Genomic DNA, 66,424 nt, shown 5'->3' on the forward strand with positions numbered 1-66,424 from the left:
AAAAGCCCAGTTAGAATACGGGGTTGAAAAATAATACCAAGTCTGGCCCGTGTTAAAAATTACTTTTTTTTCTTTTAAAAAAAAGTACTATAAAATTTCTTATAAATAATAATTTTAATATGTTTAAATAATGTCTAGCATAAAAAAAATTGTAAACATTTTCGTACAAACATCGTAGACTAAAGCGGCGGGGAAAACAATTTTAAATAAATTACGTACGTTTTGGTTATAGATATTTATATATTTGATCTTTAAAATCATAAGTAACGAAACGAGTAAATATAATTTTATATTACTTTTATATTTGTGTGTAAATTCATTGAATTTTCACTTTTATTTTTTACTTTGATAATCAACTAGGTAAAGAATTATTTAAAAAATATATATAGAACATATAGGTTTTTTTTGCTATGCGGGCTAACGAGATACTCGCGGCCCGTTCGGGCTAGCTCTAACGGGTACCGAACTTTTTAGGGTCGGGCTAAAAGCCCTGTAAAAATTCGGGGATTAATACTTAAGGCCCAAGACCTATAATTAATCGGGCTAAACGGACCGGCCCATTTTGACAACTCTATTGCTGAGTAAGTAGAGCTGTCAAAATGGGTCGGGCCTTACGGGCCGGCCCGAAAGCCCGAATATAATATAGGGCCTGAGCCGATAAATAGCAGCCCGAATTTTTTCAGGGCTTTTTAGCCCGACCCGAAAAAGCCCAAAACCCGTTCGGGCTAAGGGCAGCCCGCAAAAAAAAAAAAAAAAAACGTTATTTTTTACACTTGACTGGACGGACAGCCCAAATAATTATGTTCATTTGGTATTTAAGTCATTCTCTCTTCTAAAAATTGTATATGATTATGTTATTTGTTTTGTTACTTCTATTTTTTTTTTTTACCGAAATTTTGTTACTTCTAATTAAAATGAAGGAAAAACAAAAATCAAAGTGGTCGTGTTTCATCATTGTTTCTCAACTCTTGTTCTCCTATGATGTTAAAAATGTTATGCTTTTATTCCCCACTTTTGAAACTCTACCTTTTGCTTATGGTTGCATTGTGATTTCCTTTCCTCACTGTCAACTCAGTTTAGTACCCTTTATCTTTCTTTCTTTTTTTAATTTATCTATACGTGTGTTGGCTAATTAATTAATTATATCATATATGTGGATCTTGCAAGACAATATAGTGACTATGTTGTTCCCTAAAAAAATTATATATAGTAACTATACTGATTAGCAAATGAATTTAATAAATATACTTTTTTAGTGTACAATTATGTTATGTTACTATGTTAGTATGAATAATTGTTATTCTCTTGGACCAAACTTAATTTATCTTTTGTTCACTATAAATTTTGTGTACATTTATGTTATTATGTTTTCAGTCCTTAAATAATGAAAAAAAATGAAGAAAAAAAAACGGGCCTGGGCTGGCCCGTTAGCCCGGGAGCCCGTAAAGGGCCGGGCTCGGGCTCTATTTTTCCAGCCCATATTCAAACCGGATTTTTTAGCCCGGCCCTTAAAAATCCTTGACCCGACCGCTCGTTTTGACAGCTCTATGAGTAAGGGTGGCAAAATTGATTGATTAGATGAATATGAATTTGAATCTTAATGGATAGATCAAAAAAGGTTTATTAGTCCATTACAATCCACTTTTTTTTTTTTGTTAAAAAACTATCTAATCCATCCATTAAGTATTATGTCAATCCAACCCATCCATTATTAGTTTTTACTAGATGGATAATCCATCTGATCCATAAATTGAAGTATAATATTTTGTTTGAAGAGGTGTGTTATTTATTAAAATGTTTTTTTTTAGTAAATTCAATCCAAATAACTTTTTTATAACCAAGCCCAATACTTATTCTTTTTAGCCCAATAATGTTTTTGACATAAACCCAAAGAATCTAATAACTCTGAAATATTAAATATTCTTAATTTAAAATAGGCAAAATTACACAATTAGTCCTTTAACTTTATTTTAGGTAACACTTTCGTCCTTTATCTTTTTTTTGTTACGATTTAGTCCTTTATGTTATAAAATGACAATATCTTATCATTTTTTATGAGATTTTTTTCAAAGAAATTTGATTTTCCAGGCTTGTATGATGAAGATTTACGTTGCCTATGAGTTTGATGATTTTTTTTTTGGAGTTTTTGATTATTTTTTTCATAAAAAAGGATAACTATGTTGTTATTTTATAACACAGAGGACTAAATCGTGACAAAAAAAAAGATAAAGGACGAAAGTGTTACCTAAAATAAAGTTAAGGGACTAATTGTGTAATTTTGCCTTTAAAATAATATGGTGGACAGTGGTGGTGGTCAATTGACCGTGCCGGCGTTGACCACAGTGGTGGTGGTCAAAATTACACTTTTAATCATTTAACTTAATTTCAGGTAACAGTTTTGTCCTTTATCTTTTTTTTATTTCAATTTGGTCTTTTTTGTCCATTTTTATATGAATTTTTAAGCTTAAAATTCATGATTTTATTTTGTCTTTCAATCTTCAAATCTATGATCCTCGTCTATGTTTGCATAAGAATGTTAGATTTGAAGCTTGAAAATGCATATAAAAATGGATAAAAATGACCAAATTAAAATTAAAAAAAAAAAGATAAAGGACCAAACTGTTACCTGAAATTAAATTAAGGGAGTAAAAGTGTAATTTTGCATTATTATTATTATTAACGATGAAAGAGCTCGGCATGGCAATGGTAATGGCACGTACCGGTTAGTGAAAAGGAAGATGTGACGTTGGAAGAAAACATGACCACGAGGCGAAAGAGTCCGTACAGAAGTAACCGGTTATTAAGAAATGCCACGTAAGCAAAGAAGCGTTGGGTCCACAATTGACAGCTGGCAGACACTTTTTTACGGACGAAATCCCATGGCCTCTGAGTTTGTGGGTGAGATTTGATTTGATTTCCAAAGAGAAAAGTACAGGTGGGCGTTTCTAGCATCGGCCACTAAATTGATGACACTTGTCACCATCCAACGTAGTTAAACTCTTGAAGCCATAGGGACCTCAAATTAAAATAAAATAAAAAAGAAATGAAAAATAGGTTCGAAATTGTAGTGGCTGAGATTGGTTGTGGATGCTTCTGGTGTTGTGATGTAGTTGTTGGTTGCTCCCTTCCTTCCTTCTCAACTTACTTACTATTGCTTGCTGCTACAAACTGTATCTTATCTTCTTCTTCTTCTTCTGATCTAAATAAATAAATAAAATACTCAGATTCATCCGAATTCACACTTGCTATCTTCAACATGACTTTATTATCCAAAGGTACTTACTTTCCTTCTTTTTTTTATAATAAATTAATCACTCATCTTAATCTTAGTTCAACTTCTCTCTCATTCAGGTTTTGGTGCTGTGGACTTCGTTTTGGTGAGATTTCAGCTGAGTTGATCTCTATCTATATGTTGCGGTGGATTGGATGCTTATTATAATTTCATTTATATTTTCTTGCTACTGCTGCTGCAATTCCAATCTTTATTATTATTATTATTATTATTATTATTATTATTATTTATTTTCAATACAGAGACGGATCTCTACCTATTCTTTCTGTTTCTTTTGCTTTGCAGTAGTAATCAACAGCAAAGCAACATCATCCTTCTTACTATTTCCTCTGCTCTGCTTCATGTCACAACAAACAAACCAAACCACCTCACTCCTCCCTCTCCTCAGGGAATAAGATCTGCTGAACCTCATGGATGCAGCAGCATACTCCTCTGGAGAAGACGTCGTTCTCAAGGTCACTCACTACCTTATTTTGCTTTCCATTTCTTAATCTCACATAACATAAACCATTCAATCAATCTAACTACATACATACATACATACACAATATTTGCAGACAAGAAAGCCATATACAATCACAAAACAAAGAGAACGATGGACTGAAGACGAACATAATCGATTTCTAGAAGCCCTCAAGCTATATGGCCGAGCATGGCAGCGTATAGAAGGTAATATTCTTTTTTCAGATATCTTATCTTATTAGGAATTGCCACTAATTCCATCCCACCCCCTTTGCTAATGCAGAACATATAGGAACAAAGACTGCTGTGCAAATCAGGAGCCATGCGCAAAAATTCTTTTCAAAGGTCGATTGGTACCCTCTCTCACCTCCCAATTTATGCTCAAACTTTTTCTTATTTCTATTGGGAAAAAACTCAAGTCCCACATCGGATATAAGACTCTTGATGGGAGTATAGAGGAGGCAATCCTCACCTTACAAGCCAGCAGAGCAGTATTTTCAATTTAATTCATGCTTTATTTTCGCCGACTGTTGGTTTATTGGTCACGAATCAGTTAGGTGTACTATTTGATTCACTTTACTCTATATAATTCCTGTTCAAAGGCATCAAGTAGTTCTGGGGTCTCAAATTAAAAATCTAAATAAGCTCTAACAATCTGACCAACTTTCTTGGTGAAACTCAAATACAACGACACTCGAAATCACAGTTTCTTCAATATTAAAATATTATGTTGAAAAATGGTCAGTAGTTGCTATGTTGGTTTGTCAGCCTGGTTTTAAACGATCATTGATGAATCAAGAAGCATCAAACAATTGATTGAAAAAATTAAATGAATTTGTTGGGGGTTGAAATCCCGTTCATTGAGTAATAAGAAATGGAGAGATTGATAATAGAGATGATGATAGATAGCCTTTAAATGAAAATTAAAATAAAAATGGCATCTTTGTGATTATCAGTGAAAACATATCGACTAAAAATGAAAAAACAAACCAATCATACCCTTATACCGATATTGTTTTCGTACTTGTACTCCAAAAGCATCAAATAGTTATAACATGGAAAAGCCTTTTTTTAATCACATAGTAGGTGATGGAGAATGAGTGATGCTCCTGTACACGTGGTAAGCCGCCATGTTTTGAGTCTTATTATCCTAAGAAGATTATATTATTTATTACTAACAAACACGATATCTTGTAGTGTCTAGTGGAGAGCCCACCCAAGTTGCATTACTACTTGTTATGCTTTGCCTAAAAGGCGCGTTTAGGCATCCCAATGAGTGTCATTTGGGGGAGACACGAAACTATACCAAGAAATGCAACTTAGAGATACACAGTTTACTAGCAAGCTTCTTTCGTGGCTCTCAAAGGACTTCACCATCATCTGATGGAAGTTTCACACCAGTAATGGTTAAAGTGCCACATGCTCTTGCAATATCAATTATTTCAGAGCCTATCCAAGATCCGTTGGGCCATCTGCTATCGGGCCATCCACCATTTTTATCCACAGACCAAGCCCAATAGTGATGGGATTGAGCGGGTGTGGTGAAGAGTCCCACATTGGATAAGTGATGGCCTGGATAGATGTTTATAAGTGAGGGCAGTCCTCACCTCACAAGCCGCTTTTCTGGGGCTATGTTAGGCTCAACCACAAACTCTAAGACATGCGGATATTTTTCTTCCTAGTTTCAATCCTTTTTTTGTAGGGTAATATCCATCTTACAACTTGTGCTCTCGTACCATAAAAGAATGGTGTTACAAAAAAAAAAAGGAATCAACACCTGGTTGAAACAGCTTGCACGCTTCTTCGTAATAAAATTCGTGATTTGCAGTCCTCCTCAATAGGTTATCTTTTAAACCGTGTGCCTTCCTCTATTCTTCATAGTCAGGCTCCCAACTCTCCATTATATCCCCAACAAGATCTATGCTGTTGTTTTTATCCTCAACATCAACTATATATTGTCTTTGCTGACGCCATTATTTTAGACTTCCCCCTTCTGTTCTTCTCTTGGTGTACTTGATGCCAATTTGATTGTGGACCTTCTGGATATTCCACGTGTTGTCCCGACTCCAGGATAGTTGCTTCTGCTCCACCTTCTTTGCTAACCTACCAGCAATGGATTAAATTTCAAACGAAACTTCATTCAACTGATCCTCTGACCTTATCTTCTACTCTAACCACCCTCCTACCTACGTCATATACACCTGAACTTCCTATAGAATTACATACATGATACATGATACATGTATTCATTGCTCTTGCAATCCTTATCCTCTCCATGTTTGTACCTTTTCATTTTATTGTTTATCTCCTTCCTAGTCTCCTTTGTCTCTGGTTCAGACTTTGTTTATTCCTAAGCCTATAAGTGAAGCCGTAGCTGATACCTAAGTGATGCTAGATGATGTTAGATGAAATGGAAGCATTACACTCCAATGACACTTGGGAACTTGTTCCCTTACCTTCTAAGACTGCAATTGGTTTTATAGGGTGACAGTTGGACTGCATGGTCATATTGATAGTCAGATCTTGTGAGGACACCTTTTTTTTTTGTGTAAACCGGGTAACCACTGCGCAAAACTGCAGAGACTAATCCCTCGAGCTGGGTAGGTCCGCCATGGGTGCCAAGAGATTTAACACTGGTGCATTCCTGGGACACCTTTTCCCATATGGATGAAATCATTTATACGACTTTCCCTTGTCATGGATGCCATGTATCACTGACCTATTCACTAACTGGATATTAGAAAGGCCTTCTTGCAGGAATTGCACAAAGCAGTTTATATGTTCCAGCCTCCCGACTTTACAATTTTTGGTGATTCTCGCCTTGCTTGTCGGCTTAGTCTCTCTTTCTATAGTTTGAAGCACTCTCCTTGTGCTTGATTTGGACATTTAAGCTCCGCATTAATAAGATTCGGCATTTACAGGGGTGAAGCTGATCAATCTGTCTTCTCCATTCATTCTCCTTTCGGCCTGTGAATTTATCTTATTGTCTATGTTGATGACATCGTCATTACTAGTGACAGCGTGAATAATATCTGGCAGCTCTAATGCTATCTCTTCAAATAGTTTCGGATTAAAGACATGGGACCTCTCAAATACTTCTTAGGGATTGAATTTTTCCAATTCTCCTTTGGTAACCGACAAAGTATGCTCTGAATGTTCTTACTGAGACCATTGTGCTCAGTTTTTGCCCCATTGATATTCCTATTGTATGGAGCCTAATGTCAAACTTCTTTCGGGACAGGGGGAGTTGTTGAAACGCTCGGGGAAGATATTTGCATCTTGTGGGTAGACTCAACTATCTCACTTTCATCATACTTAATATCACCTTTTATCTAGTTCCTAAATGCTTCTGGATAAGGACTATCATATGTATGAAGATAAAGGCAATGCCAAAGTAACTTGTCACTCTGTTAGTGACTAGGTAGAATCAACATCAAATATGAGGTCCACTTTTGAATATTTTGTTATTATTGGAGGAAACCTTATTTCATGGAGCAGCGAGAAGCAGAACATAGTTGTCAGATCAAGTGCGGAAGATGAATAATGTGAAAAGGTCGTAGCTGTGTGTAAACATACATGACTAGGGAAATAAACCTACAGTTGAAATTGGGAGATATCTGCGATACGAAACTTATCTATAACAAACATGATACACTTGCATGACATCAAATTCAGCTTTCTATTAACAAACCAAACAAATAGCAAGTCTGCTTCATATGACATGTATGAATCAGCTTGAGGAGAGAGTTAGGTAGCATCTTGGACACATGTTTGCTATGTAAATATCACATTAAATCTTTTTATTTTTGTTTTCTAGCTACCTCGGGTACTCTTGCTATAATTAGAAGGGTCATGTTAACAAGTGCCCTTGCCCTAAGGGCACTTGTTAAAGAATAAAAAAAGGAAACAATTGCTAAATTTTTTGTAGAATAAGTTGCTTTTTAATTTTTCAATATGTTGAAAACACAATATCCAAGACAAAGTTTCTACTTTGAGCTTCTTAACAAGTGCCTTAAGGTCACTTGCACTTGTTAGCATTTCCCTTAGAATATATATTATATAAACAAAAGTTTGTAGGTGCCTGTAACGAGGCAGTAATCAACTAGACTGAATCACTGATAATGTAAAGCCCTTGTTCATTTTTACAGCCTTTACAAAACCCTTAGCAGTGCTGAGAATGCATTACATAAACTGCAATTACTGAGAACTCAAAATGTGTTCGAACTTTGTAACTTAGGTGAAGAAAAATGTGAAAGATATACAAGTCTTGGGCCTTCGTATGATTTACATTTTTTGATGCACTTATCATTTCTGTATTAGTTCAAGTCCATTGTTTTTTTGAATTGAGTGATCATGCTCAACCCTTTTATTGGTGCCTATATTGACAAGATGAGGAGATGCAATGCTTTAATGGAGCCCGCAAATGAATGAAGACAGGCATAAACAAATAATTTATTTTAGAGAAGAAAAAAGTGATACAAGAGAAGGGGGGCTGGTTTGGCCAAGTAGTCAATTTGATTGCTTGGTCAAGCCAGCCCCCCTTTTTTTGTTCAACTTCTCTAGAATCTGTGCCATCTGTCAGATGTGGGGTGGATCCACAAGCTGAAGCGATGACAATTGGGTGAAGTACACTTGATTAGGAGAACTTGATACTTTTGTGTAAATTTGGGAAAATAATTGATGATTAATAACTCATCTCAAAGAGAAACATTTTGAAATGTTCTAAACTGAATTTTCTGCTTGCAACCATGATTGAAAAACTTGATCAGATAATAAACCATAATTTGTTCAAGACATTGCTTTTGGGGTAAACTGTTAACTGCTTTTAGGGTATATTGTTGACTGGATGTAAGTTTTATTTTTATTTTTATTTTTTTACTGCTGACTGGATATAAGGTTAACTAGTAATCATAAAGGGAAGGTCCAATTCACCCTCCCCAACTTTGATGTCATGTGTGTGGATAGAAGAATTGTTATGCTTGGTTTAATAATTTGATTTTAAAAGGAGAAGATATTAAATATACAACTTATATGGATAGTCATCTCATGGAGCTCTGTTTCTCGCTCTAATACCTTTTCTGGATTTCATAACCTCCTTTTATTATAAGGCTTTTTAGATCTAAATGGAATTTACAAGCTATATGTTCCCCTAAATTCATGTTTAATTCTTCTATTAGCTAGCTGCAAAGTAATGTCCAATATGTTTGTTCTGAACCCATGATTGTTTTATCTAGTTATCGGCAAAGAAAAAGAAAAAGAAAAAAATAAATTATTGAAAAAACAGTTCCTCAGAAAAAGTAAAAAGTGAATGTCTTTTTATTTTATTTTTTATAAAAAAAAAATTAGGTTTAGTTTATCAAACTTGCTTTTGTGTTCGATTCCTATCAAAGTTCCGGTCATGTTTGTGTACAACTCAACGTTGGTAGCTTCTGCAAATCATGATATTTGGCCATATGATTGACCTTACTTGTTCCATATAACTGTATTTTGATTTTCTGGCTTGGATGACCTGAGGCCAATGACTCCCTACATCATTAGTGTCTATAATGAGCCAATAAAAATGTATCTCTTTTCCATTAAACTATAGTCAATTTCAAGCTCACAAAATCCTTATGAGTAATGCTTGACTACACCTATATGTGATTTCTTTTCGTAATTTGATGGTAGAAAATCCTCTTGAAAACAATTGATGGTAGAAAATTTGTACATTTTCTTAAATGTCTTGGAAAATATTACTTTGACTTAAAACCATGTATGGAGTATACTTCACAGTTTATTCTGCTATATAGTTGGAATCATTGGAATGTTAGTGTTAGAGCTATTACATATCTATATAGCATTTTGACCAGCAATGCTTAACTGCCCCAATTAGTGATTTTCAAATAAATTTGTAAAACCTCACCCACTGAGTATACTCTTAAAACTTTTACTTTCAGTTGGAGAAGGAAGCACTTGTAAAAGGTGCTGCATTAGGACAAGCTCTTGACATAGACATCCCCCCTCCACGGCCCAAAAGAAAACCAAGCAATCCTTATCCTCGCAAGACCAATGTTGGTACCCCAACATTACATAGTGGAGCTAAGTATGGAAAGCCACTTATTGCAATTGCATCTTCACATGGTAAACAAGCAATGGATTTTGAGAAAGAATCACTTCTAGAGGTCAATATTACTTTTTTATATTTCACTTGTCAAATAAATTGTGTTTTTCCTTTCAATGAAGTCACTCTATACATTCCTTATTTTTTAGGAGCATAAAGATGAGGAAAGGCCAACAACGGTAAAAGAAAATAACGATGAAAATTGTTTAAAAGTATTAACAATCCTCAAGGAGGCACCTTGTTCATCTGTATCTTCGGCAATCAAGAGTTCAATCTCAATGTCAGTGCCACAGACAAATTCCTGCACCATAAGGGGGTTTACACCTTCAGTGAAAGAGGTAATAACACGAGATGAAACAAATGAATCTTTTCCTACTACTGAGATTGAAAACCAGATGTTGAAGATAGATGATGGCAAACACACACAAAAGAACGATGGTATTTGTCGAACCTCTAAGTTGGAGAATTGTTCTCCTAAATCGGTTCAATCCGAGAAAACAGATGGTCTTACTTCTGCATTAACAATTGATGAGATGCAAAGTAATCAGAATTACCCAAGACATATCACTGTGCACGTTGTTGATGGGAACTTTGGAACTAGTACTCAAAGTCCATCACAAAATATGTTGATTCAAGACTCCACATTTCAGCCAATAGGAGGGATTAATGTGCAGCCTAATCTCTTCGCAAATCCAGCTGCATCAAACACAAGTGAAAATCAAAATAACATGGCACGATCCTCTAGTCATCAATCATTTCCTCCTTGTCCTCCATTTGCACATAACCATGCTGATTACCAATCCTTTCTCAACATGTCTTCTACATTTTCAAGTCTTATTGTCTCTACCTTGCTGCAACACCCTGCAGCTCATGCTGCAGCAAGTTTTGCTGCTACATTTTGGCCGTATGCAAATGTAGAATCTTCAGCTGATTCTCCTGCTTGCTCTCAAGGAGGTTTCCCATCTAGACAAATTGGTTCACCTCCTAGTGTAACAGCTATTGCAGCTGCTACAGTAGCTGCTGCAACTGCATGGTGGGCAGCTCATGGACTGCTTCCTGTGTGCGCTCCACTCCAGACAGCTTTTGCCTGTCCTCCTGCATCAACAACTGTAGCTCCATCAACAAATATTAGTAAAGAACCACCTAAGACAGATCAAGGAGATATTACACTACATAATCCTCCTCTGCAAGATCAGTTACTAGATCCAGAAAACTCAGAAGCTTTGCAAGCTCAACATTCAGGTTCTAAGTCACCAGCTGTTTCTTCATCTGAATCAGAGGAGAGTGGAGATGCCAAGTTAAATACTTCATCAAAGGCCACTATTAATCTTGATATAAACCAACCAATTTCTGAGAACCCTGATTCCAACAAAATGGAGGGCAGAAAACTGATAGACCGGTCTTCTTGTGGTTCCAACACAACCTCTAGCTGTGAAGAGACTGATGCGCTAGAGAAGGATGAGAAAGAAAAGGAAGAATGTAAAATACCTGATGCGGACCATTTAGCTACCGATCCTAGTAGTCGTCGATATAGAAGCATTAGCAACCTTCTTGATTCTTGGAAGGAGGTGTCTGAAGAGGTATCAATATATCTCACAATGAAATGTAATTTAATGTGTTGTATACATGTATTGCTTCTGTCCTTATGTCAGCGTCTTTTACAGGGACGACTTGCCTTTCGGGCTCTATTCTCCAGAGAGGTGTTGCCCCAAAGCTTTTCACCTCCTCATGATTTGATAAATAAGGATAATCAGATGGACAACATGAAGGATAACGAGCAAAAAACAGACCACAAAGATCACCTTGAGAGCAAGAAATGCATTTGTAATTGTGACCAGGCACAGCAAAACCTACCATTTGTACAAAATAACAATGAGGAGGGATTTCTAACCATGGGTCTTGGACAAGGTAAACTTAAGACTCGTCGAACAGGGTTCAAACCTTACAAAAGATGTTTAGTAGAGGCCAAGGAAAACAGGGGCGGAACGGCTTGCAACCAAGTTGAAGAGACGGGTCCCAAGAGGATACGCCTGGAAGGGGGGACTTCTATTTGATGCTTGATATATGCATGCAATCACGCAAAGAAAATCTTTGAGTTTTGTGCATCATTTCTAACTACCTCTTGGTGTCTGTATTGTTAATTTTCTAATTCGGCAGCTCATGAAACTTGTCGTGTAGGTGTGTGTACCATATTAAATTACTACCTACGTTCTTTTACTTTCTTGGACCGATGCTACTGCAGTTAAAAATTCCGATAAAATAGCCTTAGAGAAGAAACATGAAGTACTGTTTGAGCATTGAAAATTTAAGTAATTTATGATCATCCATCATTCTATCACTTTCTTCGTTTTACTTATAGTTGTGTAACATCTATGAACTATTTTTTCCATTACAAAGTTACTTAGATTGAACAATTTGTTTTATAAACATGTCGGTATTTTGGTTGAGGGGTAACCAATATACATATGTATTGTATTGGGCTGATGATAGAGGGTGCTTGCTTGTGTTCTTTCACTCATTTTGGAACAGCTTCCCTGACACATACTTTCTAGAATTTAAGTTTTTAAATCATTACTTATACTGGCTCCTTCTATTTTTATAAGATTACTTTACAAAAAAGTTTTGTCCCTCCTAAATATAAGAGTATCCCTCCTCACACACACACACTTATCATTAAGCTCAAAATTAAAGTCCAACATAAATTACTCCTTAGTTCATTCACTTTCTCCCATCATCATCTCATCACTCACACTATTTTATTTCTACTAAAATAGAACACCGGCTGCTAGTCACACCTAACCCGTCGTTGCTCGTCGCTGCTAAAATCGTTCATTTCTTGTTAGTTTTTTCATGTTAGTTATACAAAGTAGTTTGAAAAAATAGAGAGCATGAAAAACGAAGTTCCATGAAATATTTGAATATGTTGTATGCATGAAATGCAAATTTGTGAAAATATGGATTTTTGTAATTGTATTTTCAAACAAACTAATCAATCGAACCAAACCGACTAGTTTGGTTTGGTTTCCTTTTTAAAAAACAGTAAAAACTGAACCGATGAAGATTTCATCGGTTCAAACATTTTTTATTTTTATTTTTATTTTTATCAAAAACCGGTTCAAACGGAACCGTTACACCCCTAATCATATTAGTGCTGTTTATTCTAACTATATCCTACCACTGACTACTTAGACAAAAAGCCAGTTGAATTTGGGTTGATTTACTCCAATTTTTGAATATGGTTCTCACTTTGTGTTATAACAATGACATTGAGTATTCCTTGATACAAAGTTTGCAAATGTATGCGTTGTGTATAATTCGTAATCACAATCGGTAAAGTTAGTGATATTCTCTAGTAGAATATGATTAATAAAAATGAACGAGAGAACATATCATATAATATAATTCAAAGCTAATAAGTACTAAAATGGCGTCAAGCTTTATTATTAATTAATTTACTTTAAGAAAAAGTAAAAGAGGTAACAAACAGTGAAATTTGGACAAAACAAGTGGAATGATAAGCGAAGATGTCTCCTATTAAGAGGCGTTTTGACCAAGTTTGCCTTGTTTCCTTCAAATCCCTCTCTATATAAATAAATATATCAATCATAACACTTTACTTCAATCTCTCTTATTCTCTCTTTCTTTAATTTATATATATTCATTCTTGTCAAGGTGTGTGTGTCTTTCTTTTCTTTTAGTTGTAGCATATTTGGTATTTGTTGCATGCTTGACATTATTTTTATTTATGATTTTACAATGACATAGATGAGTGAGCATGATCAAGAAGTTCAAGAAGTTCAAGAAAATGTTCAAGAAATTCACCGTCCAGTACCCCGTTTGAATGAAAGGATTCTTTCATCTTTGTCAAGGAGATCAGTTGCTGCACACCCTTGGCATGATCTTGAAATTGGTACCATCTTGCATTCTATTTACTACATTTTAATATTTAAATAAGGTTGGACATGTTCTTTATTTCAATTTCAATTCAATATGCAGGACCTGGAGCTCCCCATATTTTCAATTGTGTAAGTTCACATCATCTGCTTCCTTTGAAATTTGTACTTGTTGCCACATTTATTACATTTTCTGTTACCCGTAGAAAACAAGGCAATGATTTGGTTTAAATATAATTTACATGGATGTTATTTATTATGACTGATTTAATCATGAAAGACTCCAGCTAATAAATTAACCAACTAACAAGTGTCTTTGTCGGAAAACTTGGAGGGTATAGTGAATAATATAGTTACATGTTTCCTTGAATGCCTTCATGGCCGAGTTGTGAAACAATTTTCGTGACATCCAACATTATTCCATGATTTAAGTCCCTCGCAATATCATAAATTTTGTTATTGCTGCTCAGTTTTTCATCTCGCTTTTGAAAAGGTGTCAACTCCGATCCATGTAGCCAACTTCGTCAGTCAGAGAGTCTGTGTAAAAGCTACAAAATCTTAGTTGTCTGTTACATGCGTTTAGATGTTCCAAGCAAGGATTTCTTATATCAAAATTCAGTAGCTGTTACATAGGCTTTTTGACAGACGGAGTTAGCTATAAGGTCCAAAACTGAAACATTTTCATAAATGAGAAACCCAAATGTGAAAGAAAAAAAAATGAAAATTATCATATTTTGAGGGACAACGGACATATTCAAGTACCTGCTAAATATTGTTACAGGTTGTGGAGATCACTAAAGGAAGCAAGGTCAAATATGAACTTGACAAGAAAACTGGATTAATTAAGGTACAAACCAATTTCCTGCTTGCTTATTGAAATGTTGTAATTTGAAACAGATTTCCCACCCAACTCCAATTACAGATGACTTTTTTCCTTATCAATTTGTCTGTCTGTCTTTAGATTGCTCTTCTTAACATTTGAACATTTCTCAGGTTGATCGAATTTTGTATTCTTCAGTTGTTTATCCTCATAACTATGGTTTTATCCCTCGTACACTCTGTGAAGACAATGATCCAATTGATGTCCTGGTTCTCATGCAGGTAAACAATTATCATCTCAAATTCATATTCATTTTTTTAGGCCATACATTCAAACTCTTAGATTACAAAGCTGGAAATTCACCATTACAACAGCATCTAAGGGATAAATTTATATAACTTTATACAAGGGGCAATTAGTCCTGTTAGTGTTAATTATGTTTTAAAGGGTAGCATTAGCATTGAAAAATAGCACGTCGCTCTATTCAATTCAATACTAAACACATGTGAGGTTGTGTGGAACCCATTAAAAATGTACTTAGTTATCTTTAAAGAATGTATTAAGTTAAATTCGTTACCTGATATTGATAGGAGCCCGTCCTTCCTGGTTGTTTCCTGCGAGCCAGAGCCATTGGACTCATGCCAATGATTGATCAGGTATCATATCGTATCTATTCGGTTTTTCACCCTAAAAAACTTTTCTCCCCATTTCCAATAACAAATTTGTGCTATTGACACAGGGAGAGAAAGATGATAAAATCATTGCAGTATGTGCTGATGATCCAGAATATAAGCACTTTACTGACTACAAGGAACTTGCACCTCATCGCATCATGGAAATTCGACGCTTTTTTGAAGACTGTATCCATAACAATTTTAATTTCATTTTTTGTTTGTATAGGAACATGTTTGATTTCTTCATTTATTTTTAATCATAAAAATACCACATTGTTTTCACTTTACTTGTTCTCGAATTTTCGTATAGGAAATGATGAAAATGACATTTATTTTCACTATTTCCTACACAATAATTTGAAAACAAGAAATACTACATTTTCTTCACAACTTGAGTGTTTTTTCTTAACATAGTGCTAAGACAAAAAGAACGAGAACAAGGAGGTGGCAGTGAATGATTTTCTACCTCCAAGCACTGCTGTTGAAGCCATCCAGTACTCAATGTCAGTATATCTCAACAAATTTAATTTTAATGTGTCCAATTTAAACAGAATTTATGGTATAAACATTTCAGTAACGAAATGCTGTCTGTCAGTCACATGGATAATTGCAATCTGCATCATATCTGTTACTTTAATATCTATCTTATCAATGATTTGGCGCAGGGATCTTTACGCAGAATATATTCTGCACACCTTGAGGCGATAGACAAGAATGTTGTTCTCCAATCTCCATTAATAAATCAGAATAAGCTGCAATCTACACAGTTCTAAAGTACCTTTTGATCAACCGTGTCTACACACTATTATTTTTTATTTTTTATTTAGTTAGATAATATACCACTTGATTGGTTCATCAAGTGGAAAATGACTATCAACTGCGCTTGATATGTAATGCTTCTCATGTAGAATCCTATTATGTTTATATCAATTTTGACTCAACATACTTGTAATCTTCATTCCATAAAAAATTGCAAGATGTTTGAAGTTTCTTCCCTTACATACTGGCAAATACATTATCAAATTAACATATAAAAAGGAAAAAGGTTAGCTTGAAAAATAATTAAAAGAATTAATATAAAAGGCCATTATACACAAAAATGTGTGTAATGTAGTGCATCCCTTTCTAACTTGGTGAAACATCCATATTCATAAGCAAGAGCCTATGTTGCACTTTTGGAACAAGAAAAAGAGACAAACAATTAAGGATTTGAAAAGTACAATCCGAAGTTTTTGTGAAAAATATTTTACAAAAGGAATAAAACCAAGAAAGATTTTCAGCTCCAAGAAAAAGCTCTTGTTCCACATTTAACATTGGACAAAACGCAGACACAACAACATACTCCGAATTAGTTCCAAACCGCTTGGACTGACTACTACCAGTCTAATATACATACATACATACATACATACATACTTGCTACAATTTCAATTTCAATTAGATTTGACCTTTTGGCAGTGTGCTATATGGAGTAATCAACAAAAGAGGGATCAAGCTAAGCATATGTTGAGATAAAGATGCACCAATTTAGTTCAATTCAATGTATATGCATCGAGAGAAATGATATTTATACAACCATTTTGTAACAACTTTTTGATAACTCTCTCATACTCACGTTATGTACTTATTCTCTCTTCTTTTTTCTCTATTGTGTTTAACTAATTGAAAGAGAGAAAATATAAGTTGTCATAAAAACTGTCTCGAATAGTTGTTCAAATATATAATGAAAAAACAATTTTTTGGGACAACCAAAATATACAAAGAAATATAGGCATTAACACAAAAATCAAAGCAGTAAAGAGAGAAAGTAAAAACACAATGTGAGTATGAGAGAAAATTGTCAAAAAGTTGTCACAAAATGTTTGTTTAAATATATTATTTCTCATGAAAAAATGGGGCAACATACACATAATGACAAAGACAACTATTTTGATACTTGTATAACAACATTCTGAAACAAGATACGTAAAAAAAGAACTTTTACTGGAAAGGATCTTACCCCTGTAATCATGGTTAATTTGGACTGAGTTGATGAATGAAAATAATTTGTGTTTGTGCAACAAAGCAAGCATACATGTAAAAGAGAGTTTAAATGAGTGAGATGAACTTTTTAGCAAGTGAACTTAAGAAACATTGCTAGGATTCTGATTTAAAGCAGACAAAAGGTTTGTGGATCATCCTTTGAGAGAGAAATGAGGATTGCAATCTCAAGAAGAAGCATGAGGTTAAGTGAAACCAAAAATGGATGTTTTATAAGAGGTATCAAATTATTTTAATGGTATTTTGTAACTGACTTGCTAATGAAATGTGGTTATAGAAAGCTGAGAATGTGAAAGAACTCAAAGGTGAAGCCAAGGAAGAACTTAAGAGAATGATACATTGGATTACCGGAGAATGTGGCATAATTTTGATTATATGACCATATATTTGATGACTTGTCAACAAACAAATTTGAGGGTCTATTTTAATAAATTTAATTAATATAAGATATTGTGATGGACTCAGGTTTATATGCTAGCAGAAAAAAAGGGCAATGTAGATTATAACTTCCATATCTTTTTGATTGGAAGCACAAATAATCAGATACAATTTGTAAAATTAATTTATTAAACAACCACTGCTTGCTTCTGATTGGGGCATCCATATATCTTCTATGACGAGTATAATTTGTTTATTAGTTCCAAGAGAAGAACAGCAGCTGAGTCTTTGGCCTTCTTGACGCTTGGCATTGCCTCTCCAACACATTCATCCGTCCAACCTTTATCAGTAGTATTCACTCGCACTGCAAATGTAAACCTCTTTGCATGTGCAGGACCACCCTCACTCACACACCTACAAGTAATATAATTGTGTAAAAATTAATAATCATGTCATCCAATCAAAGACAAGTGCTATGTAAGTTAATTTATAATTTCATACCGGTAGAATGGCATAGGCCAGTTTCTTCGCAAACATATATCATTTAATGTTTGTCTAGTAAATGTCTGGTTCCCATTCTTTGTCTCCTTTTCATCATTTTTCTCCTGAATTTTACTCTCTTCCTTCTCTTTCAAAGCAGCAAGGGCATTTCGGGCAGCTAATTTCTGTGCCATTTTCTTCTGTGGATTTTGAGCAGCCCCTACTTGTACCCCATCAATGAATACTTCAACAGTGGCTAAATTTCCAGCACGACTTGCTCTATACTCCAAGCCTTCAGCCTGCTGCTGGCATCGCTCTTGAAGCTCACGCACAGGATGCATTGGCAAAGTCTCTGGTGTAACCATAGGATGCAAAAGAGGCTGAAAAACCTGGGAAAATTTAAAAAACAATCAATAACATTCTCCATCAAATTTTCCCCATTTTGGCGTAAAACTTAATATAGGAAGAAAGGGTCTATGCTTAAAAGCTATGGATGCTAACCTTCCAAACAACAGCAGTATTCCTCCCACTGTCAAGAAAAATGGCACCAGCAATAGATTCAAGGATGTCACCAAGGACCTTGGGAGCTTTGCAGTCTCCAAGACCAAAAGAGTTAAACCCTGGTTTTGACAATTCATCTTGAACTTCCTTCACAAAATCTTTAATCTGTAGACAACCAAAAGCACAATGTCAAGTGGACCATGGACACCAAAAGATCACCAACAACTTGCTCAAGAAACTAAGAGAAGTAGATTACATGATCCATATCCAAGTACTAACTAATAAATGAAGTCACTGGGGAGAAATAAAACCTGTTTTTCTAGGGCACTGGACCCATGCCGCAGATGCAGGTGAAGATTGTGTTTAACTGTAACACGTGCAAAATTTTCATTGTTTACAGCAGCAGCTCGAAGGTCAGTCAGACGTCCTGGTGGCAGATCTGTGTACGAGAAAAATAAGTGCCTGGTTATAAGATGGTCCAAGACAGCATCACCAACAAACTCCAACCGCTGATAACAGGATACTCCTGAAGATGGTCTGGAGGCATGAGTAATGGATTCTATCAGCAGCCCCTTGTCTTTAAACTTAATATTTAGAGCACCTTCTAAAGCATCAAAATCAACACTCCTAAGTATGCTGTCTGGAACATTGGATGGCTTCGTTATACACTCCATCTCATCAGGATCGATCTCTATGTGAATACCAATCCATTTCATAAGGTGGTTAGCAGCATTCTTACCACCTTCAACATAATATACCCCAATCAGTGCTTCCACAACATCTGCAAGTGTCTTGCTGGACAGAACTCGGTAAGAACTTGAATCACTCTCAAGCTCACCATCTTCCATTTCATCCTCAAATTCATCAGTGTTGTCCATCCTCTCGGCCTTAAAAATGGAACGCTCCTGGTCAAATAAAGACGACTCCTCATCCTTTGTATCCTCATCAAAGACAGGTAGCACCCCAGGAGCTGCCCATCTGGATGGGGCAAAACGATCTGCTAGGATATATGATTGAAGACCTTTACTTAATGCGTACCGATATAAGACCATGTTACTGACCATTTGTTGTCTCATCCTAGTAAGCTGGCCTTCATGTTTCTGTGGATGTTTTAGGAAAAGAAAACGACTAACAACCCATTTCAGGTAAGCATCTCCTAGAAGCTCTGCCCTTTCATAGCAGAAAGTCTCCTGGCAAGAGGCAGCGGTCAAGGCTTCCAAGATCTGTTAATGTAGAAGGCATGGGTTAACTGCAGAAACTAGAATTAAAAGCTAACTACCTTGAGCTGAGAAGATACCTTTGAAGCCTGGACAGGATAATTTATCATATTCTTAAGCTGAACTGCAAGCAGCATGCTTTCAACCCTCCTCATTATTGAAGGCAGCCTCTGAGCACCACGAACGAGTGATCCAGGCAGTGGGTGTACTAGGCATAGCTCTGGAGGAAGGAAAACATAGTAAGTTTTGTCGTGGGTCTCTTCAGTTTCATCTTCATGTCCTACAATCACGCATCATTCTCCATTAAATAAGATCTACAAATCTGTGGAAAAGCTCAATAATTGCGGAATAGGAATTATGAGAGAGCACCTTCACTGTGTTCAAATCGAGGGGACAAAAGATTCTTGCAGTATGATACACCACGCCCTCTTATAAGAGGTTGTTGCTTGTAAGCCAAATCAACACCATATCTAATCAAAAGCAGTAAAAGAGAACCAGTAGCCATATGCACCCTGAGTTGTGCAGGAAGAGACAAAAAGCTTCTGTAATCTGGAAGGATCAACATGCTATTGTCACTTTCCATGGGGCATTCTCGATAGCCCTCACTATTGCAGGTGACAACAGATGCCTCCTTCACAGACTAAGATTAGCTTCCTCGTCTTCCTGCACAACATTATAGGTGCAATGTGGCCAACATATCATCAGTAACATATTTTAAGAAACAAACAAAAGAGTAAGGAAAAATGGAATAGTTAGGCAGGTGCAATGTGGCCAACATATTTTAAGAAACAAACAAAAGAGTAAGGAAAAATGGAATAGTTAGGCAGGCTAGGCTGGATATAAAAATAAAATAAAAACAAAAGAGAAAATACTAGAAGACTAATATAATGTAAAAGAGAATGCTACATCATACTTTTGCTTGTAGTAATCAGCATATGAACTGTATTCCAGAGGACCAAGATAACCTTCTTTCCTAGGGAAAGAGTTCTCTGCTGTCATTTCATAGCGTATAGAATCAACATAAAACCTCTTCCCTGAATGAGCAGCAGTTACAATTCTCCCTACTAGATCATCTGGACTGGTACATGTATCTGCCATCATCAATTTTCCTTTGGTAGTCATATTGATATGATTTTGTGTTTCCATGGAATCTCTGTTGGGAACCAATCCTGAAGCTTTCACTACATCAAACTGGGCCACAGCTCCTCTGATTCCATAGGTTGGATGTGATTTTTGCCCAAAAGCCAAGCCATGACGCAATTTCCCAAATCCGTATTCCCTTCTGTCACCACCTAAAGTTCTCTCATTAGTGCCAAGGTAAACATCTGGTCGAGCCTTCTGGAGGGGATTTTTCCATGCATCGGCTCCAATTATTGTCTCAACCAGATGCCAGTCAATTTGGTTCATAGGATCTGAAGACTTATCGCCAACCATTGGGACAAACAGATATGCTTTTGCAGGATCCCAAGGAGTGGTAGATGGTTCAACATCCACATCCAAGACAATGCTCATTAACCTTACATGAAAGCTTTTCAGGGACGTCAACTGCATATCATAAATGAATAGGTTTCATCCAGTTATCAGAAAATAAAGTGTTTAAAAGTTATGAACATTTGGAAAAAGTATAGACAACTGTTAATCTGTTAACCTGACTCTCAGTGATATCTATTGACTCTCTAAAGACAAGAGACGCCTTCGTAGTCACGGTTCGAGCGATAAATAGATCCATCGACATCGATAAGACCTGCAAAACGAATGTGATCAGAGGAAGAAAACGAGTTATAATACTCAAATATGATCTCGAAGCAGTAATACAGATAGAAACTACTACCTCTGCATCCAGTTCAGTGCCAAAAAGTACTGCAAAATCTGAAACCTGAGTCAAGAACGGATCCTTAGAATGGCCTACATTCTCGCACTTTATGGTATACATATAAAGATGAAGCAATTTGGAGTTGTTACAAGCATCTTTTCCAGATAAGATCCATTCTCCCTAAAAATCCAGATAGCATTAAGCAACAAGGCAATAAACTCAAGACAAGAGTTGTATCGGCAAAAACATAAAGGTGAGAATAAATCCCCTTCTTGTAACCGAAGACCAATAAAAGAATCTTTTTTTACAGAACAAATACATAGTAGACGCATTCTTGTTCTTTTCCTTTCCTGTATGGGGAAATATTTAGAATTATAGATTCTAGATTGCACTTTTCACCATTTATCCTTTGTTCCCATTGAGAGTTCCACACTGGATAGTAATATGGAATGAATTCACTATTTATCGTTTGTTCCTATCGAGAGTTCCACACTGGATAGTAATATGGCCTGAATAATGGTTATACTTGTTGGGCATCCCTCACCTTATAAGTTGGTTTTGTGGGGTTGAATTTTGTCAAACCCAAATTCTAAGAGTTCCATTGATGATTCATCTCCAAAGCCTTCAAACTCAAAGCATTTGATTGGAGATACTGTAACACAAGTTTTCTTTACAAATAATAAATGACAATGTGTTCTGGTCATTAAAAGGAATTGGATTTAAACGATCTGACATTAGTTTTTTTTTTACTTCGACATGTATTTTTTTACCAAGACATTAGATACTGTTATGATAGGAGATTATGGTGTCATTTGAATCATCTAGCCAACCCCACCCAGTAAGAAAAGGCATTGGTTGTTCTTGTATGTTTCTAACTTTTGGAACAAAAAACCCTCACATCACAAAACAAAAACTTAGACCACATAACTTGCAGAATGAACCAACCTTCAGTATGTCAGCCACACCTTCAGGATAGAACTCCCTATGTCTAGCAGTCCCTGGAAGTGCATCCCCTTCATCATTTTGCTCAGCCTTTTCTTTTTCTTCCCCACTTCCTTTATCCGGCAATAGCATGTCAGTGAATGCTCCCATTTCGTGCAATTTTCTGCAAGCAGCTAGACAAACAGCCTGCAAAACACCAAAACAATAACCAATGCTTGCATATAAAGATGAGCAGAATCATGGAAGTTCATAAAAAATGATGACATGCCTGTTGTGCCAAGCGGATTGAACTGCAGATAGGACCCTCCAGATTTTCAAATGGTGCATTACATGGCAGTTGAAGCCTGCAAGAATATTCAGTGGGACCTCCGGAGTTTTCATGCTTCTCCATAATAAACTCGGGACGAAGAATTGAATATCTGGATGACGATCGGAAGACACCCAAATCATAATTTGAAGTGCAAAATACAAAAGCTAGTAAAGTAAATCACCAATCTCAGACAGAAATGCAGCACCTGTCACTAGGTAGCTGGGAGCAATAGAAGTGGACAAGACCTACAGCGGAATTTAAGCTAACTACTGCACCGGTAGATTTCACCTGGTACATTGTTTCTGGATGGGTATCTACAGAAATCAACCTTGAACTGTCTTTCAGATGACTAAGGTCTGTTCTCTCTATTGCTTCTCTCCGCAAAGTTTCCTCACTGTTCCTGGCATTCTTTAGGAAAGCTTCATGTGACAAATTTCCCCTATTTACAAAACAAATCAATCCAGGGGGTAGGAACATTTTTCAGTTAGTCAGCACCCACTGTTATATTAAACACCAGGTGTAAATGTAAAAGAAGGAAAATAACGATGATCAATGCCATATCTAACACAAATCCCCAGTGTTGGTTACTGCATGTCTACTGGAGAAAGAAAAGCAGTAACTTTTGACAGCATAACTAATCATTGATTGAAAACTCACATTTAGCAAATAAATCCTTCTGACACAATCAAAAAAAAGTTTAGTTTTTATTTCAAATAGAAAACCAATTGATCCCATGTTCTAATCCTATGGGACAACTATGCTACAGCTTCAGCCTACCTTCCCCTTACTTACACTAATTATATATAGAAATCCTCTTGAACCGAAGAACCGGAAAAAAATGGTTGGAGGAAAATCATAATGATAATAATAGTTTAAAAGCACTGAAAAATTGATAAAATCTTTTCTAGTTACACTGGTTGAATGGGAAATCCGAACCTTTCACCATAACAGAACAGATGCTATTATAGCAGATCATTAACTTGATTCATGCAAACTATAAGTAACAAAACAGGTCATCCAAGGAAGGACAAAACCCAGAGGCTAAACACATGCAATTCCGTCGCAAAGAGGTTATAATTTTCTTGGACTTACTAAAGCTCTAGAAAATAATACTTCAACAACACAAAAAGGAAAATACCAACAGATGACACAGCCATAGCAAAGTACCTCTCAACCATTAGGATGTAATCAGACCCAGGCTTTCTAGCACGTCCCCTAGACTGAATGTATGCCAGAACAGTCTTCGCAAGATCAAAGCGAATAACAACGTTACATTGCCGGATATCAAGACCTTCTTCAGCAACACTAGTGGCAACTAACAACGTGACCTACAAATGAGTAAAATGAGATAGGGAAAGTACAAGTGATATATTCTCCCCCTGGGAATCTGATTGTGGACTCGAGTTAGCGAGATATAAATCTTACCCGCCCATCACGGAACTTGGCAATTGTATCATGCATTTGGTGGGTCCGCATTTCCTGACTATTGTTGTGGCCAATCAAGCTTGCACACTTGACAAAACTAAGAGATGGAAGCTCGGCAAAAACCTGCAAGATTGATAGACAGTGGGACACCAATAGGATCTTGATCATGCAACTGATGCAACCAAAAGGAACAGTGCATGTAATCTACAAATATAACCTTGGGTAGAACTAATGCAGACACAACACGTTCAACAAAGATGATTGCACGGAAGTCGTCTGTGTTCTGATACTTGAGGAGTATTTTGATTAAAGCCTGCACCTTGGGGGTCACCTTGCCATCAGCCACAGCAGCACCTATTATGACATCAACATGCTCCCCACCAGAGACAACTACACAAAAGCGTCCCAGCTTAATTAGAAGACCAAACTACATACCATCTTAATCATTGGTATTTAAATAGCTTAACATATTGAAAGCATAAAATAGAGACGTCGGAAATAATAACATGATTTTAAGGGTCAACAAGCACAATGCTAGCGTATATTTTAGGATCTTGTGGTGACAGTATTTCTTCTTGATACTCCTACATGGGAAGCAATATAGAGATTGCTACCACCAAGTGTCCAAGTTCTGAAAGTGCATACATAAATGTACACAAAATACTAATGCTTTTGCGCATGTACAATTGTCTTAATTCTGAGAAGTCCTATTTTTTATGCATACTAATGACTTATCAGGTAGACTACAACAAACTGTGAACTACTCAAGACATGTAATTTTAGCCATTACAACATTTGAACAACCACGCTCACCGTGACTGTCTGGAAGCTCTCCTTCTTCAATCTCTTCATGTTCATCAGACCCACTGTGAGCTGCACCATTTTGTGAGTCATCTACTCCATCATTTTTGTCAGAAATGGCACCCTCTGACAGCTGACATTTCAGAAGAGACACAACTTTACTCAGATAAGATTCCTGAAACTTGACATCAAGTTGATAGTTTGCCCTTTCATCATTTTGCAGAGCTGCAAGAAAAGATTGTGCAACCTGAAAAAGAAAGAGATATTATAATGATAGCTATGAAATAAATTCATGATTCCTCATTCCTCCATGAAATAGTATGTACCTTATATGCACACCACTGTCCCAATTCACCAAGTGCATAATTAACAGCTCTCAACTTCTGAATTAGGTTTGCAGCTCCATCACTTTCTGTTCTTTCAGAAACACCATATACTTGGCGCAGCTCTTCCTTAGCTCCAGCATCTCTAGCTCCCATAAACTGCCATTTGCTTCTTCTTGAACTAGATTTTGCAGCTTCCTCAACTTCAGTCTCCATCTGCTTTATTTGCTCATGTAAATAACATAGACTGGCCGCTTTATCATACTTCACCACAATCTCAGAGGGCATAGGCACGTGTTTCTCTAGCTCTTTACGATCTTTAATGGTACAAACTATTGAATCTAGCTTACTTTCAAGATTACGAATTTTTATTGCACAGTCTACTTGGCTGGAAACACCTGAATATACCATTAACACAAATAATGTTGATCACATATACTAAAAGAGTAAAAATTTGACGAATTAGGGATTCAATCCCCAAGCAAATCATGGTATGAAAAAAAATAGAGTGACAGTATAGGAACCCAACTTCAGTTGAGCAACTTCATAATTACCCTTTAAGTTAACAGGAGAAGCAGTCATTCCAAATACAGATGGCCTCTTTTCTTTGGGCGTTGTATGGTAGAACTCAGACATCACCAGCGAATATGGGTGTTTCTTCACAGCATGATGGCACTCATCAAGAATCAGGAGATTGATTGCTTCCATTTTTATGATGCTATGCCTCAAAATGTTCAAAAGTATTTGAGCGGTCATGACTAAAACCTACAGCAAGAATAACAAATTGAGAAATTGAAGTACAAAAAGTCGTAAACATGCAAGGTCGAGGATGAAGAACAGCAACAAGGTCAGGGAAATCAATAAAAAAAAAATCTTTAAACTGGTAGAGTCGTGTCTTTTATGTATGAATATGATTTTAGCATTTCACTTGTACAGCCTTTTAAGTGAAACAATAGGAACAAACTAAAAGATGCCGAAAAACAAGCCAATAAGCACACATCTCTAGTTTTTAGGATAAATTGTGTCTTGGAGACACCCAAGGGGCCAATCCCAAGTTGTGGCATAGGAGTATTCACAAAGCATATATCATATGCGTAACACATGAAAAATAACACAAAAGGCCATGCCAGATCAATCGTCCTGGAAAAACTTACAAGTTTAATAAAAAGAGTGATCTTAAATAGAAAATTGAAGACATACATGCTTGGTGTCAAATTCACGCTGCCACCTTCGAGCATCCCAGAAATCCTGCCCCATTTCTCCACAATAGTGCCCCACTTGATATCCAGTGCGCTCACGGATTACCTCAGCTTGCTGTAATGAGACAGGGAATTAGGAACAAGATGAATGGACAAGTAATTGCAATGCACTTATATTAGTGTCTCTAAGCAAAAGCATTTACCTGGTAAACAAGTGGAACTTTTGGAACCAAAAACACAGCAAGCATTTTCTTATTTTGGAGATGTAATGTCTCATGTATAGACTTGATGAGAAGAACGGCAATGAGGGTTTTGCCAGCTCCAGTTTCTAGAAAAGCTATTGTATTTCTGGTCTTTGCCTGCTCAAGAACATCCAACTGATACTGTCTGGCTTTTTCCTCAGGAACAGGAACAGTCTCCTTGGGTTTTTCCTGTTTGATGGGGTTGTCTATGTCCATTTTGTGTTGGGAAGTATGAAGATTGGGTTCCCAAGTTCCGGAGCGAAAGACCAAGTCATTAGAAGACTTATCCCTCTCCCAATAACCCTTGACATCTCTTTTAAAGGAATGATTATGATTATTATTATTCCTTGGTCTCTTCCTATTATTGTTGAAACACCTCTCATACCTGTCCTTGTTGTTGTTGTTGGGTTGATGATTGATTCTCCTTTCTCCTTCGGTGAGGCGAGCCCTTTTGTTGAACCTTTCTTGTTCTTGTTCTTCTTCTTCTACCTGTTGGTGTTGTTCTTCTAGTTGAAGATGAGTAGGAGGTAGTTGATTCCCATCATCAGCAGCAGAAGCAGGAGGATGATCAGGGAGACCAGCGCCGTTTTTGATGCTGTCAAAGATTCGATCAATACCACCAAAAAAGTCTTGGTTGTTGTTGTTGGGTTGTTGGTCAGAATCATTAGAAACATCAAAATCAATGATATCATCACAAGATATAGAAATATCTTCACAGGCATCCAGCCAGTAAGGATTTGACGAAGAAACCCTATTGTTGTTATTCACGGCAGCGGCGGCAGCAGCGGCATCGGCATCATCCTCCATAATAAATAAATAATAAGATTGATTGATTGAAGAGAAGAGAAAGAACAAACCCTATTGCTGTGTATCAACGCCTATTCTATTCTATTCAATTCAATTCATTCCGATTCACTCTCTCAGTGCTCTTGTTCGCTTCCACACACATTACTGTCCTTTGCCCTATATACATACATACATATATTTATATGTCTTATCATCCACTAACTCCAATTATCGCTCCTTGCATAGAGAAATGATGCAACACTCTTTTTAAACACTCTCTTCGTCATTTATTCTTTTTTTTATCCGATGAAATCAATATATGTTCCACCACTTAACGTGGGTTTCTTTTTTAAAGTGCAGGTTCTACATTGATCTCATCCAATAAAAGAATAAGCGGTAGAGAGAGTGTTGTTAGCATTCCTCCTCCTTATAAACGTTAGATTAGAGGGATAAATTAGGTTAGATACATTTTAATCATTATTATTATTTTTTTTTTTTACAAAAGAAGGTCAATGGTTCAAAAGAAAACTAGGAAATTAGTCAAACATTCTTAGGCATGGAAGCGCCGAAAATGTCATCAAAAAGATGTCTATAGAGCTTACTTGACTGATTTTCGATTATGATACAAATTAAAAGAATCAAAAGAAAATTTAAAATTAATCAACCAATTAGCGAATCGATTAAATATATTTTACTAATCCAACATTTCATTGAAAAGTTTTCATTCGCTAGACCAACTCCAAAATAAAATATTCATAATTGTAGCTATATAATGGAATAATCAATACTAACTTGTATTTTTAAGCTTAAGATGGTTGAATCAAACTTTAGTAAACTACAAGTCATCGTATTGGCTTATTTGAGACTATGATTCCAAATGAAACGACCAAAGCTGAGTTATAATGAATTTGATGAATGTTTTCCACTAACGTTGCTTGGAGATAAGTTACCGATCAACCATCTTTAAACAATTGATGTTCCCACATTTGGTTTGGTTATGCTACACGAGTAAATTACTCAAATACCCCTCGGCAGTTAACTGCCGAATTATGAAACCGGCTGCAGTTAACTGCCGAGGAAAACTTCGGCAGTAAACTACCGAGGAAAACTGAAAACTTCGGCAGTTAACTGCCGAGGAAACCTCAAACCTGTTTTTTTTTTTTTTTTTTGACAAAATCCATAAATTGTCATTAATAACAAACCTTTTTTTTTTTTTTTTGACAAAAACCATATATTGTCTTTAATAATATTTATTGATTTTGAATGTTTCAATCATTATTTTGGTACGTTTTAAATAATTGCAGTATTATACTTATGTGTATATATTTTAATAAGAATAACATTTAAATCAGTGTAAAAATTAAGCATTTGAATATTGTTTTGCACATTACTTAAATACAAATAACAATAAAAAAATCGTTAAAATAATTGTGCACAACGATTTTTTTTAAGGTATAATATGTTGTTATATTTTCTACATTAAAATAATTGTGTACAAAGATTTTTTTTTTAAGTAATTTGCAAAACAATATTCAAATACTTAATTTTTACACTTATTGAAATGTTTTTTGAGGACTTAAATGTTAAGCCTAAAACAAAGAAAAAGGAAATAAAAGAAGAAAATTTCGTGAAAGTTCTATGGAAATAAAATAGGCAAAAAAAGAAGAAGATCAAATGAGTAATACAATTAAAATAATTGTGAATATTTCCGTAAAAAGGAAATAAAAGAAGAAAATTCCGTGAAAGTTATTTGGAAATAAAATATTCACTATTATTGTTGAAGATCAAAGCAGTTATAACAAAAAAAAAGATTTAAAGGAGTAATACAATTAAAATAAATAAGGAAGGCAAATCAATAAAATTAAAAACGAATTATTAAGAAAAATCAATCAAAAATGATAAAGACCGCGGAATATTCTGAAAGAATAAAAGAAAAAATAAAAAAACAGATTTGAGGTTTCCTCGGCAGTTAACTGCCGAAGTTTTCAGTTTTCCTCGATAGTTTACTGCCGAAGTTTTCCTCGGCAGTTAACTGCAGCCGGTTTCATAATTCTGCAGTTAACTGCCGAGGGGCATTTGAGTAATTTACTCGTGTGGCATAGCCAAACCAAATGTGGGAACAACAATTCTCTTAAGCAAATTAATAACAGACGGGTAAAATCTAAACTCTGGGGTGTTTGTTTCAAGGTTAAGAATGACATTCCCGGGAATACATGGCTAAGGAATGATTATACCCATGTTTGTTATGAGGTTGAGAAAAAAATATTCCTGGGTATAAAGGTTCCTGGGAATGGAGTAACTTCCCATAACTTCCATTATTCTCATGTAAAGAGATGGGAATGTATATTCCCATGATATTATGCATAGATTTAAAAAAAAAAAAAATGTAACTTCCAATTTTTTCAGGAATGTCAAGTTATTTGCCAAACACTTTTTTTAACAAATACCCAAGAATCAAATTTTCATATTTTCATTCCCGGGTATGTTATTCCTGGGAATAATTAGTGTTTCCCAAAAACAAACGCCCCCATATGGAATCTACGCAATATTGAAATCATGGTAAATATCCTAAAATTCTGCTTCACGCACGGCAAGAACGATTATGCGCTGCAAATCTCTCGTAACTCTTTCACACACCTTCGTACGTGTTCAAATCTCAAATAGAATAAAAATTGCAAGTTTTTTACAAAAAAAAATAAAAAAAAATTATAGAAAAATTTAAAATAAGTTTATTGTCCAAATATTCTTTATATAGCAGTCAAAATATAGTTATAAATATGAGTAGTGTTATTTGAACAACTCTTTTATTACAACTTTTGTGACAACCTTGTTATTTTTTCTTCTCATTGGTCAATAACAATGGAGAGAAAAAAAGGAAGAGAGAGAATAAGAAGATAATGTGAGTATGAGAGAGAAAATTTTACAAAAATGGTTGTACAAATATCATTTCTCTATAATTCTCAGTGGGAAAACATTAAATGTAAATATTACATTAAGAATAAGCTCTAAAAATGAAATTATTTAGCTTGATTTTATTTTTGGCTTTCGCACCAATTTTCGACCCATCAAAGGTGGGCAACTAATCCGGCTCGTGCGTAGAGGCATGTGCACTGGCTAAGCGTTGTTCCCCCTAGGAATCGAACCCGGTATTCCCCTTGTATTTTTAGTTTCCGTAGAAATAACTTTTTTGTTTTTGGACTTTACAAATATACCTTCTTTTGTCTTGTTAAGGATTCGAAAATAAAAACGGTTGATAATTTTTATGTAAAAAAAATTATTTTTTAATATTTCAACGTGTTGAATAAACAAATCTTAAAATAAAATGTGCACTTTAAATTTTTTATCAAATATACTAAAGGTACTTGTTAACATTTTTTAAAACTTTTTTACTTTTTGACATTGTTGTTTCGTTTTAGTACATTTAAAATTTGTTTATGTTGAAATTAATCTTTGTAATATTTATTTTTTTTTTGCAAAATGTGTAATATTACTTTTAGTCGTTATGTAGAATAAACTTGTTTTTAACTTCAATGACTTAATATAATGGTAAAGAAACTCTTGGATTTAGAGGTTCCAGATTTGAACCCTTTTAATATCCTTAAAGAAATGTGAATATAGATCTATTTGTAGATTTTTTTTTAGACATTAATTTTTTCTACGTTAGACTTGTTTACAAGGATAGAAAATTACCGGATTAAATAAGTTTTTAGTTATACCAAATTATGCTTTTAGTCATCATAAAAAAAATGAGATGTTTACATCCTAAAATGTATTTATTGTTTAGTAGTGGGCGTGTGGGTGGCTTGTTATGGGGAGTTTTTATTGTTATATTTTTTATGCTAAAGGGGTCTTGTATTTCATTTTCGAAAAATGATATTTGTGCAATTATTTTGTGATAACTTTTTTATAATTTTTTCTAACTCTTTGTCTTATACTCACATTAGATTCTTATTATCACTCTTCTTTTTTCTCTCTCCATTGTTTTTTACTAATGAAAAGAAAGAAAAATGAAGTTATTATAAAAGTTGTCTCAAATGATTATTATTCAAATATCAGTGTTATTCTTTTCCCTTGCCATGTTGTTGGTGTTTCTAGGCAGCTAGTGGTTTTTTTTTTTTTTTTTTTGCGCTTTTATCCCTCCCTGGTACGTTTGTGGGTAAAGGTCTTTAGGTGTTGGGAGCATTCTTTGTTTTCTTTTGGATGAATGATATTTGGACAATAAATTGTAAACAATTTTAGCAACAAATTTTTTTCTCTCTTTTTATTCGATAATCACAAATACACATGTCATCCCTATCAGGGACGAATCTAGAAATTTTATACATGTGTTGCTAAAATTTTAAAGAAAAAATAATACAAACTATATTAAAAATAAGAAATAACATTGTTTGGTGCATTACAATTACAACTAGTTACAAATCCGTGCTTTGCACGAGTTGAATAATGTATTTTTTTTTTAAATTTAGTTCTGAAGGAGAAATCTTTTAAATTACGGAAAATTGTTGTCCTTTATAAATGTGATAATCAAAGCTGCATAAGTCAAAATTTTGCAACACAGAGCCTAAAGCACTACATAAAAAATAACATAACAACTATTGTAATATCATATTCCTTAAAGTTAATCCGAACGCAAAATTTTACCCTAGATTTAACCTAATTTATTTGCTTAATTTTACTGTATTAACCCTATTTAATTTAATCAAAATGTTAACGTTAATTGTTAGGGAAATCAAAATAAACAAATCACACATAATTTTTCTCCTTAGTTTTACTAAACAAATTATATTAACTCTAGTTTTAATTTATGCAAAATGTCATATCTTATTTATAAACGTTAACCCGTGACCCAATATAACCTTAGTTTTAACCTAATTTTTTCGTGTGACTTTACTATATTAACCCTAGATTTAATTTATGCAAAATGTCATCTCTTATTTTTAAATGTTAACCTGTGACGCAATATTAACCCTAGATTTAACCTAATTTTTTCGTGTGACTTTACTATATTAACCTTAGATTTAATTTATGCAAAATGTCATATCTTATTTTTAAATGTTAATCTGTGACGCAATATTAACCCTAGATTTAACCTATTTTTTCGCGTGACTTTACTATATTAACTCTAGATTTAATTTATGCAAAATCTCATCTCTAATTTTAACCTAATTTTTCCCTCCACACTTTTGCATTTAATGTTTATCTAAAGTAAAATAAAATGATGTTCCCAATTATATGCTTTTTTTTTTGGAAAGGAATAACCGTTAACCCGTCTCGCTATAATTAACATAATCTATTACTTATAAATGTTAACTCGTCTTGCTATACTTAACTTATTTTATTTCTTAAAGTTAACCCGAACGCAAAATTTTGCCTTAGATTTAACCTAACTTCTTTGCTTAATTTTACTGTATTAACCCTATTTAATTAACCATGTTTAATTTAATCAAAATGTTAATGTTAATTTTATTTCTTAAAGTTAACCCGAACGCAAAATTTTGCCCTAGATTTAACCTAACTTCTTTGCTTAATTTTACTGTATTAACCCTATTTAATTAATTACCCTGTTTAATTTAATCAAAATGTTAATGTTAATTGTTACGGAAATCAAAATAAACAAATCGCTCCTAATTTTTCTCTTTAATTTTACTAAACAAATTATATTAACCCTATATTTAATTTATGCAAAATGACATCTCTTATTTCTAAATGTTAACCCGTGACGCAATATTAACCCTAGATTTAACCTAATTTTTTCGTGTGACTTTACTATATTAACCCTAGATTTAATTTATGCAAAATGTCAAATCTTATTTCTAAATGTTAATTTGTGACGCAATATTAACCCTAGATTTAACATATTTTTTCGCGTGACTTTACTATATTAACCCTAGATTTAATTTATGCAAAATGTCAGCTCTAATTTTAACCTAATTTTTCACTCCACACTTTTACATTTAATGTTTATCTAAGGTCAAATAATAACCTTAGATAATCACGACATAAAAAAAATTCTTCGAAAGAAAAGATGTTAAAACAACGGAACATTGTGATTCATCATAAAATATGTATGGACTGATTTAGAGATCATATAATCAGTTTATTTGATTAGGAATTGACATAATATTTAGGATGAAAACAATTGGAACCAAAAAGGAACCAATGATATGTGAATTATGATTACATATTATCCAAAAATAATATTAAAAAAATAAAAGAAAAGGTTCCCAATGTGAATTGAAGAGAGATACTTGTGAAATAAATTGTCGAGAAATAATTTTTTGAAGTAGCATTCAACAATTTGATATTGTATTTGGCCTATAACTTCTCCTTAAAAATGTAGAGAAGTTTGTCAAACGATACCTTAATCTCCCACAACGGCAATGGAGAAGCAACTGAAATTGGGAGAAAAAATTTAAAAATAGTTAAAAATTTAAAAATAATTAAAAAATTGGTTAGGGGCAAAAATGGAAATTCATAGGCCAACCTTCAAAAAAAACTCAACCAATTTGTAATTTACCAAATTGCCCCTCATAGGGGCAAAATGGTAAAATCAATGGACATTAACTTTTTATATTAGTATATAGATGAAAATTGTCCCCTATCCATTTATTGAAAATGAGTTAAATTAACAACATTGCTGATTTTTAAAAGAACACAGTTGACTATTCATGCTGGTGAGCTTCGACAACATTTTATTCAATTTACCAAGATGGCGGGCTTGCCAAGACATTGACATTTATACTTCAGGATTATTTTGTTTGCAACTGTTTGGGTGATTTGGAAATAAAGGAACAACAGAGGTTTCAAACATACAATTTCTACTCTTTATCATCTTTTAGAAAAGGTTAAGTTAATTTTTTTTTATGGTTGAAATCTACGCAGATGACTTTTGTTTATGGATACCACGACTGGTGGACACATCTCTCTCTTAGTATGGAATTACATCTGTAATTTCTTTTGTTTTTGATTGGTGCTCTTTTTGAGTAACTTTGTGCCTTTGTAATTATTTTTGGTGTTCCTCTTTTTGCACATCTAGTGCGGGGGGAAACACCGAACGGTGTTATCAATCTCATTTTGATTTGTTCAAAAAAAAAAAACTTTTGTAGCTCAAAATACACATTAAACATTTGCAATTGCTATCCATAAGAGCAAATTCATCTTCAAAAGCTTATAAATTATAATAAATATGTTGCACTTATTTATTTCACGCACGAGAGAGACGAGTGTTTTAATATAATTATGTTTTTTAAAAAAAAACTTTAGGGAATGGATGTGTGACTTTAGCCGCGTATAACCATACATTGCATCCGCCCTTGTATGTAATGACAGAACCTTTGTCTGTTCCACTCCAGATTTCTCACACAAACAAAAAACAGGTGAAATTTTTTTAAGGAAAAATAGGTGAAGCAATCTCCATCGCTATTGATAACTTTCAAAAAGAATTTTTTAAACTCCAGAAGAATTATTATTAATCACTACTAAATATTATTATTTTTTGACAAACTCCAAATGGTTTTTGGTGATGACATATGCATAATAGCATATTATTGAAAAAGATAAAGATAAGTATAACAACATATTCTCTCAAAAAAAAAAAAAAAGTATAAATGTCGTGACAAGGCGTATCACGAATTATCGCGAATGATGTTTATGGCACCTACTGCACCAACAAAAGAATGATTTAATCACTCTAAATTCACTTTATCTCTTCAAATGATGAACTTGGTTTCTATGATATTCTTTCTCACAAAACACCAGCTAGCTGAGTTTAATTGATGATATAGCTTCACGCTTACAATTGGAGGTTGCTAATTGCTTGGAATGCTGCTTTCTAGACACGTGAAGGGTTCTCTTTTGTTTTCTATTAAATAAAACACGTGCTCTTTATTTTGATATGAGAAATGATATTTATATATTCATTTTGTGACAAATTTTTAATAATTTTCTCTTTCATATTCACATTATCTTCTTATTCTCTCTCTTATTTTTTCTTCATCCATTGTTTTTAAACAATAAAAAAAGAAAAAAAAATTGTCACCGAAAATTGTTCGCGATCAAATCCGGTCGCGATGTACAGCATCGCCAATAGTCGCCCAAAAATTCATTAGGCACGATAAAAAAAAAAATCAAGTCATTTCAACAAAATAATAATAATAATCAACTTCTTTCAACAAAAAAAATCAAGTCAAGAAGCTCCAAGGCAATAAACAGCCATTTTAAATCCAAATCCAAAACCAATATAAAATTAAGGTAATTTCTTTTTTAACAAAAAGAAAACGATATTTATGCATTTAAATTAATAGAATATATTAGATACAATAATATATTCAATATTGCTAAATACATAAAGAGTAAATCTGCAAAAAAAAAAACTCATTTCCATCAAAGTTAATAGCATACAACGACAAAATGCCAACAATTAATATGATAAAATCCAAGTCACTGGAATACTCGTGTTTTTAAGTATGCAATGATATCGCCTAAATCATTGATTGGAATATTTGTAATTGACTAAAGCCGATCTTTCAAATGGAATCAAACAAACACCACAACAAGATACGAATCAAACAATGTTGCGCTCAGACGACGAAATCACGACAAAACACAAGGAGAAACTCGATATATGTGAAAACCACTTATTTAGTTTGAAAGAAAGGGGAAAAATATATGTAGGGTCTGTTTGGTAACGGCAAAAAAAAAAGCTTTTAGCTCTTAGCTAATAGCTTATAAGCTTTTTTGACAAAAAAAGCTCTGTTTAGTAACACTTTTCCACCATGAGCTTATAGCTTATTTCACGAGCTTATGAGCTATTTTTCAGAAGCTATTCCAAGCAGCGTTTGAGCTTATAGTTTATAGCTTCTCACTTTTAATTCCAGTTTTACCCTTATTATTTTAACTAAATTCCATTTTTTTACCCTTAATAATTTATTATATTATAAATTAAAATACATATGTTTTAAATATGAATGCTAATTTTTCTTTTTATGAATGAAAGATCCTTTTTTTCTTAATAGAAAAAGATATTTTTTTACCGTTACGTTTAAGTTTTTTTTCGTTACAATTGTTACGTTTTTTTTTTGGGACTATTTCAATATTTAATGTCATTTTTATTTTTTTTGCGAAATGACACGTTATTTTTGTGTGATATATCAGAATTGTAGAGAATAAGAACAAGGACAATAATATTAAATTAATAATTTTTAATTTTTAAATACTTTAAACATTAATTGATATAAACTTTATTGTGAATTAAAAATGTCATTTTATGTAATTTTACATCTATCAGCTAATTGAACCGCTAATTTTACAAAACACTTCAAGTAGCTTATCAGGTACTAGTCATCAGCTATAAACTATAAGCTATCAGCTAGCTTATCAGTCATCCACTATTTTTACCAAACAGAACCGTAGAAATGGTGATTTTAGGTCAAAAAATGACTTAAAACCACCCTACTCGATGAGCGAAGGAGAATGAAAATATAGAGAGAATGTAAAGTTTCTGTCACTAAAAAAATATGACCGACAAAAATGGATAAGAACATATAATCCCCTAAAATGCAGCATTTTATCATAAGCAAGACTGTAACACCCCGTTACCCAAAAGTAATTAAATAGCAATTATTCATCAAAGTTACGCACCAAACGGGCATGCTACATTGCAAATTCCAAAATTCCTTAAATAGAAAATAAAACTATTTAATTCGACATCAATCATAACCTCAAAATTATGCAGCGGAAAGTTTGCATTTCAATAACAACAACAACTGTGTTAAAATCTCCAATTAATATCTTGGCATTAAGCCTAACAACAATAAATCAACCAACAAGGGTCACATCATCAAGTTCCAAAAATTGATACATAGGAAGGAAAAGCAACAACAGTACTAATATTAATAATTCTCATCCCACGTATCAGAGCCCTAGACACGACATTGAGCCACCACCAACTACTCAGGATCACCTGCAAGTTACCCATAGGAAGTGCAACATTTTCAAGCAGAAGGGGTGAGATTCACAACAATAAATATAGATATTAAAATCTTCAATTGAATCTAACACCCTAATCAACAAACACTTCATCTTGCAAATATAAATATATAATTCACAAGCAACAACATCATCATCAATATACGTCCATCACAATAAGTATATAAATACATATTCATCAACAACATCAATCATTAAGTGGCAACTACAACCAACAACCAAGACTCATGCTGTAACACCCCGTTACCCAAAACAATAAATATAGCATAAATACATCAGAGTAATTTCACAACGGCATGTTACACGTCATTTTAAAAATTCTTAAATAGAAAATAAAACTATTTAAAAACAAATCAACTTATTATAACTGAAAACATAGCAGCGGAATAGTTTTCAGAATCCATCTCATCATGAATATTCAACAAAAGTCTTGGCATTAAAGGCCTAAACATCATCCAACATCATAGTTCAAAGCTAATAAAAAGGCTCCACATCACAAGTTCCAAAATTTGATACATGGAAAGGAAAGCAACAACAACAAGATAAACAATATTCCCATCCCACGTATCAGAGCCCTAGACACGACGATGAGCCACCACCGACTACTCAGGATCACCTGCAAGTTACCCATAGGAAGGGCAACATTTTCAAGCAGAAGGGGTGAGATTCACAACAATAGGTATAGATATTAAAATCATCAAATGAACCTAACACCCTATAACTCCGAACATGTTCACTTGCAAATATTATAATTATTCACAAACCACAACAACATCATCTTAATCATCCACTTAACAAGTAGGTATACAATGTATAAAATATCATCACCATCAACGATACACCCAGACCACAATGAATACACATATATAAGAATGTATATCAAGCATCAACATCAACAATACATCAAGACTCATGCAAATGACATGACCACTGCTAAGACACCATCTTAGACTTCTTAAATGAAATGCAATAATGCATGTGGTACCAATCAGGACCGAGGCCCTCACCGCTTTTGAATGGTTAAAGCATTCATCAGGACCGAAGCCCTCACCGCTGTTGAGCAACTAGTACTCCAGGACCGAAGCCCTCACCGCTGTTTTTATGCATATGCAATGGACCTACTTGTGTATATCTACATACAACTGACCATGCAATGCAACTCCATGTGACCCCACTTAACTAACATGTATGATTAACAATTAAACATACAATGCATTCATCATCATCAATCAGCATCAAGTCCAGCAATTCAATCAATCAAATAGTGCATAATTATATAACTATGCTTAAATCCAACAACATCCTGATACTACCACTCATGCACGAAAACAACACTCAGGAACTGAGTAGCTCGCCTCGCGAGCACATCTGCTCGCCATGGCGAGTTCACAAAACGCTAGCTCGCCATGGCGAGTTCAAGGCGAACTCGAGGCGAGTGAAAAACAGGTGCTCTCGGGAAAAAGTGACATTTTCTCACTCAAACTCCAATTCTAAGTTCCCTATTCATCTTTTTAACCTAAAACTTCCACCATTCATCTTTAAAATCATCTAAGTACCTTAAACCACTCCCAAAACATCTTATAACAACTTTTCAAAAATCACATTTTGTTTGGGCTTACTCGCCATGGCGAGTTGGACTGCTCGCGAGGCGAGTGGTGACATTGCTCACTCGCGAGGCGAGACATGAATGCTCGCGAGGCGAGCGATGAACGTCAGTACGGCCAGAAAACTGGTTTTTCCCCCAAAATCCCATTTTTCTTCCAATCACTCCCCAAATCAGTTTACAGATGTAAATTAACTTCCTGTATGCAACTGGAACCTATTTCTAACATCAAATTCATGATTACAACTTCAAAAACTACAATTTCATCATAAAACCCAAAATCCCCAATTTCCACCAAAACCTGTTAAACTCAAAATCAGACTTTAATTTCTACACCATTGAAGTAAACCCCACCCTTACCTTAGTTCAGAATGAAAAATGCACCGCAAAAAGGGTTCCTCTGGTTCTTCTCTCTTGCTCCTGGTTTTCTCTTCCTTGGCTTGGTTTCACGTAAAACTGTTTCTGACTCTCCCTTCCTATTTTCTTAACTTCCCACTTAAGAGTAACTCCCTCCTAATTGCACTTAACTCCCCCAAATTCCTAATAACTCCAATTAATTCCCCAAACACCAAAATAATTAATATTTCATACTTACTTTTAATTATTATTAAATAAACCATATAGTAAAATAATGTACCACATAAAACATCCAAAAATCACATATATAAAAATATATGCATAAACTCCACATAAATCACCAAACATCATATATAATAATATATATATATATATATACTCCACATAATAAAATCAATTAAATAAATAACTAGGGCGTTACAACTCTCCCCAAATCACAGAATTTCGTCCTCGAAATCTTACCTCAAGCAAACAACTCCGGATACGACTCCCGCATTTTACTCTCCAGCTCCCAAGTCAAACTTTCACCAGTCGCTCCACCCCAAACGACTCTCACAAGAGGTATCTCTTTACCTCTCAAGGACTTCACCTTTCTGTCATCAATCCTCAATGGCATAGTCTCAACAGTCAAGTTGTCCCTAACCTGCACATCATCATCTCTCGGAATCACATGAGAAGGATCCGCAACATACTTCCGAAGCTGAGAAACATGAAACACATCGTGCAAGTTCGAAAGATGTGGTGGCAAACCAACTCTATATGCCACTGTACCAACTCTCTCTGAAATCTGATACGGACCAATAAACTTAGGAGTCAACTTCCTCGACTTCAAAGCCCGTCCAACACCCGTCAAAGGAGTGACCCTCAGAAAAACATGATCACCCTCCTGAAACTCAAGATCCTTCCTTCGCTTGTCATGGTAACTCTTCTGTCGACTCTGCGAAGCTTTCATCTTTTCTCTTATCAACCTGACTTTCTCAGTAGTCTCATGCACCAAATCCGGTCCCAACACAACACTTTCACCCGACTCAAACCAGCATAAAGGAGTCCTACACCTCCGACCATACAAAGCTTCGAACGGTGCCATACCAATACTCGAGTGATAGCTGTTGTTATAAGTAAACTCAATCAAAGGCAAGTGACTATCCCAAGCTCCACCTTGCTCAAGCACACATACTCTCAACAAATCTTCCAATGATTGAATTGTCCTCTCCGACTGACCATCCGTTTGAGGATGATAAGCCGAACTCAACTTCAACTTTGAACCCAAAGCGTCCTGTAAACTTTTCCAGAACCTAGAAGTGAACCTCGGATCTCTATCCGACACAATGCTAGACGGAACACCATGAAGCTTCACCACACTGTGAATGTAAATCTCTGCTAACTGTGCTACCGGATAACTGATATTAATAGGAATGAAATGTGCCGACTTCGTCAACCGGTCGACAACAACCCAAATAGCGTCATGCCCTCTCGGAGTGTTCGGTAAACTCGTTACAAAATCCATAGAGATACTGTCCCACTTCCACTCCGGTACATCTAACGGTGTCAACAACCCTGCAGGCTTCTGATGCTCAACCTTGGATTTCTGACAAATCAAACAGGCATAAACAAACTGAGCAACATCTTTTTTCAAACCGGACCACCAAAACAGTTTCTTCAAATCATGATACATTTTTGTAGCCCCTGGGTGAATACTCAACCTACTCTTGTGACTCTCCTCAAGAATCAACTTCTTCAACTCTTCATTGTCAGGAATACAAACTCTACCTCTGAACCTCAGAACACCCTGATCATCAACTTTGAAATCACTATCCTCAGTGTCATTACCAGAAGTCAACAAATCAACAAACTTCAAATCCTCTTTCTGAGCTTCTCGGATACTGTTCAAAAAGTTACTATCAATTTTCAACATTCCCAACTGAATACTCTGGGGTGACCATTCACAGACAAGGCTCATGTCTCTGAACTGTTCTAGCAATTCGAACTCCTTCACCATCAAAGCAGACATGTGCAAAGTTTTCCTACTCAAAGCGTCCGCAACCACATTGGCCTTACCAGGATGGTAATTCAAGCCAAAATCAAAATCTTTCAGTAACTCTAACCACCTCCTCTGCCTCATGTTCAGTTCCTTCTGGTCAAATAAATATTTCAAACTTTTATGATCACTGAACACCTCAAATCTGGATCCGTACAAATAATGCCTCCAAATTTTCAAAACAAAAACTACCGCAGCTAACTCCAGGTCATGTGTAGGATAATTCTTCTCATGAACACGTAACTGCCTAGAGGCATACGCTACCACCTTGCCATCTTGCATCAAAACACCACCTAAGCCCAGCTTAGATGCATCACAGTATACAACAAACGGTTCTTCTGGTTTAGGCAAAATCAAAACAGGAGCAGTTGTCAATCTTCGCTTCAATTCATTGAAACTACTCTCACACTGAGCATCCCACACAAAAGACTTACCCTTACAGGTCAACTGTGTCAACGGAAGAGCCAACTTCGAAAACCCTTCTATGAACCTGCGGTAATAACCAGCCAAACCCAGAAAACTTCTGATCTCAGTTACCGACTTCGGAGTCTCCCATTGTGATACCGCATCAACCTTTGAAGGATCCACTGCAATACCACTACCAGAAATAATGTGACCCAGAAAACTTACTTCATTTAACCAGAACTCACATTTTGATAACTTAGCATACAACCTCTTTTCCTTCAACACTTGCAATACAATTCTCAGATGCTCTGCATGCTCCTCCTCATTCTTGGAATAGATTAAAATATCATCAATAAACACCACAACAAACTTATCCAGAAAAGCATGGAAAATTCGGTTCATGTACCCCATAAAAACACCAGGCGCATTAGTAACACCGAAAGGCATCACTTTGTACTCGTAATGACCATAACGTGTCCTAAAGGCCGTCTTCTGCATATCCTCATCCTTCACCTTTATCTGATGATAACCAGACCTCAAATCAATCTTACTAAATATCTTAGCACCAACCAACTGATCCATCAAGTCGTCAATTCTAGGAAGCGGATACCTGTTCTTGATCGTAACTTTGTTCAACTGACGGTAATCTATACACAATCTCATACTACCATCCTTCTTCTTTACCAACAACACCGGTGCTCCCCAAGGTGAAACACTGGGTCTTACAAATTTTTTATCTAACAGGTCCTCCAACTGTTTCTTCAACTCAGCCAACTCAGAAGCTGACATACGGTACGGTGCCATCGACACCGGCTTAGTTCCTGGAACAAGATCAATTGAGAATTCAACCTCCCTCTCTGGTGGCACATCAGGAATCTCATCAGGGAATACTTCTGGAAATTCATTCACTACAGGTAAACCATCAACCACAGCTTGATTTTCTAACGACAACTGTGCCATTAGAGAATACATCAGGATACCATCACGTTCAAACTGTTTCATCTGTTTCGTAGACAGAAGCTCAACCTCACCTTCTTCTTCAGCAGAAGAGAAATGTACCGTCTTACTAAAGCAGTTGATATGAACTCGATTATACTCTAACCAATTCATACCAAAAATAACATCCATACCCGTCAACGGCAGGCAAACCAAATCAATCACAAAATCTCTACCAAACATAGATATGGGACACCGCAGACAAACAAGAGAAGTGGTTACTGAACCCTTAGCTGGAGTTTCAACAACCATTTCCCCTTTCATATCAGATATATCCAAACCCAACTTATATGCACATTCAATAGCAATAAAACAATGAGTAGCACCAGTATCAATAATAGCAATTAAAGGAGTACTATTAAAGAAACAAGTACCTCTGATAAGTCGGTCCTCATTAGGAGTCTGCGTACCAGTCAAAGCAAACACCTTTCCACCAATTCTAGTCTTCTTCGGCTCAGGACACTGTGAACTGATATGACCTTCCCCATTGCAGTTGTAACAGACAATGTCCCCACGCTTGCATTCAGCTAAACTATGACCCTTCTGACCACACCTGAAGCACTTCCTATCATCTCTTCCACAAACATTACTCTTGTGGCCTTTCTCACCACACTTGTAGCAAACAATCTCAACAGGAGCATCTCTCCTCTTGGGCCTCCTATCCTCACCCATCCTCTGCTTTCCTTTGTCAGCAGGAGCACTGTAAGGCTTAGGACGATTCTGTTGTCCCTTACCCCTCCTCTCACTCATAATCTTATAATGAGCTTTGGTGTCTTCTTCATAGATTCTGCATCTATTAACTAACTCAGAGAAGACTCTGATCTGCTGATACCCAATAGCTCTTTTGATGTCGGCCCTCAATCCATTCTCAAACTTGATACACTTGGAGAACTCAGCTGTCTCCGCACTGTAATGAGGGTAGAATGTGGCAAGCTCCACAAACTTTGCAGCATACTCTGTGACAGACATGTCACCCTGTTTCAACTCCAGAAATTCTATCTCCTTCTTCCCTCTGACATCCTCTGGAAAATATCTGCCCAGAAACTCCTTCCTGAACATGGCCCAGGTTACCACAGCATCATTCTGTTCCAACACAGGTAACAGGCTAATCCACCAATCATCAGCCTCTTCAGCTAGCATGTGCGTCCCAAACCGCACCTTTTGAACCTCGGAACACTGCATGACCCTGAAAATCCTTTCAATTTCCTTCAGCCACTTCTGAGCACCGTCAGGATCATACCTACCCTTGAAGGTCGGTGGATGATTCCTCAGGAAAGTCTCTAGCATCCTGGTTCCATCACCACCAGTCTCGACCTTAGGTTGCTGTTGAACAGCTTGAGCTACAGCCTCAAGCGCAGCAACAAGAGCAGCATCACTACTTCCAGTCATCTCGAGATTCTACACGACAAACAACAACTCAGAACAACAACAAAAAGCAACATTAAAGTTGACACTCTATCCTAGGTGGCTCAACACGACTCTACTACTTGGCCGGACGGACCAACCTGCTCTGATACCAAATTGTAACACCCCGTTACCCAAAACAATAAATATAGCATAAATACATCAGAGTAATTTCACAACGGCATGTTACACGTCATTTTAAAAATTCTTAAATAGAAAATAAAACTATTTAAAAACAAATCAACTTATTATAACTGAAAACATAGCAGCGGAATAGTTTTCAGAATCCATCTCATCATGAATATTCAACAAAAGTCTTGGCATTAAAGGCCTAAACATCATCCAACATCATAGTTCAAAGCTAATAAAAAGGCTCCACATCACAAGTTCCAAAATTTGATACATGGAAAGGAAAGCAACAACAACAAGATAAACAATATTCCCATCCCACGTATCAGAGCCCTAGACACGACGATGAGCCACCACCGACTACTCAGGATCACCTGCAAGTTACCCATAGGAAGGGCAACATTTTCAAGCAGAAGGGGTGAGATTCACAACAATAGGTATAGATATTAAAATCATCAAATGAACCTAACACCCTATAACTCCGAACATGTTCACTTGCAAATATTATAATTATTCACAAACCACAACAACATCATCTTAATCATCCACTTAACAAGTAGGTATACAATGTATAAAATATCATCACCATCAACGATACACCCAGACCACAATGAATACACATATATAAGAATGTATATCAAGCATCAACATCAACAATACATCAAGACTCATGCAAATGACATGACCACTGCTAAGACACCATCTTAGACTTCTTAAATGAAATGCAATAATGCATGTGGTACCAATCAGGACCGAGGCCCTCACCGCTTTTGAATGGTTAAAGCATTCATCAGGACCGAAGCCCTCACCGCTGTTGAGCAACTAGTACTCCAGGACCGAAGCCCTCACCGCTGTTTTTATGCATATGCAATGGACCTACTTGTGTATATCTACATACAACTGACCATGCAATGCAACTCCATGTGACCCCACTTAACTAACATGTATGATTAACAATTAAACATACAATGCATTCATCATCATCAATCAGCATCAAGTCCAGCAATTCAATCAATCAAATAGTGCATAATTATATAACTATGCTTAAATCCAACAACATCCTGATACTACCACTCATGCACGAAAACAACACTCAGGAACTGAGTAGCTCGCCTCGCGAGCACATCTGCTCGCCATGGCGAGTTCACAAAACGCTAGCTCGCCATGGCGAGTTCAAGGCGAACTCGAGGCGAGTGAAAAACAGGTGCTCTCGGGAAAAAGTGACATTTTCTCACTCAAACTCCAATTCTAAGTTCCCTATTCATCTTTTTAACCTAAAACTTCCACCATTCATCTTTAAAATCATCTAAGTACCTTAAACCACTCCCAAAACATCTTATAACAACTTTTCAAAAATCACATTTTGTTTGGGCTTACTCGCCATGGCGAGTTGGACTGCTCGCGAGGCGAGTGGTGACATTGCTCACTCGCGAGGCGAGACATGAATGCTCGCGAGGCGAGCGATGAACGTCAGTACGGCCAGAAAACTGGTTTTTCCCCCAAAATCCCATTTTTCTTCCAATCACTCCCCAAATCAGTTTACAGATGTAAATTAACTTCCTGTATGCAACTGGAACCTATTTCTAACATCAAATTCATGATTACAACTTCAAAAACTACAATTTCATCATAAAACCCAAAATCCCCAATTTCCACCAAAACCTGTTAAACTCAAAATCAGACTTTAATTTCTACACCATTGAAGTAAACCCCACCCTTACCTTAGTTCAGAATGAAAAATGCACCGCAAAAAGGGTTCCTCTGGTTCTTCTCTCTTGCTCCTGGTTTTCTCTTCCTTGGCTTGGTTTCACGTAAAACTGTTTCTGACTCTCCCTTCCTATTTTCTTAACTTCCCACTTAAGAGTAACTCCCTCCTAATTGCACTTAACTCCCCCAAATTCCTAATAACTCCAATTAATTCCCCAAACACCAAAATAATTAATATTTCATACTTACTTTTAATTATTATTAAATAAACCATATAGTAAAATAATGTACCACATAAAACATCCAAAAATCACATATATAAAAATATATGCATAAACTCCACATAAATCACCAAACATCATATATAATAATATATATATATATATACTCCACATAATAAAATCAATTAAATAAATAACTAGGGCGTTACACATGCAAACGACACGACGACACTGCTAAGACAACACCTTAGACTCCTCAAATATGCAATATGCATGTGGTACCAAACATGACCAAAGCCCTCACCGCTTTTGAATGGTTAAAGCATTCATCATGACCGAAGCCCTCACCGCTGTTGAGCAACTAGTACTCCAGGACATGAGTCCTCTCCGCTGTTTTATGCATATGCAATGGACCTACTTGTGTATATCTACATACAACTGACCATGCAATGCAAACTCCATATAAACTCCACTTTAACAACATGTATGGTTAATAATAAGCATACATTCAGTCATCATCAGCAATCAATCAATTCAGCAATCAAATCATCCAGAATAATGCATAATTACATGAAACTATGCTCAACACAACAACATTAAATCACTACCATTCATGCAAGCAAAACAACACATTAAAACAGGGTAGCTCGCCTCGCGAGCACATCTGCTCGCTATGGCGAGTTCACAAACTGGCTGCTCGCCATGGCGAGTTCAAGGCGAACTCGAGGCGAGTGAAAATTAGGTGCTCTCGGGAAAAATGACATTTTCTCACTCAAATCTCAATTCTAAGCTCCCTATTCATCTTTTTAACCTAAAACTTGCTCCAGTCATTATTAAAATCATCTAGGTACCTTAAACCATCCCCAAAATATCTTATAACAACATTTCAAAAATTAAGTTTTGTCCAGGCTTACTCGCCATGGCGAGTTGGTCTACTCGCCATGGCGAGTTGGTCTACTCGCGAGGCGAGCGATGAAGTTGCTCACTCGCAAGGCGAAACATGAATGCTCGCGAGGCGAGCGATGAACTTCTGTACGGGCAGAAAACTGGTTTTTCCCAAAAATCCCATTTTTCTTCCATTCACTCCCCAAATCAGTTTACAGACATAAGTTAACTTGCTGTATACACTCAGAACCCATTTTTAACATCAAAATCACACTCACAACTCCAAATTCAACAATTCAACATAAAACCCCAAAATTCCAATTCTCACTACAGCTCTGTTAAATTCAAAATCAGAAATCAATAACTACACTATTGAACTAAACCTCACTCTTACCTTAATTCAGAATGAGAAATGCACAGCAAAAAGGGTTCCCTTGGTTCTAAGTTGCTCTTCTCTCCTTCTTCTCCCAAAAGTTGGTTTTACGTGAAACTGTTTCTGACATCCATTCTTTTCTTAACTTCCCATTAATTTTAACTCCCTTCTATTTTCATTTAACTCCCCATAATTTCCATTAACTTCTATTAACTCGCCACACACCAAAATAATTATTATTTCATACTTATTCTAATTATTATTAAATAAACCATATAATAAAACAACACACCACATAAATCACCAAAAATCATATATATAAATATATATAGACTCCACATAAACAAAATAATTAATTATTATAACTAGGGCGTTACAAAGACTAGGGTAGTGTGTTTGGTAGAGTTTAACATATAAAGGAGGAGATAAACAATCACCTAAAAACAATGGATGTTGGTTCTTAAGTCTAGCACTCCAACTAAGATATAACCCATTGACACCTTGACTCTTATATAACTCGAGAATTGTTAGGAACATTTTTCTTTCTTTTTAGTATTCTCTCTTCTATTCGGTGAAATTCACATGGGTCTCAACACTTTATTTGGGATCCATTTTCAATGTGTAGTACTCAGATAGATTTCATCCAATAATAAAGTAAGTGTTAGAGAGAGTGTTAGAAGAGTATCCATAACACTCCTATATATAACTCATTCACAAGAAGAAGAAAACTCTTATGTAAATGGGACATTTGAGAAGAAAAGGGTAAATGGAACATGTGATCCCATATTCACATGTTGTCATAGGTGAAACCTCTCAAAATTGTAGTCATAGGTGTGACATTTGTTCAGTCTATTTTTTTTTTACCTTATTTATTTCTCGCGCGTCCTATTTTTTTTATGAAAATACTTTTTATTCAAATATAATCTGAAAGTTTTTTTTTACATATTATCAGATTATATAATCTGAAATATGCTTATATATAAACAATAATTAAAATCCCTCCCATTTCATTAGCTTTTAAAAAATAACCAAAAAACAAAGTAAGAAAAATGATAAAACCTATCAAAAAAATAAAATAAAAAAATACCACCCAAACATTCTAAAAATCAAATCATCGTAATGCAAAAAAATTAGATTTTTTGAAAATAAAAAAAATGGAAAATAAGTTTAAAAGATGGAATTTTGAATTTTGAGGGGCAAAGTTTCGTAGGAATCCTTTCTAAGGGAGTCTTGATCCTTGATTTTTTTTCTTTTGATTTTTTGTGCAACTTTCGAAGCATACGATCAATTGAAAACCATATTTTAGTGAAAAACTCATTTTTTCACCCAAAATATGTGAAAAACTATTTTCTAATTATATAATCCAAAAATCCCTTAGAGCATTTTTAGAGAAAAAAAGCGCGCAAAAAATATATAGGATGGAAAAAGTAATAGTTTTTTTTAGGGGAAGTAATAGTTTTTTTTATCTAACACTTATGATAACATAAATAAAAACATGTGTATAAATGAACCCTGATTAGCTTTGAACAACTTGTTTGGGCTCTTTTTGTTTAGCTATATACTGAAATTTGAAAATTGCTTTTCTCACATATGTTTCTTCTTAAAAACACATGAAAATGACGTTTTAGTTAACTACTGTTTAGTTTTGTCCGACGGTAGTTAACTACAACTACCGTTCGGTTTTTCCCTCTTAGCGGTTGTGCAGATACCAATATCTTTTATTGGATGCGTTTTTTATTATGACATTTGATATGTCCTCTTATTTCTACCATGTCAACAAACAATTATGCAGTATTATCTTCTGTAAAATTTATGTTGCTGGAATACAAATTTGCCATTGCTTTTTGATAGTATAGGTCACCACTTTTTTTTTGGTATTAGTGGGAGATACCAAGTCTTAACTATTAGAATGTGATAGCAGCTAATTGCATAGTTGTTTTTTAATAGCTGTATTAATTGCTAATGATAAACTCGGTATGTGCTATAAAAACGCATCCAATGAAAGATATCGGTATCTCAACGTACAACCGCTAAGAGGAAACATCAATTTTCATGTTCGTAAATTACCGTTGAAGTTTTTTTTTTTTTTTTTTTTTTTTTTTTTTTTTTTAAAGTTGTAAATGCGAAACGGTGCTTAACTATAGCGGGGCAAAAACGTTCAATTAAAAAAATTAAGTATCCGACATAAAAAATATTGAAAAATTTATTTATGAAAAATCACATATATATTGGTATGAGAGATAAATTGTTCAATGATTATTTGGTCACATACATGCAAAAAAAGTATTTGATAGTGTCAAAAATGAAAAAAAATCATATGATAACTTATATATATATATATATATATATATATATATATATATATATATATATATATATATATATTTAGATATCTTTAAATTTTTAGATATAAAATAACATAACTTTCTTAGTCTAAATTTTCGTTTTGTAACAATAACCACAATAATTTTAATTTTGAATGAAATGTCTATAAAATTTAGGCTTAATTGATCATCCAATCCCTTAACTTAATTCTTTTTCTCATAATGGTCTCTTAACTAAAAAACGTTTAAAATTGGTCCCTTATGTATTCTGCCGTTTCCTATTTTGGTCCACTTCGTTAGTTTTTAACCTTAAATATCTAAGATGAATTAACATTACAAGACAGGGGCGGAGCTACATGCCTTTTAGGGGATGCAAGTGAACCCCCTGAACCTATAATATTACACAGATTATTCCCGTTTAATACAATTTGAACCCCCTGTATTTATTGTATTGTACCCCATGCCCATCTCAAAGATATATTTTTCTCTTCAAGTTTAGTTTACTTTATACTTCACGTGAGGCTGTGATTATGTTTATGATCAATAACGGTCTATTATTGATGATATTCACCTTCTAAATTTTATAAGTTAGTTGATAGGTAGGTAATAAATGATCCTTGATAAAATTAGTAGTTGTTGTTAAATTTGTTAATAAGTTAACTAAGAGCTTAAAAGATAACAAATTTAATTTGTAGTGGTTGATAAAATTAACAGTTGAGCTTATAAACTCACGATTTAAATAGCTTATAAAAATGTTATAAGTTAGTAAAAATTGTTATGAGCTCGTCAGAAAAAATTGTTATTAAATAAGTCTAATTTGATCATAGGAGCTTATAAGCTATTAAAAAAAAAAACAGTTCGGTGCATTAAAGCTCACACATACGTAGGAAAGTTGACCTCATAAGCTATAAAAAATTGTCAAAAAAAAGAAAGAAAAGAAGCTATAAAGCTAATGAGGTCACGTGACAACAACTTTTCTGTTGCATCGAAGCTTCCCACATAAGCTATAAAGCTGAAAATTGACCTTAACAAAATGAGTCATAATCCCGCACCCCCTGATATAGGGTCCTGGCTACGTCACTGATTACAGATGGTCCACCATAGATCTTATCGACCATGTGTGTATTGTGCAAAAGAACCAACTTATTGTAAATTCTTTGAATAAAAAAGCAAGGCATAATGGTTTTCTGGATTTCATTTTGTTATGCATAATAACAATGTTGTCTCTCCTATATCTATGAATGCTGTGTTTTCTATATTATATAAAATATACATTTCAATTAACATTATGAATGTTAAATATTTTGTAATACAGACATAGGTACATGCCGTAATTGAAATTGAATAGTTAGATGGCGTGTATGAAATGAAACATTGACACACACACACACACACCATATATATGGTAAAGTATTAATGAGGAAAAAAATGCAATGTAGTAAGAAATAAAAATAAAATGCATACGTCGCTAGAGTGCAGTCCTGGAATACAGGTTGGCTGGCAGATGAGTCGACCTTAATTACATTATTACAGTCATTGAGAGAGAGATGCAGTGGAATGAAAACAACAAAAGCAAAGATATACATGAATAAATGATGAAGGGTTGGGGTGGGGGGGCTGTAGCACCTACTGCCCTAATCCAATTACAAGAGTCTATATGCAATTGAAGATTAGAAAGCGACACAACAGCAAGAAAAGCCCAACGGTTTTCTCAGAGGATAGTGTGTGAGTAGACTCCTAGTGTGGGGTTAGTTTTCATATATTTGTACAAGGATATAAGAGTTGTAATGAACAAGGAAGAAGGGCTTCCTTACTCAAGCATGAAAAATCTGAAATGTAATATACACATTCATATTATAGCTGCAAGCTGCATGCAGCTGCTATTATTTGGCCTACATATATACTCATTTGATTTTGCTTCCTTCCTTCCCCACCTCCATACTGTGCCCCATATATATAGTTATATATACATCTCAAATGGAATTATTTTGGTAAACTCGCCACCACCGAATAATGTTCCTTTTCCAGTAATCTGGTTGATTTGTATAATTGTATGTGTCCCCATTCCCTTACATATGGTCCCACTCCTATTCTTGTGGTCTCTCTATCTCTATCTAATCTACCTATACTATATACTATCAATGCATTCACTCTCAGCCCCACCCCCCCACCCCCCCCCCCCCCCCCCCCCCCCTTTCATTTGTCATATATACATCGCTATCTTCTTCTAACGCTAAAGGGTAGTTTTCACCATTTTGGTACCCTTTCTTTTCTTTCCGTCTCTCTCTCGAATAGTAAATTCGCATCACACAAATATTCCTTGCATATTTAATTAAGACAATATACCTTAATCAATTTAAGCCTCATATGGGTCGGTTAAGAAATATTTTCTTTTACACTATACATTCATAGATATTTTTTATTTGCTTAGCACTAATAAAAAAACTGGACCACCATGTGTGGGAGGGTTGAATATTTTGCTATTAACCTAGCTCGGGTTTGTGAATTAGATAAGCTGTATGCTATTTTCTCTACATACTAGTTTTGCTATTTAATTGGAGATTCTTCTCTCAAAGTTCTCTCTCTATATATATATATCCACTCATCTTGAATAGAGAAGAATGTACATTAGCTATAGACATGGTCGATCCTAAGACTTTTGTTGTTCTGGACTAATCAATAAAATTGTGTCATTTTAATTATGTAAATGTCTTTCTTCTTGCATTTTATTCTGCAAAAGATTCATTCATAAATAAGATTCTCTAAAAAATATTTTTAATTAAATTAATCAAAGAGAATTAAATATATATACTACTAACTACTAAGTAAAAATAATAATTATGATGCCCTTAAAAAATTGGTTGTCTGGGAGGCCGCCGTCTCGCCGATGCTTAGGGCCACCTTTATGTTATCTATACGCGACATAAAAACTAACTATTAGAATGAGGAGGAATATTAGGGAAAGCTGGCTCAAGGGACTTTTGGCCACCCTCTTATTTATTTTATTTTATTTTGCTTTATAAAGGAAAATTGATAATAAATACTAACTATTAGAATTAGAAATGACATTTTGTAAAAAAAAAGAATTAGGAATGACATAACAAAAAAAAAAAAAAGGAATGATAAAGAAATTCCTACTTGTGATCTGCAGATAAAATTTGCTACAAGCATGAACAACTTAATCGATGTCATAATAAAATAAATGTGTACTTCAACTACTCATAAGTTAATGCATACAAAGATGAAATTGTATCCATACTCGTGGATGTCCGTACCTACTAGTAAATTAGTAAAATTATTATAATACCTTATCACTTGTATACATTTTTCACATTTGAAAGAAACCCTAACCATATTAAATTTTCTAATTCTTCTAATCCCTAAACCTCTAAACTCCCTATCATAACACACCTTATCCCAATTAATCCAATGAATTTTGTCGGCCTTCTCACTTTCGTCCATTAGAAAGGTTTTGAAAGGGATTAAAAGAATGAAATAATACATGTGTGGGAGCCTTGAAGAAAGAAACAAATTAAATAATTCGAAAGAGATGACAATATGGATTTAATAAGTACCAGCTGACCACTTACGAAGAAGTTTTTTTACTCTTTAAACCAGATAATCTTTTTCTGACGCTACCAATAAAAGGAAGACCCGTGTAGATAAAAGGAAATTTGACCAATTTTATAATTCAAGACCATCACAACCTCAATCAATCAGGACTCTTCCCCATTAACACCCACTAAAAAACTCTCATGAAAAACCACTTTTAAACCCGATATGATTTAAAAACGGATCAAGTTAGCCTTCAACCACTCTAATATTTCCCCAACTTTGTTTTTATTACCCAAAAGCAGCATATCATCAACAAATTGCAAACTGGAAACACATAAATTAGAACTTGCACCAACACCATAACATGAAGAGATACATGCATCAATCGATATACTTAACATAACATAACATGATATGATAAGTTAATCTTGAAAATTATTATATTACGCTTTACTATAGTTAAAATTCTTATCCCATATGAGCTGAGTTAGAAACTAGTAGAATATGACATATATTATTATTGTTTAACTCTATTATATATAATTTACTATAATATTAGAATATTTAAAAATAAAATAATTATTAAATGATAAAAATATGAATATTTTTTTGAGGGGAAAAAGTTATAAAAATATGAATATTAATTTAATTTTTTTAACAAATTAAATATTTTTTCTTGCAAGGCTGGTTTTGTCATTTACATATAATATATTATACCTTTATTTGTCATATCTAACATTTATAATAGAATTATTATGTTTTGAGAGGAATATAATAGAGTTATTTTGCTACTCATGATTTTTGAATAGAAAATTGAAATTTTCAAATTAATAGAGCCAATGTTTTTTTTCAAAAAATTATGTAATTTTTTTTATTAATTTTAAAAGAAATGCAATTGTTTTACAAAGATAAAATTTGTCATTTAAATATGATATATATATATATATATATATATATATATATATATATATATATATATGTATGTATGTATGTATGTATGTATGTATGTATGTATGTATGTGTGTGTGTGTGTCATTATGAAGTGTGTACCAAAAAATAATATAATAAAATAATATTATCAATTTTTTTTATTATGATTGTATCAAACACATGATATGATAACTACCTATCCGATCTATATCCGTTTTCATCTTCATTCTGATTTGTAGCTTATCATATAAATAAATAATAAAAGGAAGAAATAAATGTGAAGAAGAAGTCTCACTTCAGGATCTTTTATTATTTTCCTTTCTCTCCTGTGAGCCGTCACACAAACCCTAGTTTCTTCTCCTTCATCCACCAAAGATGGGTGATTTAGGGTCAATTTTTGACCTAAAATCACCCCTCTAACTTGTTTTTCTATTTCCCTTTTATTGAAATAAGTGATTTCACATCTATTTCGTTTTTTATTTCGTGATTTCGTCGTCTTCGTGCGACGTTGGTTGTTCGTCGTCTTTGTGCGACGTTGTTTGTTTTTCTTGTTTCTCCCAGGTATTTGATCGCTTCAGATTGTTAGATCAGCTTCGATCCAGTGCAGATCTAATCAATGACTTTAGCGTCATCCACGTTGCAGATCCGGAAACATGGTTATTCCGGAGATTTAAATATAGTCATATGTGTAGGCATTTGTACTTTGCCGTTTTATGCTATTAACATGGATGATGTGAGCCTGTTCACAGATTCATCCTTTTTGTTTTTAGCGAATTTGCATTATATTGATATACTCTTTCAATTTGAATGAATGAATATCTTTTATTTTGTCAAAAAAAAGAAAGTCTCACTTAAGGATGAGTTAGCCATCTAACTTTTTTATAATTTGACGAAGGGTTAGCCATCTAACTTCTTTTGTGGTATAATGAATGACCTATAACTATTTCTTAATTAATAATATAGCATATGTAGAAATAGAAGTTAGCCATCTAGCTATTTGTATGTAAATTAATACTATAAAATTTGTCTCTACATACAAATTTTATGGTTTGTGTCCTAATTCTTTGCAGAGATGGTTAGAAATAGAAACTGGTCCACCGCCTCCCCTAATTCTGTAAATGGAAATCTAAGCTTTAGAGAAATTTAAGCAGCACACAGTCCTACACTTCAACTACAAGAGAAGACAAAAAAAAGGGAGAACTTATACGAAATATATAGCAAATAACCCTATTATAATTGAGAGAAATATATTGTGTAATCATTTTATAACAATTTTTTTCTTTTTAAGAAAAACAATAGAGAGAAAAAAAGTAAGGACATAATATGAGTAGGAGATAGAGTTGTCTAAAAATTATCACAAAATAATTGTACAAATATCATTTCTCAATAAATAAACCGAGAACAAAAGATACTCCTATCTAATAAAATGTTTAGAAAGAAACATAAAAAAGAGAAACTAAAACAATATACAAAGAAATGCGTAGAAAAATAGATATTGATACAAAAATCAAAATATTAATAAATAGAGAAAGTAGAAATAAAACATGAATATAAGATAAAAAATCATCACAAAAATTATGTACAAAATGGTAATACAAATATCATTTCTTTACAAAGAACTCAAAATCTAACTAAAAACCCGATAAATCATCCAAAGTTATTTCAACAAAGTTACATTATCCATTCATAAAAGGTGTAAGAAGACATAAATGATTTACCCACAAACTAATTTCAAAGATATTTTAAATGTAATCTACCAATTGCTCAACATATTCACTACTTCGATATGTGGGTTTCATTCATATGCGAAATAGTAGCTAGCTACTAGATCTCTTTAACTCGAATCTAGCTTCGATTGTCATCCACATGTGAAATTTCATCGGAACAAATTATCGGTAACTGCTATTATACCTTATGTAGAGAGATGATTGGTGAACATCCATAGGCGGCAAGATACCATTGTACACCTCCTACATGTCAATAATAAATAATAAACAATGCCAGCTCAAAAAAATTAAAGGAAAAAAAGAAAAAGAAATTGAAAGTCCTCAGTCTCTCTTCCTTCAACCCCGTTTCTCCTTTCTCCCTCACCAGATACCATCACCGGCCACACCACCGCCGCCGACGGCGCACTTCTTTTCCGGCGACGATGATGGAAACGACACTCTCCCTTCCTTTCGTTCAGATCTGGGCTTCGTCACTCCCTCCACCTTCCTCCTTCGCGAAACTGTTTATCTCCGCCGCTCCTCTCACATCACCACCACGTCGTCACTGGTCTTCTCTCTCCCGCTTCTCTCTTCTCTAACACTCCGCCGTCATCAGACCACCGACCTTCTTTCGTCGTCCTCTCTCCCACAGATTCGCGGGTTACCGTCCGGGATGGATCTGCCATTTTGGATCTCATCGGTTTCTGACCAGACCATTTTGAATCTCGCCGGTCTCACTGTACCCTCGCGAATCACGGCGTCGTCGCCTTGCCTTTTACTTAATCTTGTTTATGTTATGAACTGCCTTTTACTTGGATTTGAGAATGGGAGATCAGAAACAGGGAGGGAGGAGGGAGAGAGGGTGGTTAGAAAAGGGTTTGTGGCTGGTCACCGTGACAGAATGCATCAGCAGGGAGAAGGAGGAGAGGAACAAACAATTAAGGGAAAGTTTCAGAGAGAGAGAGAGTGGTCTGGTGAATGAATGAATTAAAAAATTAAAAAATAAAAAGGTTTATAAATTTACTAAATTATCCCTGCCACAAGGGAGTGTGTATGAGTGGTACAAGGAAAAAGGGTGTACATGTATCTTTACTCCCTTATGTAATATGTACCTAGATTCATATTCATACTTATATACAAAATCATCGTAAAAGGGAAAATATATAAAATTTCTTTACATTGCTAGTTAACACACTTAAACAAGTTTCTTAAAAAGAAATACATAAAAGAAGTACACATATTGTAACGCCTCGGATTTTGGTCCAAGACATTACGCCTAAATCATTCTCATTTTTAGAAAATCACAACTATTTTTTTGTTTTGTTTAATCATTATTAAAAAATTCTTAATAAAAACCTATACAAAAATTCTCAACATAAATTTCCTTCAAAATTACAATTCAAATAAAAAACTCAATTTGTCCCACGTACGCACTTCAAGCAAAAACTTCAAATCATAGAACATCTCTTCTTTGGTACCTAAAATGTTAATGTAGGGGTCAATTTTCTTATCCAAATTGGTTCATACTCAAAGCACCAGAAACAATGTCATAAAATAGATAATATCAAAACTTATCAATCAAAAAGAATTAAGAAAATTACATTCAAGTCACATGCTTCAAAGTAAGGTTCACACACATCTTGTTTGCAATAAAATAGTTTTAAGTCAATCATCAATCACATGTATACAACACACTCAATGCAATTATGCATAAGATGCATGCTCTTATAACTATATGATCCGGATATAACCCGCCACACAAGCACCACACATTAATATAATTGCAATTCCCGGCCACTAAGGCATCCACACAGATGCATATGCCATGCATGATCATGAAAATGCAGACTAAAATCCGCCACTAAGACACCACACAGAATATAATTACAACCCGCCACTAAGGCAATTACATTCAAGTATTAATGCATCATCAAGCACACAAACCAAAAGTCAATCATTTCACAAACTCACATTTTCATCTTTCTCTTCTTTAATTCATCAAAAAAATGTAACATTTCTTTTCCAACATCACAAAAACATATAAAGCGCATTAATATAAAATATATCAATTCACACCATATTATCATACACAACTTTCATATAAAACATAATTAAGAATAATCACTCATAATTAATAATACTCACTCTTAGAAAGGATTAATTTTACCATGAAAATAGGTTTTAATTATTTTTCTTTTTAAAAGACAAGAATTGCTACTTCTACTTAATAACACAGCGTAACACTTAGTATGGACGTATGGGGAAAAAACCCTTACCTCGAGAGCTTTTCTTTCTAGTCGAACTCTAAACCACCTCAAACTCACAGCTACGGTGAAGACACGTTTTCTCTCACTCCAGGAGATAGTTTGACGATCGGACCGTTGAAATTGAAGAACCGCATGTTGGGAACACGCTTTCCAAAAATTAGCTCAATCGGACGGTGAACGAAGCCGTAGTCGCAATTCTACGATGACATGTTTGAGGAAAACGAAAATGGCTTCAATGAGATATTATTCTAGGATTTAGAGATTGAAGTATGGAAGTAAACAAAATAAAAAGGACATAGAGTATACCTTAGACTTCCATGAATTTTAAAAAGAGAAGAAAGGAGTGGCTTGATTGACTTATGAAAAGGGGTTTGTGTCGCAAGAATATAATAAGGGCTTGGTTGTCTCTAAAACTTTGTTGTTTGCAGATAGTAAAGAAAGGACCACATGCCAAAGAGTATAATCACAAATTTATGTTTTTTCTTTTCTGGTCTAACAAGAGGAGTTTGACGTGAGTTATGTAGAGAGGGTAGGTTACACTTTTCTTGCTCAATTGTGATTGGCAATGGCTTTAGATGTATTTGAAATAGCAAGGCTAAAATTGAAGAATGAAACTCATGAACTCAAGTAGAATAAATTGAAAACAAAGTGGTGATTAATTATATTATGGCACTATAAAGATCTTTTAGAGGAGGTGAGCGTGTATGTTGTTTTGTTTTGTGCAGCAGAGAGTAGGAAATGTTCTCAGTCTCTTCCTAATTGTGTGTTATCCCTAAGAAAATTATTATAGGTAGATACATATACAAATAACCGTCCTTCTTGAACAAAATCAGAATAATAAAGAAAGGTGACAACTAGGGTACTCATGGAAGAATGGTGGGTAATTTACCCTAACCAATACACATTAGCCACATAAGCATATTTTTAAGTGGTATCCATGAACTATCTTGACCCCACCAACAAATTGCTCATTTTCATTGGTTGGTGGGTAAATTACCCACCATTCTTCAAAGGTAATCTAGAAAAAAACTAGGTTTATTTTAATTGAGTCGATCACTCGTAGCATAACTATAACTATAGGAAGTAGTTGAGGTGGATTCCTTATCTTTAGGAAGGCATGCTAATAAGTAAATAAGAGCAACGTGACTAATAGGAGAGTAGTGTTTTAACTCAGCAACAAAAGGAGTCACTCATAGTCAAATAAGTAGAATAAATTGAGTGGAAATAGGAATGGAGTAACCACCACAACGTGACTAAAGAGGTGGAATCTTTCACTAATTTTACAAGGAATAATAAGAAGGTTGAATTGAAATTAAGACTCAAACCTAAAACGCATGGCTTCTAGTGCATAGAGATGATCTAGCAACTAAAATTAATAGCTATTATAATCACATCAAGTAGATAATTTGAATTACATAAACTATTATAATAATTTAACAAAAGGAGGATTTACAATATTCTAAAATTCCTTGCACATGAAATAAATCGGTGAATAAATGATAAATAAATAAAAAAAACATTTAAAAGTACATGCATAAAATATTGGAATGTTACCCATACATAGAGAGAACATGTAAAAAATGCATTGATCTTATATTAATCTATAATTATAATGATCACAATTCAAAAATAATAATTTCGATCACCAAAGTACAAGCATAAATTGTATGCGTTCTTATCTAAATCATAATATATTTTAACTCTTAGGTTAAAATATCAACAAAAGTATAAAAAACTCAAGACATCTTTTTTTCTTTTCGGTGGTGTCCGGGATTTAAACTGCAGACCTTACATATATTAGCATTGTCCCTATCAACTGAGCTAAGCTCACGAGGATATAAGAAGTGGTTCATGTGCATCGTCTTAGAATGTATATTCACGTGCATTGTCAAGATAAAATTAGAATTCTTTGAAAGTCATAGAAACAAAGAGAACAGAGATTTATGGAATATTCGTTGTGACTTCTTTCCACAATTCCAAGACAAAGGGTGCCTACTCACTAGATTCCATCATAAACAAAACAAGATAAACTAAAGGCATAAACCGTAAATATAAGGAAATTCCTTACTTTATTAATGTAATAACAAGGTATAAGAACAAGAAATTATAGGTTTCTTGAAAGAATATGCAAACCAAGTATAAGGGTCTCTATAAATGTCAACGGAGGTACGGAGTTATATTATGTGATACTAGATATTGAGATAACTAAACTAATCCTACAATTTTATGACTAAATATTGAATATATAGTGGCAAGGAGTTATAGGAATTAGGTAAGGGTAGGAAATGTTGTATTATGTAGAGAGAAGCTGTAACAGGATATCGCCTGCAATGCAGGGTAATTGTTTTAATTTTCTCATAGTTTTGCTATTTGATCTTCCTTTCATTTCACTACGGTTGGGGACCATCCACAACACACACAATCAATGACACTAAAAGTCAAAAATATCAGTGGACACTCTATCCTCTCTCCTCTAATACACTACCACACCGTACCCTTATACATGTGTGTGTATATATATATATATAAAATAAATCATGAAATATACATATATATCATTGCCCTATTCCATTATTTGCCTTTTCACTTATCCCCTGTGCAACTTTGAATTAGATAATTATTTTTTTTACTAAAAAAAAAGGAAATATATGGGACTTAAAATTGAAGTAAGTAAGAGGGTTAAGGTGTTTGGTTGTAGAGAGACTGACCTTTTGTTGGTGTGAAGGCGGAAACATATGTAGATTAGATAGATAGATAGATATATTGAAGAGATTATATATACCAAATATGATGAAAAGGACAAGTTGCTCATAATTCATGGCCCCCACGTAAGAGTAGTAAACCTCTCTATCTACCTTTCATTCTCTCTCTTTGACGAATGAAACTGGGCAGGTTGCAAGAAAATTATGCTTCTTTTTTTCCTATTCACCACCAAAAATAAAGTTGATAACACCACCAAAAAAAAAAAAGAAGCTTCATTTGAGGAGGTAACTAAACTATAATTGTTAGCCAAAACCAAACAACATACATCTCACTCACACGTCACACACACACACACACACATATATATATATATATATATATATATATATATGCTACTAGTAATTTGTAGAGGTCAACTGTAAATAGCCACAATTAACTTGGGCCAAACTTTGAAATTGAACCCTCCTCCTCAGTACTCACTCCATATGGCTTGCTTGTCTTTGTTTAGGGTTTATTAATTTAATTTGTGAATTACTACAATAGAAAGGCACCCACTCAGTACTCTTTTGCAATTTGTTTGGTTTCCATCAGAATCAGAATCTAGGTAAAATATCATTTTGACCTCTCTACTTTTTCACAACCATTTCCGTTTCTTCTCAAATTTCCTTTTATTATATTTGTTTCCCAGCACATATATTAACTTATCTATTATTCTGATCAACATTTCATTCCTAATTAGTGAGTGAGATCCATTCATATTAGCTGATTGAAATCAAAGTTGAGAGTTAATTTGATGGAACAAGTGAAAGGGTATTGTTCTGATAGCAGGGACGAAGAGGAGGAAGAGGAAGGTGCAGATGATATCATCGCAATCACTGGAGGAGGAGGAGGAGAAGAAATTAGCAGCAGCAGCAGCAGTAAGTAGCATAGTACCCCCATTTTTCTTTTTCTTTTCTTTTTTCAATTTCATGATCTCCATGCATATCTATCTATCTATCTAGCTAGCTAGCTACTTGCAAATAATTAATTAAACTATTATTATTATTATTAGGATTTTGATCACCAACTTTTTTTTTTTTGAAGCAGATCACCATCTTATTCTTAATTATACGTGATTTATTTAATTTAATAAATATATATATATATTGATGGATCCACACCAAAATGAATCCATGGTTGGGGTTTGGGATCTTGATGCATATATATATATATATATATATATATATAAATCAATTCAATTCAATCTATATTTGGTGGAGCTATTGATTAGTAATGAATGAATGAATTAATTTGATCCACTTGGTATAATTAGGGTTACAGTTACAGACGTCACAGCAGGAGGAAGAAGAAGAAGAAGAAGAAGAAGAAGAAGATGTGGGGGTTGGGAAGTTGAATGAAGAGGAGGTAGATTTGATGGAGTTAAGACTTGGAGGAGGGGGAATTAGCAAGAGCAAGGGAAGTGATGAAGGATTAGGAATAGGATGTTGTTCAAATTCAAAGGATGAGGAAGAGGCAGTAGTAGTAGAGAAAGAGCATATGTTTGACAAAGTGGTGACACCTAGTGACGTAGGGAAACTAAATCGACTTGTGATTCCAAAGCAACACGCAGAGAAGTACTTCCCTTTGGATTCTTCTACCAACGAGAAAGGGCTTCTCCTAAATTTTGAAGATCGAAATGGTAAGATGTGGCGGTTCAGGTATTCTTATTGGAACAGTAGCCAGAGTTATGTGATGACAAAAGGTTGGAGCCGTTTCGTTAAGGAGAAGAAACTTGATGCTGGTGACATTGTATCATTCCACCGTGGACGTGCTGAATTGCACAGACACAGGTTGTACATAGATTGGAGGCCAAGGGCTCATTCTCAGTACTCTCATCATCACCACCAGTACCTCATCCCTCAATATCCTCCTCCTCCTCCTTCACTGCCTTTCTATCTTCCTCCCAATCATCACTATCACTACTCATCATATGCTGCTACTGCTAGATCATTATACACCTCCCCTCAATATTCTCACCTTCCTAATCCTAATTACGCTGCCCCTTCTCCTACAATATCTCACCCTCAATATTACAACACCAATTTCTATACTACTACTACCACTACTACTACACTTCATCAACAACAACAACAACAACAGTACCACCACCCTGCTCCTGCTGCTGATCACCTGCTTGTTGATAATAATAACAACATGAATCCCCTCTATTATCTCACCTCCTCGCCAATTACGCCACCATCAACAACCACCGCAACTGGTGATCAACATTTGCAGGGATCCGTGGTGCAAGGGCACCAACAAGATCAGAGAAATGTCAATGTCCCTATGAATATGATAATTGATTCAGTTCCAGTTGCACATCATCACCTCGGAGGCAATGTTAATACTGGCGGAAAACGGTTGAGACTATTTGGGGTTAACATGGAATGTGATTCTTCTTCTTCTTCAGAACCACCACAAGTGACAACAACTTCTGGGGATCATGATCATCATCACAGAGGGGGAACTTCACTGCACTTTGATTTGGATCCTTCTAATTCCCAATATCGCCGGCACCACTGATCCATCCATATTCATGAAGATCATATCATTTTGTTTTGCAGTTAGTTTGGCTTGGACAGGCTAAGTAGCTCTCCTTGGCAGCATTTTCATTTTATTTTTGTTTACTTTTTTTTTTTTTTTTTGTCTCTCATTTCCGCTACAAATTAAGGTAAGAAAGAGCCCTTGAACTTTCTTCTTAATTAAATTATTATTAATTATCTTTTCATCGGTAGTTATATAGTAGTTGAAATTCTTCATAGTATACTACTGTACGTTTTATCTAAACTTCTTTGCTCGAATTGGTAATTAGCCGGGGGGAGAAGAAATAATGAAAAACATTTGCAGTCCAATGATAGAATGGATGAAATCCATTTCAATTCCATATATATAATATAATATAAATAAATAGTATTACTACAATACAAATATATAATCTATTATTTTATAGTTATGTTATTTTTTGTATGGAAAACATTTCATTCTAAATATCCTGAGTGAGAAAGGAATTAATATAGAAGATGGTGTGATAGGTTAGAGAAAAATGAAAGAAAATAAATTGTTGGATTGGATGGATGGATGTAAGAAAATTGAAAATATACAAATATTATATTATTGTTGTTCTGCATCAATACAAATATGCTATGCATGCTCTCTCTCACTACATTTAATGATACACAGAAAAGCTTGTTGGTTTGTTGTATTTGGATCTAATGTTTCAGTTAGCCTTGTTGGGTTGATGTCGATCACAACACAACACTACTAGACATTTCGCTTTGCAGTTTGCAGATAGATCATAAAAAGGTGCAGAACTAAACTTGCCCACCTGTCAAATAATTTACTAGCTAGTGTGCTTAATTCCTTCATTTAAGCTTTACCCATCCAATCCATTTGTTTATTGTACTGTATGTATAATAATTAATGAATCCTTTTCCACCTTTGAAACTTTTTGTCTTCTCTCCTTTCAGCAGTCACCTTCTTGTCTGGATCATCACTGCTCACAAACGTGTTTAACAACTGTGCACTCTCATTCATTTTTTCTCCCAAGAATAACTACTATATATCCTAATTCTACTCTCATCATTCTTTTTTATCACATTATACTATATATATATATATAACTTGCAGTGGATTCAATGCACACTTTCTCATATATTTGCTAATTGCAGAGATACAATTGAGTAGAATACCCTTGTATCCCATCTTTATAATCTATAACATACAAATGTACAATCCTCGAAAGAAAAAAAAAATACATACATACAGTCTAAGAAGCACACACTCTCACACACAAAACATTTATACTACACGAATACGTCGACACCGCTAATGTGAAAAACATATGACACCACTATCTATATATTAATTTATTTATAAAAGATCTACCGTCAAAAAAGTTTTTTAAAACATACATATGCATCTAACTTGAACAATTCATTTCATTAAAATAATTTATATAACACGATACAATAGTATTTGACCTTTATTTATCCACTATATATCAAAAAATTAAAAAACGTTGTAACCAACTTTAATATCTATGACCCTCATTGATCAACATTTCTCACACATCTTTAACTCTTGAATCCACGATGTGTGTAAGCTGAGAAAAAATTAAGACATTTGTCTGAATAGTCCGACACACCTCATATAAGTGTTGTATATGTATCAAACATTGGTCGTTGAATAAAGAAAAAATCCATTTATTGAAGACACTTATCCAACACCTATTGTATAAGTGTTATATGAGTATCAGACATTGACGCATGTTAGACACCGTGACATGTCTAATCTTAAAGGTGTATGTGCTTTATAGCATAAAATGAACACCTTGATTTTCTAGGATTTTGTTGGATACATATACAATATTGAATCGTTTAATACCATGTCTCTTTTGTATTTAAATATTTTAAAATTATTATTTTTTTGAATAAAAATATTTTAATATTATCTTACTTATCGATTAACCCATAATATCCAATAAAACTCGAACATATCAATTTTTTCCCTAATACGTTCAATATGCCATTAGTTTTGTTTGTTTGTAGAGAGATACACAATTTAGTTGTCCAAGTTCCGCTTTTAGTACTTTTCGTTAAGGGGATTTGCAATGGTTTTGCTATTGTATTTACTATGGTTTTGTTTTTTTAGAGGTGGTGAGTGCTACTTGTACTATACTGTAGTGTGTGAGTTTAGAACCTCTAATACTTATTTATGTTTTGAATTTGGTCTCAATTCCGAACTTTACATCAATAAAATTTAGATTCGTGGAGCAAGTATCAATGACAACCAAACAAAAAATGTTAACCACAAACAACAACAATAATATATAGACCTAGTCTATAATCAAGTGCACAGCAAAACTACAATCCAACCAAGGAATAAACAAGATAAAGAGAGTAAAGAAAAGATAACAACATCAAGAAATGTTCACCCAGTTCGGTCCAACTTGATCTGCTCTGGAGGAGAGATTGATCTCTCCAATCCACTATCAATGAGCTCTTCCAAAGAGATACAAATGAGTTACAAGAAATTAGCTTCAACAAGCTCACAAAGAACAACCCTAATTTCTACCCATTTTCCCAATATCACCAATGA

General features: G+C 34.5%; 4 protein-coding genes and 1 long non-coding RNA gene across 10 annotated transcripts; 3 read left to right on the plus strand and 2 right to left on the minus strand.

Annotated features, from left to right (window-relative positions):
• Positions 1-3,094: 3,094 nt before the first annotated feature.
• On the plus strand, positions 3,095-12,206 carry LOC11432385 (protein LATE ELONGATED HYPOCOTYL). Of its 3 annotated transcripts, XM_024771305.2 has the most exons (8): positions 3,096-3,275; positions 3,352-3,377; positions 3,578-3,747; positions 3,850-3,961; positions 4,038-4,099; positions 9,691-9,915; positions 10,004-11,434; positions 11,519-12,206. In XM_024771305.2, exons 3-8 carry the CDS (start codon positions 3,703-3,705, stop codon positions 11,906-11,908), a joined length of 2,265 nt encoding a protein of 754 aa, XP_024627073.1. In that variant the 5' UTR covers positions 3,096-3,275; positions 3,352-3,377; positions 3,578-3,702; the 3' UTR covers positions 11,909-12,206. The 3 variants fall into 3 exon arrangements, with proteins under 3 accessions (XP_024627074.1, XP_024627073.1, XP_003626618.2); XM_024771306.2 differs by having other exon boundaries at positions 3,095-3,275; positions 3,352-3,747; positions 4,038-4,107; XM_003626570.4 differs by having other exon boundaries at positions 3,352-3,747.
• Positions 12,207-13,619: 1,413 nt separating this feature from the next.
• LOC11435385 (soluble inorganic pyrophosphatase 1) lies at positions 13,620-16,226 on the plus strand. Its single transcript, XM_003626571.4, has 8 exons — positions 13,620-13,764; positions 13,851-13,879; positions 14,529-14,594; positions 14,741-14,848; positions 15,158-15,223; positions 15,307-15,427; positions 15,663-15,744; positions 15,907-16,226. Exons 1-8 carry the CDS (start codon positions 13,620-13,622, stop codon positions 15,947-15,949), a joined length of 660 nt encoding a protein of 219 aa, XP_003626619.1. The 3' UTR covers positions 15,950-16,226.
• Positions 16,227-17,625: 1,399 nt separating this feature from the next.
• Positions 17,626-27,928, minus strand: LOC11431448 (endoribonuclease Dicer homolog 1). Its single transcript, XM_003626572.4, has 20 exons — positions 26,874-27,928; positions 26,672-26,785; positions 26,026-26,236; positions 25,475-25,869; positions 25,161-25,395; positions 24,565-24,737; positions 24,348-24,470; positions 24,090-24,250; positions 23,128-23,361; positions 22,881-23,031; positions 22,616-22,798; positions 21,689-21,850; positions 21,506-21,601; positions 20,771-21,402; positions 20,227-20,327; positions 19,938-20,137; positions 18,952-19,863; positions 18,641-18,805; positions 18,161-18,528; positions 17,626-18,073 (listed from the first exon to the last, which is right to left on the minus strand). Exons 1-20 carry the CDS (start codon positions 27,717-27,719, stop codon positions 17,893-17,895), a joined length of 5,643 nt encoding a protein of 1,880 aa, XP_003626620.2. The 5' UTR covers positions 27,720-27,928; the 3' UTR covers positions 17,626-17,892.
• Positions 27,929-57,505: 29,577 nt separating this feature from the next.
• Positions 57,506-59,333, minus strand: LOC120577203 (uncharacterized). Its single transcript, XR_005643280.1, has 3 exons — positions 58,892-59,333; positions 58,595-58,782; positions 57,506-57,796 (listed from the first exon to the last, which is right to left on the minus strand). It is a non-coding gene; the product is annotated as an uncharacterized lncRNA (long non-coding RNA).
• Positions 59,334-61,420: 2,087 nt separating this feature from the next.
• Positions 61,421-64,179, plus strand: LOC25499742 (B3 domain-containing protein Os03g0120900). 4 transcript variants are annotated; one of them, XM_039828345.1, is made up of 3 exons: positions 61,421-61,892; positions 62,028-62,202; positions 62,601-64,179. In XM_039828345.1, the coding sequence occupies exons 2-3, from the start codon at positions 62,082-62,084 to the stop codon at positions 63,848-63,850; spliced, it is 1,371 nt and encodes a 456-aa protein (XP_039684279.1). In that variant the 5' UTR covers positions 61,421-61,892; positions 62,028-62,081; the 3' UTR covers positions 63,851-64,179. The 4 variants fall into 4 exon arrangements, with proteins under 4 accessions (XP_039684279.1, XP_013450620.1, XP_024625803.1 ...); XM_013595166.3 differs by having other exon boundaries at positions 61,424-61,892; positions 62,028-62,205; XM_024770035.2 differs by having other exon boundaries at positions 61,430-61,892; positions 62,117-62,205.
• Positions 64,180-66,424: the final 2,245 nt, after the last annotated feature.

This window comes from Medicago truncatula, chromosome 7 (assembly GCF_003473485.1).
Source record: "Medicago truncatula cultivar Jemalong A17 chromosome 7, MtrunA17r5.0-ANR, whole genome shotgun sequence".
NCBI classification, from domain to species: domain Eukaryota; kingdom Viridiplantae; phylum Streptophyta; class Magnoliopsida; order Fabales; family Fabaceae; genus Medicago; species Medicago truncatula.

What these genes read in the sequence shown, in the direction of transcription:
- LOC11432385 (XM_003626570.4), top strand. Translation starts at nt 3,703, where the DNA reads ATGGATGCAGCAGCATACTCCTCTGGAGAAGACGTCGTTCTCAAG. An exon ending in GAGAAGACGTCGTTCTCAAG is followed by an intron (nt 3,748 to 3,849) that starts GTCACTCACTAC and finishes CAATATTTGCAG; the next exon opens with ACAAGAAAGCCATATACAAT. An exon ending in CGCAAAAATTCTTTTCAAAG is followed by an intron (nt 4,100 to 9,690) that starts GTCGATTGGTAC and finishes TTTTACTTTCAG; the next exon opens with TTGGAGAAGGAAGCACTTGT.
- LOC11435385 (XM_003626571.4), top strand. Translation starts at nt 13,620, where the DNA reads ATGAGTGAGCATGATCAAGAAGTTCAAGAAGTTCAAGAAAATGTTCAA. An exon ending in CTCCCCATATTTTCAATTGT is followed by an intron (nt 13,880 to 14,528) that starts GTAAGTTCACAT and finishes ATATTGTTACAG; the next exon opens with GTTGTGGAGATCACTAAAGG. An exon ending in TCGACGCTTTTTTGAAGACT is followed by an intron (nt 15,428 to 15,662) that starts GTATCCATAACA and finishes CATAGTGCTAAG; the next exon opens with ACAAAAAGAACGAGAACAAG.
- LOC11431448 (XM_003626572.4), bottom strand. Translation starts at nt 27,719, where the DNA reads ATGGAGGATGATGCCGATGCCGCTGCTGCCGCCGCTGCCGTGAATAAC. An exon ending in TCCCAGCTACCTAGTGACAG is followed by an intron (nt 23,032 to 23,127) that starts GTGCTGCATTTC and finishes ATCGTCATCCAG; the next exon opens with ATATTCAATTCTTCGTCCCG. An exon ending in GTGTGGCTGACATACTGAAG is followed by an intron (nt 21,851 to 22,615) that starts GTTGGTTCATTC and finishes CTGGATTTTTAG; the next exon opens with GGAGAATGGATCTTATCTGG.
- LOC25499742 (XM_013595166.3), top strand. Translation starts at nt 62,082, where the DNA reads ATGGAACAAGTGAAAGGGTATTGTTCTGATAGCAGGGACGAAGAGGAG. An exon ending in AATTAGCAGCAGCAGCAGCA is followed by an intron (nt 62,206 to 62,600) that starts GTAAGTAGCATA and finishes TGGTATAATTAG; the next exon opens with GGTTACAGTTACAGACGTCA.